General features: G+C 39.6%; 2 protein-coding genes across 2 annotated transcripts; one reads left to right on the top strand and one right to left on the bottom strand.

Annotated features, from left to right (window-relative positions):
- Positions 1–57,382: 57,382 nt before the first annotated feature.
- LOC127123951 (uncharacterized) lies at positions 57,383–58,349 on the top strand. The gene has a single exon (XM_051054119.1). It carries the CDS (start codon positions 57,453–57,455, stop codon positions 58,347–58,349), a length of 897 nt encoding a protein of 298 aa, XP_050910076.1. The 5' UTR covers positions 57,383–57,452.
- Positions 58,350–59,003: 654 nt separating this feature from the next.
- Positions 59,004–68,780, bottom strand: LOC127123949 (casein kinase 1-like protein 10). The gene is made up of 9 exons (XM_051054118.1): positions 68,623–68,780; positions 68,297–68,397; positions 68,213–68,253; positions 67,591–67,660; positions 67,154–67,302; positions 66,976–67,071; positions 66,407–66,477; positions 65,844–65,877; positions 59,004–59,009 (listed from the first exon to the last, which is right to left on the bottom strand). The coding sequence occupies exons 1-9, from the start codon at positions 68,778–68,780 to the stop codon at positions 59,004–59,006; spliced, it is 726 nt and encodes a 241-aa protein (XP_050910075.1).
- Between the last annotated feature and the right edge of the window lie 3,309 nt (positions 68,781–72,089).

Genomic DNA, 72,089 nt, shown 5'->3' with positions numbered 1-72,089 from the left:
CGGCTACACGTCCAGAAAATCACAACTCATCCAATTATAGATTCAATCACAGTTTTAACATAACTTATTCATCATCATTTACAGCATTCCTCATTCCAATTAGGGTCAATTCAATGGCTTATTACTACCCATTACATGTTAACCCATAATACCCATTAAACGACGATAAACCCCCCTTACCTGAGTAAATCCGGCAATCCTTTAGCTTCAAGCTTTTCCCTTATTCAACCCTTGCTCTCTTGCTCTTCCTCTTTGCCCTTTTCCACTTTCTGTCGCTTCTCTGGTTTTCACGTGAAAAACCCTCTTTACCAAATGGAACTCTTTATATATATTCCAACTTATTATTCCAATAATAATAATTCCAAATAATATTCCAATAATAATCTAATTATTTAATTAAATTAATAAATATACTATTAACTTAATTTAAATAATTATCATATTTTATCGGGGTGTTACAACTCTCCCCCACTAAAAGAGTTTTCGTCCTCGAAAACATACCTCAAGCGAATAACTCGGGATAAGACTCCTTCATCTGACTCTCAAGTTCCCAAGTCACATTGCCACCTGCTGGTCCTCCCCAAGCTACCTTTACCAAAGCAATCTCTTTACCCCGCAACTGCTTCAACTCTCGATCCTCAATCCTCATAGGTGATGTTTCAACAGTCAGGTTATCTCTCACCTGTACATCATCTACTTGGACCACATGCGACGGATCAGGAATGTACCTCCTCAACTGAGACACATGAAAAACCTCATGCAAATTCGCAAGTGACGGCGGTAAAGCGATACGATAGGCTACCTCTCCTATCCTCTCCAAAATCTGATAAGGACCAATAAATCGAGGTGTCAACTTCTTCGACTTCAAAGCTCGACCAACCCCAGTTATCGGAGTAACACGAAGAAACACATGATCTCCCTCTTGAAACTCAAGTGACTTCCTCCTCTTGTCGTGATAACTTTTCTGACGACTCTGAGCAATCCTCATCTTCTCCTGAATCATCTTAATCTTTTCCGTAGTTTGTTGAACGATCTCCGGTCCAACCACAGCACTCTCACCGGACTCATACCAACATAAAGGTGTCCGACATCTCCTACCATACAAAGCTTCAAACGGTGCCATACCAATGCTCGAATGAAAACTATTGTTGTAGGTAAACTCAATCAAAGGTAAATAACAATCCCAAGCACCTCCCTTCTCCAAAACACAAGCCCTCAAAAGATCCTCCAGTGACTGAATTGTCCTCTCAGTCTGACCATCAGTCTGCGGATGATATGCAGAACTCAATCTCAGCTTAGTTCCCAAAGCCCTCTGCAAACCTTCCCAGAACTTCGATGTAAATCTAGGATCTCTGTCAGAAACAATACTCGACGGAATACCATGCAAACTTACAATTTTCTCAATATACAACTCGGCTAATCTCTCCAACGGATAATCCATTCTGATCGGAATGAAATGAGCCGATTTTGTCAATCTGTCAACAATCACCCAAATAGCTTCAAAATTCTTAATTGTCCTCGGTAAACCAGAAACAAAATCCATACTGATACTATCCCACTTCCACTCTGGAATAGCCAACGGTTGCATTAGCCCAGACGGCTTCTGATGCTCAATCTTTGACTTCTGACAAGTCAAACAAGAATAAACAAAACTCGCAATTTCTCTTTTCATTCCCGGCCACCAAAATAACTTTTTCAAATCATGATACATCTTCGTAGCCCCAGGATGAATACTCAGGCCACTACGATGTCCTTCCTCAAGAATACTCTTCTTAAGTTCGGTAACATCCGGAATACACACCCGATTACCAAATTTCAAAACACCATTCTCATCAACTCTGAATTCACCACCTTGACCTTGATTCACTAGAGTCAACTTATCAACCAAAAGCACATCGAATTTCTGACCCTCTCTAATCTCATCCAGAATACCACTCGTTAACTTCAATATTCCCAATTTAACACTATTGTGAGTACTCTCACACACCAAACTCAAGTCTCTAAACTGCTCAATCAAATCCAATTCCTTAACCATCAACATAGACATATGCAATGATTTCCGACTCAATGCATCAGCCACTACGTTTTCTTTACCCGGATGGTAATTCAAACCAAAGTCATAATCCTTCAGAAACTCTAACCATCTCCTCTGTCTCATATTCAGCTCTTTCTGATCAAACAAATACTTTAAACTTTTTTGGTCACTGAAAACCTCAAACCTTGACCCGTACAAGTAATGCCTCCATAACTTCAGAACAAATACCACAGTTGCCAACTCTAAATCGTGTGTCGGATAGTTCCTCTCATGAACCTTCAGTTGTCTCGAAGCATAAGCTACAACCTGCTTATTCTGCATCAAAACACCACCCAAACCCAACAATGAAGCATCACAGTAAACCTCAAATGGTTCCGATGGACTCGGTAATATCAGAATAGGAGCAGTAGTTAACCTTCTCTTTAACTCTTGGAAACCTTCTTCACATTTTGAATCCCAAACAAACGCTTGCCCCTTTCTAGTCAACATCGTCAACGGTAACGCCAACTTAGAAAATCCCTCGATGAATTTCCTATAATAACCTGCAAGTCCAAGAAAACTCCTTATCTCAGAAACTGACTTCGGAGCTTTCCACTTAGATACCGCTTCTATCTTAGAAGGATCAACAGCAATACCACCTCTTGAAACCACATGACCAAGAAAACTAACCTCTTCTAAACAAAATTCACACTTGGACAGTTTAGCAAATAACTTCGTTTCTCGTAGAACTCCTAAAACCACTCTCAAATGTTCAGCATGCTCTTCTTCAGATTTCGAATACACCAAAATATCGTCAATAAACACCACAACAAACTTGTCTAGATACGGATGGAAAATCCTATTCATATACTCCATAAATACTCCAGGCGCATTAGTCACACCAAAAGGCATTACAGAATACTCATAATGTCCATACCTTGTTCTGAAAGCAGTCTTCTGAATATCCTCAGTTTTCACACGTATCTGATGATACCCCGATCTCAAATCTATTTTGCTGAACACACTCGCACCAACCAACTGATCCATCAAATCATCAATCCTCGACAAAGGATACTGATTCTTGATCGTCACTTTATTCAGTTGCCTATAGTCCACACACAACCTCATAGTACCTTCTTTCTTCTTAACCAATAACACTGGTGCGCCCCACGGTGACACACTCGGACGAATAAATTTCTTATCCAACAGATCTTCCAACTGACTCTTCAATTCAGTTAACTCAACAGCAGACATACGGTACGGAGCCATCGACATCGGCCTAGTACCAGGTACTAAATCAATCGAGAACTCAACTTCACGCTCTGGCGGTAATTCATTCACTTCTTCAGGAAACACATCAGGAAAATCACACACCACGGCTAGATCGCAAATCACTAGTTTATCTTTAGCCTCCAAAGTCGCTAACAGCATAAACAACTCTGCCCCATCTGCTACTGCCTCATTCACCTGCCTTGCTGATAGAAACAAACTCTTTCCTTCCTCAATCTCAGGAAAGATCACAGTCTTATCAAAACAGTTGATATAAACTCGGTTAAACACCAACCAGTTCATACCCAGGATAACATCAATCTGCACTAGTGGAAGACACACGAGGTCCATCCCAAAGTCTCTACCAAAAATACTCAAAGGGCAATTTAAACAAACTGAAGTAGTAGTCACTGAACCCTTCGCAGGAGTATCAATCACCATACTCCCATGCATCTCAGATATCTCTAATTTAAGTTTCACAGCACAATCCAAAGATATAAAGGAATGAGTCGCACATGTGTCAATAATAGCTACAAGAGGAAAGCCATTAATATAACACGTACCTCGGATCAAACGATCATCTGCAGAAGTCTCAGAACCCGATAAAGCAAAGACCTTGCCTCCCGACTGGTTCTCTTTCTTCGGCTTAGGACACTGTGGGCTAATATGACCCACTTCTCCACAGTTGAAACAAGTCATAGTCTTCAACCGGCACTCTGCAGCCAAGTGACCACCCTTGCCACACTTGAAACACTTCTTCTCAGCACTGGTACACTCATGGAAACGATGTCCAGCCTGACCACATCTGTAACACTTAGCAGGGGAACTGGAGTCTCCCCCACTAGGTCTCCTCATCCCACTCTGTCTCTGGAAACCTTTGCCAGCTGCATACGGTTTCCCACGATCATTTTGATTCTTGCCTTTCCTATCAACCCTCTGTTGATAGCTCTCCGCTCTGGCCTTGGTATCCTGTTCAAAAATCCTGCAACAGTCGACCAAGTCAGAAAACACTCTAATTCGCTGATACCCAATAGCCTGCTTGATCTCGGGACGTAACCCGTTCTCAAACTTCACACATTTTGAAAATTCCCCAGTAGCCTCATCATAGGGAGTGTAATACTTCGACAGCTCTGTGAACTTAGCAGCATACTCAGTAACAGACCGGTTGCCCTGCTTCAATTCTAAGAACTCTATCTCTTTCTTTCCTCTGACATCCTCTGGAAAGTACTTCCTCAGGAATCTCTCCCTGAACACCACCCAAGTGATCTCAGCACTCCCCGCAGCTTCCAACTCAGTGCGGGCAGCAACCCACCAATCATCTGCTTCCTCTGATAGCATATGCGTACCGAACCTGACCTTCTGGTTATCGGCACACTCAGTCACTCGGAAGATCCTCTCGATCTCCTTCAACCACTTCTGAGCACCATCTGGATCGTATGCTCCCTTGAACATTGGAGGATCGTTCTTCTGGAACTCACTCAGTTGACGAGCAGCTCCCAGTCCCACAACATTCGGATTTCCTCCAAGTACTCCAGCTAGCATACCCAGAGCCTCAGCAATCGCAGTATCGTCTCTACCTCTTCCAGCCATCTCTATTCTGAAAACCCAACAAGCTAAAACAATAAGTACTGATAGGGTTACACAACACCTATCACGTACAGGGGAAATAGAATAATTACGACTCGACTCGACCGACTATGGCTCTGATACCACTAATGTAACACCCTTCTAAAATACCCCCAATAATTAATTAAAACAACAAATATAAATCAGAGTAGATATGCAATTTAAGGGTGTCACACTTGACACTTCACACTATTCACCATAATAACTTGTCATGCTCATTTATTAATCAAAATAAAACATTGCACAATTCGCAGCGGATAGAGATCTAATCAATCATGCAAACCATGTAACACATTACATGTAAAGTTGTTCAACAACCAAAATCCAAATAAAGTAAAACATCCCGTCCCGATGTTACATCTACCAGAGCATGACCCACTAAGGAACTACACTAGACTCCAAGCACTAGCTTCTACTCAATCACTGCTCGTTACCTGAAACATAGTTGTAAGGGTGAGTTCCTCAATCGATATAATAAGCATTATAAAATATCATGTAATGCTAAGTAAATTAACACATTTCATCACCCTAATCATATCACACATTCAGCAACGGCAACATCAACTCATAATCATACTCAACACAACACAACACAAAACACACGTATAATATTGGAATACATCCATTCATATTATACGCCACCCATACATTATGCAATGAGACTCCATGCATGCGGTACCGACTATTCGTGAACACATAGTTCAACCTCACCGATCAAATCCAGATACGGCTACCAAGCTCACTAGTCCCACTCATTTGAGACCTAGTGACTCACTTCACTAATTCCTCACCATGGGAATTAGCTACCACCCCAAGGGCTATGCTATGCACGCTAAATCACCTAGCATGCAAACATCAACAACAATCCACAATAACTCACTCACTAATCCCTCACCATGGGAATTAGCTACCACCATAAAGGCCATACTATGCACGCTAAATCACCTAGCATGCAACATCAACAACAATCCACAATGGACATATGCTCACACTCTAAGCCATAAACAGTCCATTCACAATTGCATACATAACAGATACGTTCACAGCATTATGCATACCATCACACATCATCAGCATATTTATCACAGAATCACATTCAGATCATGCCAAATAATAAATCACAGTATTAGCACACTCTACTAATACCCCTACTGCTCAAAACAACGGGAAATGATCCATACTATATCATACACCAATATAGGCCAATCATCAAATATGTCCACAATATTTAAATATCAAATTTCCACTTTTCCAACAGTGTTAACCGGTTAACGCCCTGGGTTAACGCAACACAGAACACGCTTCCTGGCACATTTTAACAGTGTTAATCGGTTAACGCCCTGGGTTAACCGGTTAACGCAAGACAGCCAGCAATTTCTCATAATTCATAACAGTGTTAACCGGTTAACACCCTGGGTTAACCGGTTAACGCAGAACAGAAATAAATTCTTTTAATTATCATAACAGTGTTAATCGGTTAACACCCTGGGTTAACCGGTTAACGCAAGACAGAAAGCTGTTCCTGCGCTAACACGAACAGAATGCAGAATTACCCGCATTTTTCGCCGTCGGAGGACTTCCGGACCTCCGATTTCGATTCCGTAAACGGCTACACGTCCAGAAAATCACAACTCATCCAATTATAGATTCAATCACAGTTTTAACATAACTTATTCATCATCATTTACAGCATTCCTCATTCCAATTAGGGTCAATTCAATGGCTTATTACTACCCATTACATGTTAACCCATAATACCCATTAAACGACGATAAACCCCCCTTACCTGAGTAAATCCGGCAATCCTTTAGCTTCAAGCTTTTCCCTTCTTCAACCCTTGCTCTCTTGCTCTTCCTCTTTGCCCTTTTCCACTTTCTGTCGCTTCTCTGGTTTTCACGTGAAAAACCCTCTTTACCAAATGGAACTCTTTATATATATTCCAACTTATTATTCCAATAATAATAATTCCAAATAATATTCCAATAATAATCTAATTATTTAATTAAATTAATAAATATACTATTAACTTATTTTAAATAATTATCATATTTTATCGGGGTGTTACACCCACTAATTTTATGCTCCTAATTTGATATCTGCAAATACATGAGGCATTATGATTGAATTTCTCATTAGGTTTTGCATATGGGTTTAAGTATGCATGAATGTGTAACACAATATCTTGAATGTTTAACCATGTAATTTTTGTAATGGATGCCATAGGGTTTGGGGTTCCGGAAATCGCATTGTTATCAAAGGAGAACCCAGAACCCGCAGCCGTTCGCCAGCACTTCGCTGAGCGAACATGTAGCGAGGGTTCGCCAAGCCTTCGCTAGGCGAGGCAGTAGCGAACATGACAGTATTTGTTTTTTTCCCTTTGCATTCTAATCTGTTCTGTACTTGATTGACATGTTTTCTATTGCATCTACACGCTGTTTGCCTGACACCATTATTGCTGTGATTCTTTGTTTGGTGCAATTCTTGGTTGCACCCTAGCTTGGTATTCTAACCCGTTTGTTGAATTATTGTGAGGGTTCACATACTCCTGAAGAGACAGTTCGCTAGGTATTCCACTTTATTTGTGGGATACCCTTGTGAAGATTCATTTTAATTACTTGACTGATTACATTGCCTTCGAACATATGATTTGGGCCCTCTCTTTGTTGCCTTACAATATTACGGCCATGTCCCGCGAATGTAAGGATACCCTTAGCAAAGACCCTTCGGTTAAATCATCATAGTCCCTCGAATGTTGCCTTCGAATACATGACTTTGTCCCTCGATGACCCTTCGTGGTAGCCTATGGTTAAATGATGATCGTCCCTTCGAATGCTAAGGTATCCTTATAAATGTTGCCTTCAATGACCGATCGACGACCCTACGACGTCCCTTTACATCCAAAGGATAAGACTACTTACTTCTCAATAGTAAGGACAATTTTACCCTCCTAAGGATAGGAAATACCTATAAAGACCTTTGTTAGGTATAACTCTTAAATGCTGGCTCACATCTTAAAATACTTTTCACACCTCATATATTTCAAAAACATCTTTTGTAGAAAATCACCGCTTGGTATACATTCATACCGGGATCATTGCCGAGTTATATTTTTCTGACATCTTTCAAAATCAAACGAGATAAACACTTTGTATACATTCATACAAGAATCATTACAAAGTTAAACTCTCCTTTCAAAACAGTTTCCCAAACACTTTCTCGAACAAGGAAAACATAAGTGAGCTAAGCAATTAAGAGCCCATGGATAACCATGGATACAAAGGGTGCTAACACCTTCCCTTTGTATAATGTACCTCCCGAACCCAAAATCTAATCAAGGTATTTCCTGTTCTTTTCCGCCTTTCCTTGTTGGATAAAAGAAAAGTCGGTGGCGACTCTTGCTATCCGCGACATTTGCTTTCCAAAGCAAAAACACAAAAGTCAGTTCACCGTATAACAGAACTGGCGACTCTGCTGGGGAGTCTTAAAAAGAGAGGTTACCTTAAAAATAAGGTCATTTATGTTTTCGAATTGTTCCTTCAGCTGATTTACTTTTAAGGGATTGTTTGGGTATTCTATGCTTGAGTGAAAGATCCTACACCCGGATCTAGTGTACCTTAGGTAAGTAGCAAGAGATCATCGCGACTGTCCGGCGTATACTGGAATGGTTAAAATGATGGCTACGGTTAATGCGACACTTTAGATGTCCTGATGTTCCTCATGTTTACTTGAGGAAACTTTTGGCGTCTGCGTGGTGTCATCAAAGCATTAACCAGACCTTTAGAACCCTAATTGACTCATCATAGCCATTAGAAAGTAGTGAGATAACTGACTTCGGTTCCGACTGGGGTTGGTTGATACTCGATACTACACTCTTTGAGATTGGACTTTAGGGAAATTTTGGTCAACCGCTTGGTGTTGCACTGAAGTGGACTTAAGGAAAGGTCGATGATTTGAGATCCTTCTAGAACCCAGTTACTATTCTAGGACAGGTGGAACCAACCAAACTTCAGTGGGGAGGGTACTTACCTATGGAACTCATGCAAGCCTTAAAACCTAGAAATGATTGCGGTGTGACTTGTTTGTGTTTGTTACTTATATAACATCATAACATCATAACATCATAACATCATAACATCATAACATCATGACATTGTACTAACCATTTCAAGGACTTAGGGGTTTAACTTTGCTCTGTTAAACAGGCTATGGCTTCCAGGAAGACCATCCGGATCAATTTTGTAGCGACCTCTCCTCAACTCAAGGATTTAGTGTCAGAACTGCCCGATCATGCTCAGTTCATCAAGAAACATGGTTCTCTCCTCAATTTAGTTACCACCAGTTTCAAAGAAGATATGGTGAGAGTTTTATTCCAGTTCTTCGATCCTAAACATCATTGCTTCACCTTCCCAGATTATCAGTTGGTACCCACCTTAGAAGAATTCTCTAGGCTGCTTGGGATACCTATCCTTGATCAAACACCTTTCAGTGGTTTAGAAAAGATTCCGAAGTCTGAAGAAGTTGCCGCGGCTTTACACATGACAAAGTCCGACGTTGAAACTAATTGGGTAACAAGAAGCGGAGTTAAGGGTTTACTTGCCAAATTTCTGATAAATAAGGCCCGAGAATTCCTAAAAGTTATGAATGTCCATGCTTTCGAAGATGTTCTAGCCCTACTAATCTATGGTTTGGTGCTATTTCCTAATCCGAATCAATTCATAGACATGAATGCTGTTAGGATATTTCTCACTCATAACCCTGTGCCTACCTTGCTTGGAGACATTTTGCATTCCCTTCACACTCGTACTATGAAAAGGCAAGGGACTTTCATGTGCTGTGTACCTTTATTATCCAGGTGGTTTATTTCGCACCTTCCTCAATCAGTCTTGAAGAATGAGCAAGATTTGAAATGGTCTCAAAGGATAATGTCGCTCTCACATTCAGACATCCATTGGTGTCCTTAACCCAAAGAAAATGTTATCATCATTGACCGTTGCGGAGAATTCTCTAACGTACCACTCCTGGGGATAAAAGGAGGTATTACTTATAACCCAGCTTTAGCCCTACGTCAGTTCGGTTATGCTAGAAGAGACGGTCCACATGAAATAATTATTCAAGGCACTGTGTTTGACTATGACAACGACTCTCAAGGTCTCCGTCAAAGGTTTGTACGAGCTTGGGGCATGGTGAAAAGAAGTACTTTAGGACAGAAAAGCTCTATTCCTATGGAACCTTATCTCAGATGGGTACGCGCCAGAGCTCGTGAGCTTACCATGCCATATCTTGCAATCGGACCTCTGACTGTCGAGCCAAAAGTTGAAGGAGGTGCCCCTCAGATCATTCCTTATCCAGATATGCCTACCAATGTTGAAGAATTGAAGAAATCCTGGATCCAGTTGAGAGAGGAAAGGGATACTTTTGAAACTCAGTTCGGGGCAGAAAGGAAGAAAGTATTAGAGCTCACCAGCCAGCTTAATGAGGAACGAAGGCTCAATGCATATCTCCGCCCAAAAAGAAGCCGTCCCTGGGAGACTTGAACTTTCATTGTATTTTTATTATTTTTTGTAACGAACATTGATTAAAGAAATTAGTAATAAAAGTTCCCCTTTTTGGTGGTTTACGCAAAGTTAAATTCCAAAAGTCCTTGAAAACATTTCATACATTGCATAGCATAACATAACATTGCATAACAGGTATTCTAAAGGATAAATGTTCTCACGGTCTTCCTTCTAAACAAACAGATGGCTCTCGAACAAACTGTCAAAGATCTCCAGGCTCAGAATGCTCAATTCCAGGAGATGATCTTGAACTTATCCAAGGGGCAGGATGAGCTAAAGGCTCTCTTGCTCGAGAAGAAGAAAGACAAGAAAGCTGTGAGTTACATTAACCCGGGAAGAAGGCTTAAAGGACAGGCCGCAGGAGTCAAGATTAGAATTCCGAAGGATCAAGAAGAGGAGACAGAAAATGACTCGGAAGAGGAAAATGTTTATCCCTTCAGCCCTGAGGACGACGATGAAGATTATGAAAATGAACAGTACTCTCCAAAAGATGATAAGTATAAGTTGCTTGAAGAACGCATGCTAGCTATGGAGGGCCAGAAGGCGCCCGGTCTGGATTTCAAAAGCTTAGGTCTGGTCTCTGATGTGGTCATTCCCCGCAAATTCAAAATCCCCGCTTTCACTAAGTATGATGGTACGTCTTGTCCTCAGATGCATCAGAGAGCTTATGTGAGAAAGATTCAGCCGTATACCACTGATAGGAAGCTATGGATCCATTTCTTCCAAGAGAGTCTGTCTGGCACACAGTTAGAGTGGTATTATCAGCTCGAGAGCTCTAACATCCGCACCTGGACTGACTTAGCGACAACTTTCTACAAGCACTACCAGTATAATTCTGAATTAGTGCCTACTCGGCTACAGCTGCAGAATATGACTATGGGATCTAAAGAAAGCTTCAAAGAATATGCTCAAAAATGGAGAGATTTGGCTGGCAGAGTCAAACCCCCTATGACTAATCGAGAATTAGTGGACATGTTCATGGGTACACTGACTGGCCCATTCTACAGCCATCTATTGGGAAGTTCCTCATCGGGTTTCACTGAACTTATATTAACGGGTGAACGTGTTGAAAGTGGCATTCGAAGTGGAAAGATACAAGTGGCTACCTCTGCAAGCACCAAAAAGTCCTATCAGGGGAGGAACGAATCAAATGCGGTGTACGGTCAAAGGGGTCACAACAAGAAAAATCGTGACCATGCTGTTGGAGCAGTTACGATTACAGCACCGCCATCTCAAAACTTCCAACACAGACAAGACAGGCCAAGAAGACAGTTTACGAAGATCAATATGACTTTAGCACAAGCACTGCAGGGTATGCTAAAAGCAAATTTAATTACCCTCAGAGATCCTCCTGCAAATCCCAACACTACTTCTCCTCGTTATAATCCCAATGCCAGGTGTGCATATCACTCCGATAGCCCCGGGCATGATACAAACGATTGTTGGTTGTTGAAGAATAAGATTCAGGATATGATCAATGCTGGAGAAATTGAATTTGATCCTCCGGAGACTCCTAATGTCATCACTGCTCCTATGCCTAATCATGATAAGACTGTTAATGCCGTGGATGACAATTCTCACATTCCTAATATAGCTGACTTAGCATCTCCTCTCCTGATCATCAAGAAGAATTTATTACGAGCTGGTTTATTTCCAGGTTGTGCTGAAAATTGCGATCTCTGTATACCCCGACCCATTGGTTGCTTAAAGTTGAGGAATGGTATTCAACAGCTGATGGATGATCGTACAATTCTTTTTGAAAAGATTCCTAAGGTGGAAAACCCTATTGAAGAAATATTTGTGATTTCCAGATCCAAAGTTCCAGTGAAGATTACCGCTACTAGAGTGCTTGTGAAGATTACCGCTGAGCCCAAGGTAGCTCCCCTAATTATTACTGCACCTGGCCCAGTACCGTATTCCTCAAGTAAAGCCATTCCGTGGAATTATGGAGGTGATGTTTACATCCACGGCATTAAGCAAGATGATAATTCTGCTAACCCTAATGACGTTGACATTGTTGGGACTAGTAAAATTACTCGAAGCGGAAGGATCTTTTCTCCAGAAATCTCACCTCCCGTCCCTGAAACTCGAGAAAAGGAACCAGTAATCAATCCTTCTCAGTCAAGGACACCAGTCGAAGTTACTACCGAAGATGTTGCCAAACAGGAAATGGAAGAAATGCTGAAAATCATCTGCAAGAGTGATTTTGATGTGGTAGAACAGTTGGGGAATACTCCGTCTAAAATTTCGATGTTATCCTTGTTGTTATCTTCTGAATCTCATGCCAATGCATTGGTAAAATTCTTGAAGACCGCTCATGTACCTCAGGAGACATCCGTCGATCAGTTCGAAAATTATGTTGCTCACTTGGCTGTTGACAATGGCCTAGGCTTTTCCGATGCTGGCCTGCCACCAGCAGGAAAGAATCACAATAAAGCTCTGCATATCTCCATTGAGTGTAAGGGGATCACCTTGTCTCATGTGTTGATCGATAATGGCTCTTCTTTGAATATGCTACCGAAAGCTGTGCTCGATAAACTTGACTGTAAAAGCATTGAATTGAAACCTAGTGACGTTGTGGTACGTGCTTACGATGGTGCGAAGAGTGTTGTCCATGGTGAAGTAGTTCTCCCTATCAAGATAGGACCTCAAGTCTTCAACACTACCTTTCATGTAATGAACATTCGTCCTGCCTATTCCTGCTTGCTGGGGCGCCCTTGGATTCATGGGGCAAGTGTTGTAGCTTCGTCTCTCCATCAAAAGCTGAGGTATCCAATAGAGGGTAAGATTGTCACTGTGTGTGGAGAAGAAGAGTATATTGTCAGTAGTGTGCATACCTTCAGATACGTCGAGATGGATGGCGAATTCTTTGAGACTCCTTCTCAGTCATTTGAAGTAGTTCCTCCGACCAGTCCTGTCCTTAAGCCAACTTCCCGTGTGCCCAAGGTTATTCGTGCTCCTCCTGCTATGACTTCTCTGAAAGACGCTCAGGCCGTGGTCGAAGATGGTGGTCGTACTGGCTGGGGTCAACTGATCGATATACCGTACAAGTCTGATAGATTTGGCCTGGGATTTAGCTCTGAAAAGGTAGTCAAAGATCAGATTAATGTTGTAGAAGATGCTGATAGCGATTGCGACTTGGATAGCTGGATTTTTCCAACAATTGGTGACGGACTCAATAATTGGAAGGCTGAAGACACTATCCCGATTTCCTTTAGTCAGGAGTAATTGTTATTGTCTATTTTAGTGTTGCAAATTTTTAATTTTTTACAAAGCATTGTGTCTATGCCCGGGGCACGAATAGCTAATTTGTTAAGGGTTTTGTCATTTTCATAAGCATATCCACATTCAATAAATCAATGGACTTTTTGCATTCAAATATTGCGCTCTTTATCTTTCCTGTCATCTTTTAAACAAGCTATGCTTTCTTACACACACTCACGTAACAAATTGCAGATCCATATCCACTCTGGATCCTGTTGATAATAATTCCGCTACTGTTCATTATGACTTTGAAAATCCGATCTACCAAGCCGAGTATGGAAGTGAGGAAGATTGTGAAGCACCTGGAGAGCTTGCCAGACTGTTACTGCAAGAGGAAAAGACTATACAGCCGCATGAGGAATCAATTGAAACTATAAATCTGGGTACGGAAGTAGACAAGAAAGAAGTCAAAATAGGAGCAGGCTTGGGAAACAGTGTCAAAGAAAGATTGATTCAGATGTTACATGACTATATAGAGATTTTTGCTTGGTCTTATGAAGACATGCCAGGACTGGATACTGATATAGTAGTGCATCGTTTGCCAATGAAGGAAGATTGTCGTCCTGTTAAGCAAAAGGTTCATCGCATGCGTCCTGAAATGTCTGAGAAAATCAAAGTCGAGGTTATGAAACAATTCGATGCAGGTTTTCTGGCTGTTACTTCTTATCCTCAATGGGTTGCTAATGTGGTACCAGTGCCAAAGAAGGATGGTAAGGTGCGAATGTGTGTAGATTACAGAGATTTGAATAAAGCGAGTCCCAAAGATGACTTTCCACTTCCGCACATTGATGTTCTGGTAGATAACACCGCTCAACACAAGGTATTCTCATTCATGGATGGATTCTTAGGTTATAACCAGATTAAGATGGCGCCTGAAGACATGGAGAAAACTACGTTTGTGACGCAATGGGGCACTTTCTATTACAAAGTAATGCCATTCGGTTTAAAGAATGCAGGGGCAACATACCAGCGTGCTATGGTGGTTTTGTTCCATGATATGATCCATCATGAAATTGAGGTATATGTGGATGACATGATAGCCAGATCTCATACTGAGGAAGAACATCTCGATCATTTATACAAACTGTTTGAGAGGTTGAAGAAATACAAGTTGAGATTGAACCCAAACAAATGCACCTTTGGAGTAAGATCCGGTAAACTCTTGGGCTTTATTGTCAGTGGTAAAGGAATTGAGGTTGACCCGGCTAAGGTGAGAGCTATTCAAGAAATGCCAGTTCCCCGTACAGATAAGGAAGTCAGAGGTTTCTTGGGACGCTTGAATTACATTGCCCGATTTATCTCCCATTTGACTGCTACTTGCAAACCCATCTTCAAATTACTGAGGAAAAATCAAGAGATGAGCTGGAATGATGAATGTCAAGAAGCTTTTGACAAAATCAAGAAGTATCTCCAAGAACCTCCAATTCTGATGCCACCAGTTGAAGGAAGACCTCTAATCATGTATTTGACCGTGTTAGAAAATTCAATGGGGTGTGTGTTGGGGCAACATGACGAGTCTGGTCGAAAAGAGCATGCTATATACTACCTTAGCAAAAAGTTTATCGACTGTGAAACAAGATACTCATTGCTCGAGAAAACTTGTTGTGCTTTGGCTTGGGCTGCTCGTCGACTAAGACAGTATATGTTGAATCATACCACTTTATTGATTTCTAAGATGGATCCTATCAAATATATATTTGAGAAACCTGCCCTCTCCGGAAGAATAGCAAGATGGCAAATGATTTTAACAGAGTATGATATCCAATATACTACTCAGAAAGCAATCAAAGGAAGCGTGTTAGCTGATCATTTGGCTCATCAAGCAGTTGATGATTACCAATCTATGAATTTTGAGTTCCCAGATGAGGATGTCATGCTTGCTACTGATTATGAAGAACCTGGACCAGATGAAGGACCCGAACTGGGATCCCGATGGACTATGGTTTTTGACGGATCTTCTAATGCGTTGGGCAATGGTGTTGGTGTTGTAATTATTTCTCCCAGGGGTTGCCATACGCCTTTCACTGCTAGACTATGTTTTGACTGTACCAACAATATGGTTGAGTATGAAGCATGTATTTTGGGACTCAAGGCTGCTATAGACCTGAAAATCAAGTTTTTGAGTGTGTACGGAGACTCAGCCTTAGTAATCAGTCAGATCAAAGGAGAATGGGACACTAAACATCCGAATCTCATCCCTTATCGAGAGCGGGTGTTGACATTAATCCCATACTTTGAAGAGATTACATTCGAACATATTCCACGAGAAGAGAATCAGTTGGCAGACGCATTAGCTACCATGTCATCTATGTTCAGAGTCAGATGGGACAATGAAGCTCCCATGATCACTATTGCACGATTAGATGAACCAGCATATTATTATGAACTGAATACTGATGAAGTAGAAGAGAAACCTTGGTTCCACGAAGTAAAAAGATATCTAGAAACTCAAGAATACCCTGAAGGGGCATCCATCAATGACAGAAAGTTTCTGAGGAAGTTCTCTGCTAAATTCTTTTTGAGTAATGGAGTATTGTACAAACGTAATCATGATTCGACTTTGCTTCGCTGTGTGGATAAAAGGGAAGTAGAAAAGATTATGGAAGACATACACGACGGTACTTTTGGGACTCATTCTAGTGGATATACGATGACCAAGAAGATTCTGAGATCAGGGTATTATTGGTCCACCATGGAAGCTGATTGCCACCATCACTCCAGAACTTGCCACAAGTTCCAGATCTATGTGGACAAAGTACATGTACCTCCTACTCCATTGAGCATGTTGACAGCACCTTGGCCCTTTACAATGTGGGGCATTGATATGATTGGAGAGATTAAACCTACTGCTTCTAATGGACATCGTTTCATTCTTGTTGCTATTGATTATTTTATGAAGTGGATAGAGGCAACCTCATTTGCTTCTGTTACCAAGAATGTGGTGGCACGGTTCATCAAGAATAGTCTTATTTGTCGGTATGGCATCCCTGAAAGAGTTATCACTGACAATGGTACTAATTTGAACAATAAGATGATTACTGAACTCTGCACGCAGTTCAAAATAAAACACCATAACTCTTCTCCGTACCGGCCAAAGATGAATGGCGCCGTAGAAGCTGCCAATAAGAATATTAAGAAGATCATACAAAAGATGACAGTAACATACAAAGACTGGCATGAGATGTTACCCTTTTCTCTTCATGGTTATCGCACTTCAGTACGCACTTCGACAGGGGCAACGCCTTTCTCTTTAGTCTACGGAATGGAAGCCATTTTACCAGTGGAAGTTCAGATTCCCTCTCTAAGAATTATGAAAGATGCAGGCTTAGAGGAAGATGAATGGATTCAGACTCGACTCGATCAGATAAATTTGATTGATGAAAAGAGACTCGCGGCTGTTTGTCATGGACAGATATATCAGAAGCGCATGACCCAGGCGTTTAATAAAAAAGTCAAGAGACAGGTATATCAAATTGGAGACTTGGTAATAAAGTGTATCATTCTACCACAAGGTGATTCTAGAGGCAAATGGACTCCCACATACGAAGGGCCGTTTGTAGTTAAGAAGGTATTCTCTGGTGGAGCCATGATGCTTGCTACAATGGATGGCGAAGACTTCCCACATCCCGTGAACGCAGACACAGTTAAAAAATATTACGCATAAAAGAGACCCGCTAGGTCGACGTATCTAGGCAAAAGTAAGGGCATCCCGGCGAACCAAAAGGGTTTGGGCAAAAACTAGGGATAAACACATAAAAATGTACACCCGACAAGTCGAAAACCTGAAAAGGCGGCTTGGGCAAGAAAGGGTATCCCGGTGGACTGAAAACCTGAAAAGGCGGTCCAGGCAAAAATTAGGGATTAAAGCGTATGACTATGTCCCATTCTAGGTCAGCTTCACCCAAGTCAAAGGGACTGAACAAGCCAATCACTTCTATCCGACAGCAGGAGATGAGAGGCTTGAAGACATAATGACAGTAGTGAAATTAAAATCGATAGGACTTTTTCTTCATAGCTTTTTCTTTGTTTTCTTGACGATTTCCTCTTACTAGGATCTCTGTCTCCTTGTACTCAAATTGCCTGTTTATAGGCCCTCTTTCAAAATCGATACAATTTTATTTCCAAAAAGATGCTTTTGTTTTACTTTCTCTGTTTTGTTTGCATAAACGTCCATTGATTTAATTCGAATTAATATATGCGTTTGAACATGATTGATGTTTTCCGAAAATACATGCATAAAATAGGAATAACAATTACTAAAAGACTTTAGGGTCGAGGATAAAGTCTAACCATGCTTTCCGATGAATCCAGTTGCTAATCATATTCCCCAGCAAAACTAGTTATTTCCCAGAAGAAATTGGCATTACTAGACAGACTGGTCATCTCTTTTAACCCCCAGCCAGGTCCTGGTGAATATTTCTACCATCAGACAAGAAATCTAATACCCCCAGCTAAGAAAGGGTCATCTATACAAATATCTCCAACCAGAATATGGGGATTTACTTTCCCCTGGCAAAAAATTTCAGACACATAATTCATTCATGCATCATTTCGCATCATATACATGCATGCAATATTCACATTTATTTTCACAAGCATAAAACATCTCATGCATCATGACATGGCATGAGGCTAACCTTTTTTCAGGTTAATTATCCTCCCGATACAGTCAAAATAAAGGTTCATTCAGACGGACACCCCGGTTACATTTTAGATTCAGATGCATCTTTCAGATATAATCCATATGGATGTTCATTCTGATGAGCATTCTGACATCCTCCTAATGATGGCATCTTTAAGCCCATCCCAGACATTTATTGCAAATACAACATATACAAATATTATCAGATATAGCCTAACGTACGGTTCATTCTGATTCAGCCTAACGTATGGTTCCTTCAACTGTTCCAATACGGTCTAGCGTACGACCCATTTGGATGTTCATCCCCTCAGATACTACCTAGCGTACGGTACATTCTGAAGTGTAGTCTAGTGTATGACTACCCCCTTTTATCATCAGATACAGCCTAACGGACGGTTCATTCTGCTACTCATATACGATCTAGCGTACGATCCATTATGATCTTTATTCCTCAGATACTACCTAGCGTACGGTACATTCTGAAGTGTAGTCTAGCGTACGACTACCTTTCATCATCAGATACAGCCAAACGGATGGCTCATTCTGCTACTCAGATACGATCCAGCGTACAATCCATTCTGACCTTTATTTCTCCAGATACAGCCTAACGGACGGCTCATTTTGCTACTCAGATACGATCTAGCGTATGATCCGGTCTGATCTTCCATCCCCAGTGAAGTCACCCGCCTAATGGACGACTCATTCTGCTACTCAGATATGATCTAGCGTATGATCCATTCTGATCTTTACCTCTCCAGATGCAGCCTAACGGACGGTTCATTATGCAATTCAGATACGATCTAGCGTATGATCCATTCTGATCCTTTATCCCCAGCAGTGTATGACCCATTCGGATCCTTATCTCATCAGGTTCAGCTCACCCTAATATCACCTAATGGATGACTCATTATACGGTCTAGCGTAAGACCCAGTATGACACCCATGTCTTCAGATATGTTCTAATGTACGACGCACTCTGAAGCCTCCATCCTCATACTTTCTGGATGGCATCTTTAAGCCCATCTCCATCAAGACTAACTTTTAATTAACAAGCGCAAATTTTTGGGGCATTCTAAGTGTTCAATAATCTTCCACCTCCAGATCACGAATGGCATACATACCATTCTAACTCTCTCGGTTTATGAATATTGAAGAGGGGCAGCTGTCATACCCCAAAATTTGCCCGTTAAGTGTTCAGGACATTTTTCAAGACATTCTAATCCATTTTCAAGACATTAATGTTAAAGGAGCAAGGGTCCAGCCCACAGGTTACCAAATCCAGAAGATGACCTAAACTGGCAGGCTCGCTAGGCGAATCCTTCGCTACCTCACTCGCCTAGCGAGCTCACGAAATACCAGAAAATTTTGGGCTTAATTCTGAGCCCACCAAGACAAAATTATTATAAATACCAGAACTTCACACAGAGAAGGAGATAGACAGACGGTGGACAGAGAGGGAACAAGCAAACCCTAACAGAGGCAACCGGAAAAACCCTGGAGGATAACGAAGAGAATTCAGAGTAACCCCCGGATACCCCGAAGGAAAGTCATCTGCACAAAGGTTACCTCCGCCCAACTCAATTGCAAACAGGTTTGCCACACCCCCACTAATTTTATGCTCCTAATTTAATATCTGCAAATACATGAGGCATTATGATTGAATTTCTCATTAGGTTTTGCATATGGGTTTAAGTATGCATGAATGTGTAACACAATATCTTGAATTTTTAACCATGTAATTTCTGTAATGGATGCCATAGGGTTTGGGGTTCCGGAAATCACACTGTTATCAAAGGAGAACCCAGAACCCGCAGTCGTTCGCCAGCACTTCGTTGAGCGAACATGTAGCGAGGGTTCGCCAAGCCTTCGCTAGGCGAGGCAGTAGCGAACATGACAATATTTGTTTTTTTTTCCCTTTGCATTCTAATTTGTTCTGTACTTGATTGACATGTTTTCTATTGCATCTACACGCTGTTTGCCTGACACCATTATTGCTGTGATTCTGTGTTTTGTGCAATTCTTGGTTGCACCCTAGCTTGGTATTCTAACCCGTTTGTTGAATTGTTGTGAGGGTTCACATACTCCTGAAGAGATAGTTCGCTAGGTATTCCACTTTATTTGTGGGATACCCTTGTGAAGATTCATTTTAATTACTTGACTGATTACATTGCCTTCGAACATATGATTTGGGCCCTCTCTTTGTTGCCTTACAATATTACGGCCATGTCCCGTGAATGTAAGGATACCCTTAGCAAAGACCCTTCGGTTAAATCATCATAGTCCCTCGAATGTTGCCTTCGAATACATGACTTTGTCCCTCGATGACCCTTCGTGGTAGCCTACGGTTAAATGATGATCGTCCCTTCGAATGCTAAGGTATCCTTACAAATGTTGCCTTCAATGACCGATTGATGACCCTACGACGTCCCTTTACATCCAAAGGATAAGACTACTTACTTCTCAATAGTAAGGACAGTTTTACCCTCCTAAGGATAGGAAATACCTATAAAGACCTTTGTTAGGTATAACTCTTAAATGCTGGCTCACATCTTAAAATACTTTTCACACCTCATATATTTCAAAAACATCTTTTGTAGAAAATCACCGCTTGGTATACATTCATACCGGGATCATTGCCAAGTTATATTTTTCTAACATCTTTCAAAATCAAACGAGATAAACACTTTGTATACATTCATACAAGAATCATTACAAAGTTAAACTCTCCTTTTAAAACAGTTTCCCAAACACTTTCTCGAACAAGGAAAACATAAGTGAGCTAAGCAATTAAGAGCCCATGGATAACCATGGATACAAAGGGTGCTAACACCTTCCCTTTGTATAATGTACCTCCCGAACCCAAAATCTAATCAAGGTCTTTCCTGTTCTTTTCCGCCTTTCCTTATTGGATAAAAGAAAAGTCGGTGGCGACTCTTGCTATCCACGACATTTGCTTTCCAAAGCAAAAACACAAAAGTCAGTTCACCGTATTGTAAGAACAAAAAGTGTTCTACAACAGACTCCATGATTTTGATGATAACAAAGGATGAAACCAAAAATGGCACCCTAACGAAAAGTTTCTAAGTGTGTAGGGTTCTATAGAAAGAAGAAATAAATCTGATGATGTCATCAGATGCAAAACAAGATCAGATGCAAAATCTCAAGTATCAGAAGCATCTAAAGAGGAATCTCATTCAAGAAGCTCTGACTCTGGACAAAACTACAAAGTATCAGAAGCATCTGAACATGAAGTAAAGTCTAGAAGCTCTGACTCTGAACAAATGCCTTCTGTAAACTCTGGAAGTTATCAGCGCCATCTGAACTTTCAAGAGATAACATCAGAAGCAAGATTCTCTAGATACACGAAGACTCTAATCAGAATTGTTAATCATGATGAAGTAACGTTTAAGCCAAGTTAAAATTCTGCAAATGGATTTCCTCAATTAGAAAGAGACGTTAATCTCCACTTCCAAGAGAGAAGATACTAATTGTGGTAAGTAGTCACTTCTAAGAGAAAAAGTCTACTGCAGAAGCTATTAATGGAATGGCGTAACTACATCTCAATATCCAACAGATTCAACGCTACTTCAACTCCTATAAATAGAGAAGAAATCTCATTCAGTAAACAAGAAATCACTAGCCAAAACTATACTGAAATTATATCACGCTCAAGAAAAACATCTCTGTTCTTCAAAGATTTTCACTAAGCTTTTGCTTATCAAGTGAAAAATTTGTTCTTAAGTTTGTAATATTTGCTTTCTTAGAAGCACTCTAGATTACACATCTTGTATCTTATTTTTATTTGATTTCCTCAAGTGACTCTTGGTAGTCTGTAGACTTGAGAGGACTAAGAGATTTTCTTCTCTCTTAGGGGTTGTTTGTAATCTTTCAAGATTAGTGGATTAAGTCCTTATTGAAGGCGAAATCACCTTGGCCGGGTGGACTGGAGTAGCTTTGTGTTATAAGCGAACCAGTATAAAATCATTGTGTGATTTCATTTTTCAAAAGCTCTTATTTTTCAAACAATTCAAACCCCCCCTTTCTTGTTTTTCTCACCTTCAATTGGTATCAGAGCTCCGGCTCTGTTATTGATTTTCAAATCAAACACTTAACCGTGTAGAGAGATCCAGTGCGAGAAAAACAAATGGCCCACTCAAATGAGAAAGATTCTTACAATGCCAAGCCTCCTGTTTTTGATGGAGAAAAGTTTGATTACTGGAAAGATAGAATCGAAAGTTTCTTTCTGGGTTATGATGCTGACCTCTGGGACATTGTCACAGATGGATACAAACCTCCAACCTTAAATGGAGCTGAAGTTCCCAGAAGCAAAATGTCAGAAGATCAGAAACGTGAGTTCAAAAATCATCACAAGGCCAGAACAATACTTCTAAATGCTATATCATACAACGAATACGAAAAGATCACCAACAGAGAGACGGCTAAAGATATACTTGACTCTCTGAAGATGACCCATGAAGGAAACTCCCAAGTCAAGGAGACGAAGGCTCTGGCGTTGATCCAGAAATATGAAGCCTTCAAGATGGAAGATGACGAAGCTATAGAAGCTATGTTTTCCAGATTCCAAACTCTTATTGCAGGTCTTAAAGTGCTAGACAAAGGATACACGACTGCAGATCATGTTAAGAAGATAGTCAGAAGTCTGCCAAAGAAATGGAGACCAATGGTTACTGCTCTGAAGTTATCAAAGGATCTGAACAATATCAGCCTTGAAGAACTTGTTAGTTCTCTCAGAAGCCATGAGATAGAACTAGAGGAGGATGAGCCTCAGAAAAGGAACAAGTCAGTGGCGCTGAAGTCCAGACCTGAAAGACGGAAGTCAGACAGAACCAAAGCTCTCCAGGCAGAAACTGCAGATACTGACGACTCTGAACCTGAAGACTCTGATGATGAAGAAGAACTGTCCTTACTAACCAGAAGAGTTAAGCAACTCTGGAAAAGAAGGAACAACAACAACTTCAGAAGATCAAGACCCAGAGGGGATAGATCAGAGTCAACTTCAAAAGGTAAACCTAATAAAGATATTACCTGTTTTGAATGTAAAGAAACAGGTCATTATAGAAATGAATGCCCCAAGCTGAAGAAAGATAACTCTAAGAAAGAAAGCTTCAAGAAAAATGCCTTCAGAACAAAGAAGGGATTAATGGCCACCTGGGACGATAGTGAATCCGAATCATCAGAATCTGACTCTGATGAACAGGCCAACGTAGCTCTTATGGCTACCACATCCAGCAGCTCAGATGAAGAATCTGAAGAGGTATTTTCTGAACTTTCTAGATCTGACTTAGAATCATGTTTATCAGAAACTCTTACCTCTCTTCAGAAATTAAAACAAAAAGTTAAAAACATTAAAGGTCTTCTTAAAGCAAAATCTGAAGAGTGTAGTAAACTTGAGACAACAATTCTAACAAGAGATGATACAATCATATCTTTAACGTTAGAAAGAGATGAAGCTAAAACGAAAAACTTAGAATTAGAAGAAGTGTTGTCTCAAGCACCACAAACTTCAAATGAAATTATTTATAAATATGAAGAAGCCTTTCAACAATTTCTGAAGAATGGGATAAATAGGAGTATTATGGCATCCATGATTTATGGAGTAGGTCAGAATAATAAAAGGGGAATTGGGTATGATTCTGATTCTGATAAAACTTCTACCAGTAACCTAATTAAATCGCCTTTTTCATACCACTACACACACACACAAGAACACAAATTTAAAAATGCTAGAAGACCCAAAGTTGTAAGAAACTCTGGGAAAACTAATCTGAAAGGACCCAAGAGATTCTGGGTACCGAAAGATAAGATTATCTATGTTGCAGATATCCTATGCAGCAAAGTTCAGACACCAGTCATGGTACCTGGACTCTGGATGCTCGCGACATATGACGGGAAGAAAGTCTATGTTCCAAAGCCTGGAACTTAAAGACGCTGGCTTCGTAGGCTTTGGAGGAGATCAGAAAGGAAGGATCAGAGGCTCCGGAACTATTGGTAACGGTACTCTTCCCTCTATATCTGATGTTCTTTATGTAGAAGGATTAATGCATAACTTGTTATCCATAAGTCAATTAAGTGATAACGGTTATGATGTAATCTTTAATCAAAAAACGTGTAAAGCCATTAGTCAGAACGATGGCTCTGTCCTTTTCACAGGCAAGAGGAAAAACAACATTTATAAAATAAATCTTTCTGATTTAAAAGATCAAAATGTTAAATGTTTAATGTCAGTTCACAAAGAGCAATGGGTATGGCATAGACGCTTAGGCCACATTAGCATGAGAAAACTTTCTCAGCTAACTAAACTTGAGTTAGTCAGAGGCTTACCTAAACTGAAGTTTTCTTCAGATGCTCTGTGTGAAGCTTGCCAGAAAGGAAAGTTTTCAAAAACATCTTTTAAAAAGAAAAATGTTGTTTCTACCTCCAAGCCTCTGGAGCTTCTTCACATTGACTTATTTGGTCCTGTGAAAACAGCATCAGTCAATGGAAAGAAGTATGGACTAGTAATCGTTGATGATTACAGCCGCTGGACATGGGTAAAATTCCTAAGGCACAAGAGTGAGTCTCATTCTGTATTCACCAATTTCTGTTCTAAAGTGCAAAAAGAATTTGACTCTAAAATTGTTAGAGTCAGAAGTGATCATGGTGGAGAATTTGAAAATAAAGATTTTGAAGAATTATTTGATTCTAATGGAATATCCCATGATTTCTCCTGCCCTAGAACTCCACAACAAAATGGAGTTGTAGAGAGGAAGAATAGGACACTCCAAGAAATGGCCAGAACCATGATCAATGAAACAAATGTAGCAAAGCACTTTTGGGCAGAAGCTGTAAATACAGCGTGTTACATTCAAAATAGAATCTCTATTAGACCTATTCTGGATAAGACTCCCTATGAACTGTGTAAGGGAAGAAAACCCAACATTTCATATTTTCATCCTTTTGGATGCATTTGCTTTATATTAAATACTAAAGAACATCTGAACAAGTTTGATTCCAAAGCACAAAAAGGTATTATGTTAGGATACTCAGAACGCTCTAAAGGCTACAGAGTATACAACACAGAAACCAAAATTGTGGAGGAATCAATTCATGTTAGATTTGATGATAAGCTTGACCCTGAAAAGTCAAAGCTAGTTGAAAAGTTTGCAGATTTAGAGATCACTCTGGTAGAATCTGAGAAAACTCCAGAAGCAACTGTCACTCCAGACTCTGAAGAAATTAAATCTCCAGAAATTCCAAGGAAAGTCAAGAGTCGTAGCAACGTATCTGAAGATTTGATTTTGGGAAACAAAGATGAACCTGTTAGAACCAGATCTACCTTCAGAACTTCTGAAGATATTCCTCTGGGACTAGTGTCTCTGATTGAGCCTACGTCCTGTGATGAAGCTCTTCAAGATAATGATTGGGTGGCAGCTATGCAAGAAGAGTTAGATCAATTCTCCAAGAATGATGTCTGGGATCTCGTTCCTAAACCCAGAGGCACTCATGTCATTGGAACCAGATGGGTTTTCAGAAACAAACTGAACGAGAAAGGAGAAGTTGTCAGAAACAAAGCACGACTGGTAGCTCAAGGTTATAGTCAACAAGAAGGTATTGATTATAATGAAACTTTTGCTCCAGTCGCAAGGTTAGAGTCTATTCGTCTTCTTGTATCATTTGCTATTAATCACTCTATAAAATTATACCAAATGGATGTCAAGAGTGCATTTCTTAATGGTTATATCTCAGAAGAAGTGTATGTCAATCAACCTCCTGGTTTTGAAAATTCAAACCTTCCAGAACATGTTTTCAAACTTAAGAAATCCTTGTATGGACTTAAACAAGCTCCCAGAGCTTGGTATGAACGCTTAAGCAATTTTCTTCTGGAACAAAATTTTATCAGAGGGAAAGTTGATTCTACACTCTTCTGTAAAAATCATAATAATGATCTCATGATATGCCAAATTTATGTTGATGATATTATTTTTGGTTCTGCTAATATCTCTGTTTGCCAAGAATTTTCTAAGCTAATGCAGGCAGAATTTGAAATGAGTCTAATGCAAGAACTAAAGTTCTTTCTGGGAATTCAAATCAATCAAACTCCAGAAGTCACGTACATTCATCAAAGCAAGTACATTAAAGATGTTCTGAAGAAGTTTGATATGACTGAATGCAAATCTGCAAAAACTCCTATGCATCCAACTTGCATTCTGGAAAAGGAAGAGGTAAGCAACAAGGTTTGTCAGAAGCTCTATCGAGGTATGATAGGCTCTCTTCTCTATCTGACTGCTACTCGTCCTGATATTCTCTTTAGCGTCTGTCTTTGTGCCAGATTCCAATCAGATCCTAGAGAATCTCATTTAACAGCTGTTAAGAGAATTCTTAAGTATCTGAAAGGAACTCCTAACCTGGGCCTGATGTATGAGAAAACATCAGAGTATAGGCTTTCTGGTTATTGTGATGCAGATTATGCAGGAGATAGAATAGAACGAAAAAGCACATCTGGAAATTGCCAGCTTCTGGGAAACAATCTAATCTCCTGGGCTAGCAAAAGACAGTCAACTATCGCTCTATCAACTGCAGAAGCAGAATATATCTCAGCATCACTGTGCACAACTCAGATGCTCTGGATGAAACATCAGCTAGAAGATCTTCAAATCTTTGAGAGTAACATTCCTATCCTTTGTGATAATACTGCTGCTATTTGTTTGAGTAAGAATCCTATTTTACATTCCAGAGCCAAACACATAGAAATTAAACATCATTTTATTAGAGAATATGTTCAGAAAGGAATAGTAACGCTGAAGTTCATTGATACAGAACATCAATGGGCAGATATCTTTACTAAGCCTCTGGCTGAAGATAGATTTCGTTTTATATTAGAAAATCTGAACATTAAAAACTGCCCTGAGTAAAATTTGGCTCTGAACATGTAAAATGAGAATCTGATAAAAACAAATACACTTCTGCCTCTGACTCTGATACTTCTACCAAGTTAAGAAGATATCTGAGTTAGAAATCTTCAGAACCAATCTCTTGGTATTCCTGAAGATCAGATACATCAACACGTGGGGAACATGCGTCTAACCCTAGAACTTCTAGACAGCTGTCAAAAGAAATCAAAGGTCAGACGTTTGAATTTTCCTCGAACAGTGTGCAAACTGTGGGATTAGACATTCATTTATGAGCTGTAATCATTTTTCCCCCAAACGTGCCATTTTGAGTTTTGTGTCTAACGCTGGTATGTGTGTCGTTTTGCATGTGTTTTTACTTAGGTATATAAACACTTTTCTCACATTTCACACACTTATCACTTTCACTCACTCTTAAACCCTAAACCCTCTCTCGAAGTTTTCTCTGCAACTTTCTCAGTTCTTCATCTTCTTCATCAATTTTCTTCATGAATCCTCAAGAGCAAGAAGTTTTTAACTTCTCCCAACAAATGGAAGCCGCTTCTAATCCCCAAACCTCAAACACTCAAACACCCATGGTTATAGACGTTACCACGACCCCAGTCTACAAAGAACCTCACATTCTTGAACGTGAACAACACATAAACCTTTCAACTCCCTTTGAAGGTTTAGATGTACTGTGTGAATCACTGGTGGATTTTGAGAACTTAAGAAGAAACGGTGTTGATCTTACTGAAGATCTTCGCAAGCAAGGTTGGGAAACCTACTTCGACAGGCTTTATGGTCCAATCTATCCTCTTCTGGTGAAGGAGTTCTGGAGATGTGCAGATGCTGATGACCAGTTCATTGTCTCGTTTGTTCTGGGTGTGAAGATTGTCATCACTGAAGCATCAATTGCTTCCTTGCTAAACATGGAGAAAGCTGGAGGTAAAAGGATTTACAACATTCCTCCAAGGTCCAAGCGCATCACAGAAGTCATTAACCCTACAATATTCAAAGCAAATGTTGAAGGAAACCCCTCTAAGAACAAGGAGCTTCATCAGAACCTCCGAGTTTGGCTGAAGATTATTCTGGGAACAATCCATCATCGTCCAGCCTCCAACTCTTCAGATTACATAAATGCTGATCAGAAATGCATCCTTTACTGTATTCAGAAGGGTATCCCGATCAACCTCCCTGTTCTCCTCTTCAGATATCTGAGGGATTCAGTCAGAGAAACCAGGAATAACATGAAGCCCAGATCCTACATTCCTCTGGGTAGATTGCTCTCTGACATCTTCATTGAGCATGGGCTGGTAGATGCTCTGGAGAAGACCAGATGTATGGATGATCTGGCAATTGATGTGGGAAAGCCTCTGAATGCCAAAAACCTGAGGAGCATGGGAATCATCAAAGACATCAGAGTCAAGCCCACTATGGATGTGACCTGGGAAGCTCTGAAAGATCAGAGGAAGATGCCTCATGGCCTTGAAAGGTTCTTCAAGAATGAACCCAGAGATGCCATTGCTATCTACCTTCAGGATCGTCTGGATGAAGGCATTGATATTTCTGATTTCCGCCTTGAAGACTGTCTGGACTCTGTAGAAGATTTGGTCAGATACAAAAGAGGTCTTTCTGAGAAGAAGATAGCTGAGGAAGCAAGGAAGGCAAAGAAAGCCAGACTTGGAGAAACCTCTGGCACCAAAGCTTCAGCACCTCTGAATGTCTCTTCTGGTAAGTCTATTCCTCCTGTCTCTTCTGAATCTATAATGGCTTCCTCTAACCCTCTCTCCTCTCAACCAATATTTACAACCTCTGAAATCCCTCCTTCAACCATCAGAACCTCTCAACCTCCACCTGTTCTAAAAATTGCTCGTAATTTCACAACAACCTCTGACCCTAATCAACTATATCACCACAGCTCTTCCTCATCCTCTGAATATGAATCACCTCCTTACCTTTCCCCTTCTTCTGACCAAGAGTTATCTGATCATGAGTCCTCTGATCAAGAACACTCTGACCCAAACTCCCCAACAATAGCTGAAATTTATGCTAAAAATTTCGCTCCACAACCCTCAACACAATCTGAAGTAACCTCACCCCTCCAAACTTCACTTCCACCATAACAAACAACAACCTTACCCTCTGAAACTCAACCATCTGATCCCTTCACCTCTAATATCACTCCACCATTTATTCCCGCTGTACCTGGACCAGACTCTGACCCTTTAGACCTAAATCCACTATATGCTTCATCCCCTAGTCTTCAACCAGACGCAGATTCTGAACTTCAAGCAGAATCTGAACCTCAACAATCTGAACCTCAACAAACTGAACCTCAACCTCTAAATCTCAGCCCTCAAAACTCTCCACCTCATTCACCTGAACCTGAACCTGAACTTACCATACCTACCCTTGAGGAGGCCATTATACAGGTTGCAGAAGCTTCAGTCCAGAAGATCAAGTCTCTGGCTAAAAACTCTGAAGTAAGTGATGATCCTAAATCTGTTAGGACACACTGGAACAGAGTCATTAGTTGGATGACCTCTGAGTCTTATAGGCTGAAGAGTATCTCTGAACAAGTCAGAAATGGCTACATCAGAGACTCTGAGGAAAGACTCCAAGAGAGACTGGCTAGAGAAGCTGAGGCTAAGAGATTAGAGGAAGAAAGATTGGCTAAGGAAGCTGAAGAAGAAGCAAAGAGGTTAGAAGAAGAACGCCTGGCAAAGGAAGCAGAACTTCTAAGGATTCAGGAAGCTGAAGCCAAGGCTCAGGCAGATGCAGAAGCCCAAGCTGCTGCTGAAGCTGAAGCTCAGCAGGCTCTGATTCAGGGGGAGTCTTCCTCTGCGATCCCTCTGATTCTTAACACTCTGAAAGAGATAAAGCAAGATCAGCAAGAGATCAAGAAAGATCAGAATGAGCTTCGTGCCAGGATGGACAAGCAAGATGCTCTGAATGAAAACATCCAGAACATGTTTGCCATGTTGCTTCAGAGACTTCCTCAACCTCCAAACCCTTAGGCACTTAGGATTTATTTTGTTTGCTTGCCTAATGTTTTTGCTTCTGTCTTCTTTTTTAGCTCTGATATTCTGTTGAATCTGATGTTTTGACTGCTGTTTGCCTTTGTGCTTTTTAAATGAAGTGTTTTTCTCTTTATTATTCCTTTTATTTTTTATGCCTTTTTGATTATGCCAAAAAGGGGGAGAAATTATTAAATAGCTCTGATGAAAATTATGTCTAAAACCTTAAGCATTCTGCAACAATTATAGAAATAGTTCTGATATAAATAGCTCTGATTAAAAAATAGCTCTGATTAAATAATAGCTCTGATTAAATAACTCTAACATTAAAATTAAGAAATTGCAGAAAGTTTTCAGAAATCTTATTGCTTGGAAAGCTCTGGTAAGAACTTCTGAACTCCCTAGTACTAACTCAGGGGGAGCTTTTGTCTATCTGATCTAATATTTTTCATGTTTCATCTGATAATTTTATTTGTTTTGTCATCATCAAAAAGGGGGAGATTGTAAGAACAAAAAGTGTTCTACAACAGACTCCATGATTTTGATGATAACAAAGGATGAAACCAAAAATGGCACCCTAACGAAAAGTTTCTAAGTGTGTAGGGTTCTATAGAAAGAAGAAATAAATCTGATGATGTCATCAGATGCAAAACAAGATCAGATGCAAAATCTCAAGTATCAGAAGCATCTAAAGAGGAATCTCATTCAAGAAGCTCTGACTCTGGACAAAACTACAAAGTATCAGAAGCATCTGAACATGAAGTAAAGTCTAGAAGCTCTGACTCTGAACAAATGCCTTCTGTAAACTCTGGAAGTTATCAGCGCCATCTGAACTTTCAAGAGATAACATCAGAAGCAAGATTCTCTAGATACACGAAGACTCTAATCAGAATTGTTAATCATGATGAAGTAACGTTTAAGCCAAGTTAAAATTCTGCAAATGGATTTCCTCAATTAGAAAGAGACGTTAATCTCCACTTCCAAGAGAGAAGATACTAATTGTGGTAAGTAGTCACTTCTAAGAGAAAAAGTCTACTGCAGAAGCTATTAATGGAATGGCGTAACTACATCTCAATATCCAACAGATTCAACGCTACTTCAACTCTACTTCAACTCCTATAAATAGAGAAGAAATCTCATTCAGTAAACAAGAAATCACTAGCCAAAACTATACTGAAATTATATCACGCTCAAGAAAAACATCTCTGTTCTTCAAAGATTTTCACTAAGCTTTTGCTTATCAAGTGAAAAATTTGTTCTTAAGTTTGTAATATTTGCTTTCTTAGAAGCACTCTAGATTACACATCTTGTATCTTATTTTTATTTGATTTCCTCAAGTGACTCTTGGTAGTCTGTAGACTTGAGAGGACTAAGAGATTTTCTTCTCTCTTAGGGGTTGTTTGTAATCTTTCAAGATTAGTGGATTAAGTCCTTATTGAAGGCGAAATCACCTTGGCCGGGTGGACTGGAGTAGCTTTGTGTTATAAGCGAACCAGTATAAAATCATTGTGTGATTTCATTTTTCAAAAGCGCTTATTTTTCAAACAATTCAAACCCCCCCTTTCTTGTTTTTCTCACCTTCACGTATAACACCCGAACTCGAGTGCACCTTATGATAGGAGAATGGCATAGTCTCGTCGACTTGTTTGGAGTTATTCCTTAGCAAGTTGACTTGCGAGTCCATTCACTTGGTGGAGGTCATGTTGGGATCAATAATGTCACACAAGTTATTTGTGGTTAGACATTACTCTTTCCAATATGTGCCTTAGAAGCCAAGTGTCGCATCCGCGAAAAACAACCGGCGGGCTAAAACAAAACAAACAGAGCCGCCACCATGCGTTATTTATCCCAAAAGAGGGAAAGGAAACGCTCGAAGTAAACCTGGAAAGGACATGGTCTCGCGACCAGAGAAAGATGGGATCGGGAGTCGGTTATGCGAAGGGAAGGTATTGGCACCCCTACGCATCCGTCGTACTCGACGGGATCCACGCTCAGAAAGATAGAATAAGGTTACTAAACATTGCTCAAAAGAATGCACACACACTGGAAAGAAACACAGGTGGGAGAAGAGGGGAAAGGGCTCGCTAGGATATCGCATCCTATGCCTACGTATCTCATCTGGAATGAGAATCAGAGCTACCGTAGTTCGGCTCACGCACGCCAAACAAAACCCACACAGGAAACCAACTGCCAATCGCTGGACTTACGTCAGACTCCACACAAACAAGCAAACATGGAAACCGAATGCCAATTGCTGGACTTACATCAGACTCCGAACCAACAAACACACACAGGAAACCAACTGCCAATCGTTGGACTTACGTCAGACTCCTCACAAACAAGAGGTTAACCGGACGCTGAGTCGTCAAAAGCAACAAAAAGTTGAACAAACAAGCTAATAGGGAGTCTGGTACTCGAGCCTGCTAGCTGTCAAGCAAACACACACAAAAAAGGAAAAGGGTGCCCGGAGAGATCTCGTACGACCTCCTGCCTACGTACCTCATCTGGTATGAGGATCAGGGCAACGTAGTTCCCCTGAACAGGGGAGAAACTTTCTCCTGACCAGAGACTGGGAAATGACAAACTAGAAGGGAGACTGACTCGAGCCTAATAGTTATCATGTAATCCACAATGGTCCTAGGTTGAGGTTTCTATCTAACTTGCACAGACAGTAAGCTATCCTAAACAGCACAGGAAAAAGCAAACATACACACAATTAGCACACACTATATACAAACAAAGTGGGCTCACACAGGGTTAGGCTTTAGTCAAGGGGTCATGTCAACCTTGACAAACAAGCCACTGCAATAGGGTGATGTTAGCTCTTAACCCTAACATTGAGAGTTAGGGTGAAGCAGATGAAATGGGAAGTAAGGGTAAGACCTCATAGCTCTTATCCCTGGCCTGGGAGAGCTTCAGACAAATGAAAGTGTGAGAGTTTAGAAAGTTGGAACTCTTCTCCGCATATGACTGACTCAACAAAGATCTTGGGTTAATATCCACAATGCATCAACACAAGGTGTGTGAGCAAAGTGGATGACACACTGAATAGCGGGAGATGGATTGCACATCTCTTTTATCTTCCAATTGCCTTATCAAAGGACTGTTCCTGCTTGGCACAAAGATAAACAATCACAAGCATTGCCTCTTAAGGAGGGCTTCAGACAGGTGCCTGCCCAAGTAACAGGACAAGTCTTCCAGACTACATGAAGTCAGAAATATCATACCTATGTGGTTAAGCAACCAAGCAAAAGCAAGTTCAAATTGAACTTAAGCAACTTATGTACCTGTTGAAACATCACACAAATCAGTTAAACTGTACAGACAAACAGACAACATGAATATCAACAGTCAAACCCAATGAACAAAGGCATAAGCCAACAAGTCAAACTTAAATGAGTCCACAATCCTACAAAACACACAATGTTAGTAGTCAAAAGCAAGCATCAAATGCTCAAGTGAGGTTGCATCATGAACCATATAACCTGGATGTTCAACCTGAAATCAAAGCTCAAAGATGAGACAAACCACTAGGACAAGGCCTAGGGTCAAAGAGGGATAAAAAATTCAAAACAGAACATGAAAATTGACATGAATCAACTTCAATAAATTAAGAACATCATCCAAAAGGTCTCATGTCAATATCATTCACCAATTTCATTTCATTAACAAAATATGACAAGGTATGCAAGTTGTGATCACATTGAGACAACAGAATGAACAAATGCACAATAAATAAAAAATGATTCAATTAATTTTGGCAAAATTCATGGATAAACAAAACATACAACATGATCATCACACAAAAAGTTAGAGCATTTGGACATGATTAAGCATGGTAATCAAATTCATCAAGTCAAGGCAATCAAAACAAGCTTAAATGAGACACCAAATGCTACCTCAACTTAGCACAAGCCTGAAACAGAATTGGCAAATGATAAAGACCTCAAACCAAATCCAAAACAAACTTCAATATGTCCAGAAACAATGTGCAAAATTCCACATTCATAGGATAAACAACCAGCATTTCACAAACAAATTAAAATCATGACTATTCAAAAGTTCACAAATGATCATCCAGAATGAAAAATCCCAATCAAATCAGAAATGATTCCAAAAATTCCACAAGAAATCATGAGAATTTACAATATTCATATCAAGCACCATACAAAAAATCAGAGCAATTGGAATTCATTTGATAGGGCAAATTGATCAATCAAGATGAACATCACAAGGTGTGACACAAATTGTCACACCTAACTTAGAAAAATCATAACTCAGCAATGGCAATTGATAAAAATGCAAACTCAACACCAAAATGTCCAGCAAGATGTCTAGTTTCACCATGTAAAATTTCATGAGCATTGGGTGAAAATTGAGTATTTCACAATTGATATATCAAAGCAATGTCAAAACATGACATGTATACACAAACCCTAGGGCAAAATTAAATCCAGCCAGGCACAATTTGTGAAAAAATAATGATAAAAAAACTAGACACAAAAAGAAAATCAATGCAAAAACCCTCACATTTTTTGAAGCATTATTCTATTTGTTATGATTTTATGAAGTGAGAAAAAAAATGAAAAATGTATGAAGGAGCATGTGGAGATAGCATGGAGAAAATATGAAAGTGAAACATGAACATGTGGCCTGGCAGGATCGAACACGGTCCCTTTTCAAACCAAGAATGGCGCGCGCTGCATGTCTATTCCATGCAGCCAATCAGCGTTCAGTTTTAATGCCAACCTAAGGCCACGTTTATGAAGCACACAAAAACGTTGCCTAAAGTCCAGCTTCAGCGCGCGCCTAAGGCCACGCTCCAACAGCACACAAAACCGTTGCCAAAAAACTAGTTCATCTTCTTCACGTGTTTTCGCGCCATGAACAGTAAAACCCTAACAACATTGATGAACATTTTTCTTATTTCTTAAAATTAAATATACTAATTGGTAGATCCTTCATCACATAACAATAATCCACAATTAATTTAACACGAAACAACACAATATGCAAGAATCGAAGGTTCCAAGTTTCACTACCAAAACTTAAAACGCATGTAACTTCATGAATATTCCACTAAATCACTCGATTCAAATTGCAGAATCATCACCATTAAGAGATCTACAAGAATCACACAACAATTGCAAGAAATAAAGAGATCGAAAAAGTGACCTCTTGAAGTGCAGCTTTCGAATCCACGTGTTTCAGCGCCTTGCAATGCTTCCGATGTGTTCTAGAAAGCTTGTATAAGTGTATGGATGAAGTCTTGATGTTCAATTGGCCTTGATTCAACAGAATTTGAAATTCACCATTGATGAACAAGCTTCATGTATGCTTCCAAACTGCACGAATTGGCTTGGTTCCAGCTTCAATCTTGCTCACAAATGCTTAAGAATGATGAATTAATCAAGAAAAATGCATGAGATGTGAAGAAATCTTGAGAAAAAATGAGAGAGAATTTTGAGAGACTTTGAGAATTTCTAGATCTAGAATTGGAAAGTGTGAAAATTCTGTTATAATTTGTGTTATATATGCTTCACTAATCATGTTTAATTAACCTCTAATCAAATGCTAATGAAAAATGGTTAATTTGGAGGTGTTTTGCAAAAATTGGGATTTCACCCTTATGCATGGGATGCATGTGAATAGTGCACGAATTTGCAATGTATTTTCACTCAAAATGATATTTTAAGGCCAATGGAAGCAATGCCATGTTCAAAAAATGCACACATTTCAAATTCTATTTTTCCCTCCAAAAATGCATTGAATTTCCAAATTTTTATGTGAATGGAATGCATGTCATGTAATGCCAATTTTGGAAACTAGAGGTTGAAAGGAGAATATTGCAAAAAGAGCCACTTCATTTGGACTTATGGTTTGAAAGTTATGCTCCTTTGAAGTTCCATGTTCATTTGACCAAGATTTGACCATATCTCTTCAACCATAAATGCGAAATTCATGATCTTGGACTTTTTGGAAATGGGAGAACAAGATATACAACTTTCATGTTCAACAAAATTTCATTTGAAGCTTTCTTGATGATGTAATCTCGAGGAGAAAACCTTTCCATTTTTGGCAATTTCAAATTACAAGTCACTTTCTATTTTTGGAAAGTTTTGTCCTGACTTTATTTTCTTCAATGTTGATGTTTGAAATGTCAAATGAGACTTGTTTGAACATGAATGAAGTATTTCCAACCACTTCCCACCTCCAAATCCAGCAGTTGACTTGTGGTTGACTTTTTCAGTTGATAGATGACTTGGTCATGCACCGATGAATTTGAGCCTCAATCTCCTGATGAAATGGCTCCAACATGAAACCCTAACTTACACAAGCTCATTAAAACCATATAATGGTCCCCATCTCCATTAAAACCTCATCTCCTTGACAAACTCTGATTGGTACAATACAACTGATTAGGGTTGACCAGAGGTCAAAACCCTAATCCCAAGGAACATGATCAGGCACAATGAACCTCTTGGTGATGATAAGACCATGATGATGGTGATGTACCATTGCAACCAAGATAATTCCCAATCTCCTTGAGGAACCAAGAAACCCTAATTGAAGCACAAACCCTCAGATGGCTAGTGATCAATTCATGAAACCTTTAGGCTTGAATCTTTTTACCTCTTCATCTTCTGAGCAAGACTTAGGAGGATGACTTGCTTATTGTTTCCACATGATATGCAAAATGTAATGCCTAATTCCCTAAAGATGAAATGCAATATGCTAAGCTAGTCCCAAGAGAGGAGGGAAAATTTTGAGGTGTTACACCAAGGAGCTTAGTTTACCAAGCCCATCTTGGCCTATTTTTAGGACGTAGTGCGGAAGTCGTTCAGATGTAATATCTGATGCGATTGTTACGCGATACTACACTCATAAGAGTCTCTCTTGAGAATATTTTTGGAATACGAGTATTCGTTCCTCCGATAATATTCGAAAGATGGGATGATGACTATGGGAACCTCTTGTAGAACATGTTCGGCAGGTTTAAACCATAGTACACTCCTTTTAGGTGGTTCTTAACCGAGACTCCATGCTCGTGACTCACAACAAACCCATGATTCATGGTTGATCCGTTCAACTATCGTTAATATCAATGGAACTTGGGTGTTGATAAGGTGAAAACCATAATCCACCAAAATGGATGATTGATATTAAGGATGGTTGAGCCGTTCATATATCGTTAATATCAATGGAACTTGGGTGTCGATAAGGTGCAAACCATAATCCACCAAAATGGATGATTGATATTAAGGATAATATGAGTCATCCCATGACCTTTGTCTGGTGTGCTTTGCTTGATCCTTGAGTGTGACTGTTGCATTCATGCATTCATGCATTCATCTGCATCCATATCATCAAATAAAATGAGAAAATTTTCAAGGAACTTAAGGGGTTTATTTGCAAAATTTTCAGACATGGAAAGACAAAAAAGGCATACAAAGAAGTACAGCTTCCGACAACCCGATCTGAAAGAGTTAAGGAATCTGACATCCTATGTACTAGATCCCTTGGGTTTCAAAGCTCGTTTTGGGAAGCTTCTTCCTCTTCTGACTACTCAGGTTGATGAAGGGTTGATGGGTACTTTGGTGTACTTTTATGATCCTCTGTATCACTGTTTCTCTTTTCCGGATTTCCAGCTTCTGCCTACCCTTGAGGAGTATGCTCATCTTATGGGTATTCCTATTCTGGATCAGTTGTCGTTCAGTGGCTTGGAGAGTATTCCTACTTCTCAAGAGATAGCTGACATGTTGCACATAGATGAATCCTTGGTTAAAGCTCATATGACTACCAAAGGTGGAATTCAAGGTCTTCCTTCTGAGTTCCTTATTGCTCAAGCTACCGTTTATGGAAAGGCCATGAGTGAGGATGCCTTTGAGGCCATATTTTTACTTCTCATCTATGGGTTGGTTTTGTTCCCCAACATCGACAAATTTGTGGATGTGAACGCTATTAGGATCTTCTCTGTTCTTAATCCCGTTCCGACTCTGTTGGGTGATACCTATTTCTCTTTGCATCTGAGGAATGCAAAGGGTGGTGGCGCTATTGTGTGCTGTTTGCCTCTGTTGTATAAGTGGTTTATTTCTCACTTACCTCAGACGGTCGCTTTCAAGGAGAACAAGGGATGTCTACGGTGGTCCACGAGGCTTATGTCTCTCACTAATGATGATATCTCTTGGTATGACCGTGTATATGATGGTGTGCAGATTATTGACTCTTGTGGTGAATTCTCCAATGTGCCTCTTCTTGGTACATGTGGTGGAATTAGCTACAACCCTGTGTTAGCACGTCGTCAGCTTAGGTTCCCCCTAAAGGATAAACCTAATAACATTCTGTTAGAAGGTGTGTTCTTTCAGGAGGGTAAAGATCCCCAAGGCTTGAAAGCCATGATGGTTCGCGCTTGGCGCAAGATTCACAAGAAGGGTAGAAGTGAGTTGGGTCCGAAGAATTGCATTGCTTTGGAGCCGTATACTACTTGGGTAAGGAAGAGAGCATTTGAGTATCTCATGCCTTATGATTATCCGAGACCTACACCTTTGGTTGTGGATGGGCCTTCAACCCTCCATAATCAAGGCGTAGAGGAGTTGAGAGACGAAGACCTTTCACGTGCCTGGATCCGTGAAAGAGAATAATTGCTCCAACAGCTCAAGGAGAAGGATGCTCTGATTGAGTTCCTCGAGCATCAGGTCATTGACGATCCTAACGATGCATGGACTTCTCTACTTCCTCAGTCTTCCAAGTTCTGGAAAAGGAGGTATGACAGACTCGCCAAAGAGAAAGCGGATATGGAAGCAGCATATGAGAGAGAGGTTAAGAGGCTTCGTGCAGCTTATCTTCCGACGTCCCGAGCTTCTAGGGATCCATAGGATGTTTACTTTCCTTTTCTCTTGTAATGATTGACAATGATGTACTTCTTTTCTCAAATATATTTGATGAGATATTTTCCATATGCGATAAAATGCTTAATATTTCAAAGTTTGCAAATAAAACCCTCGAGTTCCTTTGAAATAAAAGCAAATCATGTGCATGAACATTGCATGCATCATTTGCATAAGCAGGTGTTGTTCTCAGCCTCTGGTCTTGTGGTCTAACTTTGTGCTCTTCATTCATTTTGAAGACAAGCTGACTCATCGGTACTACACAAGAGCCAACTCTGCAAGATTGATGGATCATCTCGAGCAAGAGAACCGTGAATTGAAGGACGAAGTCGCCAGACTCACTGCTTTGATGGAATCTTTTCTGGCTGCTCAGAACCAGTCGTCTCCGACACCTGCAACTTCTCCCTAGAGGACTGTTATTTCTGAGATTGTCTCTTCGATAGTGCCAGCTGCCAGTGCGCATTTTGTTCCGAATGCCATGCCGTCCGGGTTTCCGTGGGGGATGCCTCCCAACTTTATGCCTGAGATTCCTGCTCCGACTTTTGCTTCCATGCCGGCATCTAGCCCGATCCTTGCTGTTCCTCCTCCTGTCGTGCATACCGTTCCTAGGGTAGACGACACCATCTATCATTCTGAGCCGTCTGAAGGCCCAGATATTCATGAGAAGATGGATGCGATGAATGACCAATTTCTTGAGCTGCGCAAGGAATTGAAGACCCTTCGAGGAAAGGATTTGTTTGGCAAATCTGTTGCCGAGCTGTGTTTGGTTCCCAATGTCAAGATTTCGGTGAAATTCAAGGTCCCAGACTTTGAGAAATACAAGGGGAACACCTGCCCTCTCAGCCACCTGGTCATGTATGCCAGGAAGATGTCAACTCGGACTGAGAATGATCAGCTGCTTATCCATTACTTTCAGGATAGTCTGTCCGGTGCTACTCTGCGATGGTATATGAGTTTGGACAGCGCGAACATCCGTTCCTTCAATGATCTTGGCGAAGCCTTCGTCAAGCAGTACAAATATAATGTCGATATGGCTCCCGATTGGGATCAGCTCAGGGCCATGTCCCAGAAGGACAAGGAAACGTTCAAAGAGTACGCCCAGAGGTGGCGAGAGTTGGCAGCTCAGATTACTCCTCCGCTAGAAGAGAAAGAAATGACCAAAATCTTTTTGAAGACTCTGAGTTCATTCTATTATGAGCGGATGATTGCTAGCGCTCCTTCTAACTTCACCAAGATGGTGAACATGGGGATGCGTCTAGAGGAAGGGCTTAGAGAAGGACGGCTAACCAAAGATGAAGGCTCTTCTACCAAACGATATGGGGCGTTCACGAAAAAGAAAGATGGAGAGGCACATGCTGTGCAATCTCATGTTAAATCCAGAGGACCCTCGGTGAAGAGGAAACCTGTACGTCCAGCCAGCAATCAGCACCAGGTGGCTCATGTAGCACTTGTTTTCCGTGACAATAAGCAGTATCAGCATCCCAATCAACAACAATCTCAGCAGTATCATCAGCAACAACATCGTTCTCAGCAGCAGGCCTACCAGCCTCGCAACAACAGTAATCAAGCCAGTACGAGTTATGAGAGGAAGAAGATCACTTTCGATCCGATTCCGATGTCATATGCAGAACTGTATCCCTCTTTGATAGAGCGGAAATTGATTACTCCAAGAGACCCACCGGCTATACCTGTTAACCCTCAATGGTGGTATAAGCCTGAGTTGCATTGTGTGTATCACTCGGGTGCTCCCGACCACGATGTGAATAATTGCTTGCAGTTGAAGATCAAGGTTCAAGACCTTGTAAGGTGTGGTATCCTGAGCTTTGAGGACGTAGGTCCTAATGTTACAAAGAACCCATTGCCCGAGCATGGGAAGTCAGTTAACATGGTCCAGGGTTGCCCTGGCAAGTACAAGGTCAAATATGTTAGCCATATTCGATAGTCTCTTGTTGAGTTGCACCGGCTGCTGTGTGATTACAGTCATTTGGAGCACGATCATGATAAATGCCGAATCTGCTCTGTTAACAGATTGGGTTGTCGCCAAGTGCACAGAGATCTTCAGGAATTGCTGGACGAGGGAACCATTGAGATCCTCCAGAACAGGAATGTTGACGAGGTTGAGCCAGAGGACAACGTCATTTCTCCAGTGTTTCGAGTACCTGAACCTGTTATCATTAAATATGATGGTAGCAAGCAGAAGGTTTCTCCTTCCCTGATTATCAAGCCTGCCGGTCCTGTGCCTTATTCATCTGATAAAGCAATTCCCTTTTGTTATAGTGCTATTGTTGTGGAAGATGGGAAAGAAGTGCCTTTGCCTTCCTCCTCTGTTGTGAACATTGCTGATGTCAGTGGCTTGACCCGCAGCGGTCGTGTGTTTTCTACACCACCGAAGCCTCAGGCTAAGGCTGATTTTGTTGAGCGTCCGGTTGGGAATGCAGTGAACTCTCCGAATCCGACACCTGTTGTTAATTCCTCCTCTACATTGTTAACTCCTGCTTCTGTTGGCCCAAGTGGCAATTCGAAAGAAGACTGTGATGAGATGCTGAGGCTCACCAAGAAGAGTGAGTACAATGTTGTAGACCAGCTTCTACAAACGCCATCCAAAATCTTCGTGTTATCTCTGCTTCTGAATTCAGAACCTCATAGGGAGGCTCTGCAGAAAGTCTTGGATTTGGCTTATGTTGATCATGACGTCACAATCGAACAGTTTGATAGCATTGTTGCAAACATTACTGCTTGTAACAATTTGAGTTTCTGTGACTCTGATCTCCCTGAGGAGGGAAGAGACCACAACATGGCTTTACATATATCCATGAATTGCAAGAGCGACACCATGTCCAACGTGCTGGTGGACACTAGGTCATCTCTGAATGTATTGCCGAAGACCACTCTCTCTAGATTGTCATATCAAGGGCCTCCCATGAGGCAGAGTGGTGTTGTTGTGAAAGCTTTTGATGGATCACGTAAGACTGTGATTGGGGAAGTTGATCTCCCAATCAAGATTGGACCAAGTGATTTCCAGATTACCTTTCAGGTTATGGATATCCACCCATCATATAGTTGTCTCCTTGGTAGACCATGGATTCACGAGGCTGGCGCCGTGACATCCACCCTACACCAGAAGCTGAAATTCGTCAAGAATAAGAAACTGGTTGTGGTAGGGGGAGAACGAGCTCTCCTGGTTAGCCACTTGTCTTCCTTCTCATACATTGATGTTGAGGATGAAGTTGGAACTCCTTTCCAAGCTTTATCTATAGTCAAGCCTGTTGAGAAGAGAACTCCTTCATTTGCTTCCTATCGAGATGCGAAGTTGGCCATCGAGCATGGTGCAACTACTGGTTTAGGAAAAATGATTGAGCTTGAAGACAACAAGTCCCGGGCTGGAATTGGCTATTCTTTTAGGGTCTTCAATGAGAAAGGGCTTTTCAAGAGTGGAGGTTTCATCCACACCGATCAAGCTGAAGAAGCTGCTGCTATCTTGGAAGAGGATGCATAGGACTCTGACAACTTTGTCATCCCTGGTGGGATCTGCCACAATTGGGTCGCTGTGGATGTTCCTACGGTCATTCATAAGTCAGCGTAATATGTTTGCTTTTTTTAAAAACCCTTCTCCCATGCCAAAAGGAGAAGTGATGACATTGTTGGCAACATTAATACAATGATATTTTCATTCAATAAATTCATGTTAAATGTTTGTTTTTCCATTTGTTTTCCCTTTTTGCTTTTTTGCATGAAATTGGTGATCACAAAAAACCCTAAACAAGAATCAAATCAATCTTTTCATCTGCATAATGATTGCCTTGTTTGATTTCTAAAAAGATTTTATATCCAAAATCATTATGCAGGTTGATTCTAAAACCCATTGAACATAATGATCCAACGCCATCTCCCAATTTTGAATTCCCTGTATTCGAGGCAGAGGAAGATGATGTTGAAGGGATTCCTGACGAGATTACCCGTCTTCTTGAGCACGAAGAGAAGATCATTCAGCCGTATCTTGAGAATCTGGAAACAGTCAATTTGGGGTCTGAAGATTGTGTTCGAATAGTGAAGATTGGGGCACTCCTTGAAGAGTCGGTCAAGAAGGGGTTGATCAGTTTGCTACGAGAATATTCCGATATCTTTGCTTGGTCGTACGAAGACATGCCGAGTCTAGATACAGACATTGTGCAACATTTCCTGCCTTTGAAGCCTGAGTGCGTGCCAGTGAAGCAGAAGCTCAGAAGAACCCATCCAGATATGGCAGTGAAGATCAAAGAGGAAGTTCAAAAGCAAATTGATGCGGGGTTTCTGGTGACTTCTACGTATCCTCAATGGGTGGCCAATATTGTGCCTGTGCCCAAGAAAGACGGAAAAGTCTGAATGTGTGTGGACTATAGAGATTTGAATAAAGCTAGTCCGAAAGATGATTTCCCTCTACCACACATTGATATGTTGGTAGACAATACAGCTAAATTCAAGGTCTTCTCATTTATGGACGGATTTTCCGGATATAATCAAATCAAGATGGCACCCGAGGATATGGAGAAGACAACATTCATCACACCTTGGGGAACATTTTGTTATCGAGTGATGCCCTTCGGTTTGAAGAACGCCGGAGCCACGTATCAACGAGCTATGACTACCTTGTTTCAGATATGATGCACAAGGAGATTGAGGTCTATGTTGATGATATGATTGCTAAGTCAAGAATGGAAGTTGAACATGTTGAGCATTTTTTGAAGCTTTTTCAGCGTCTGAGGAAGTTCAAGCTTCATCTGAATCCCAACAAATGTACATTTGGAGTCCGTTCTGGCAAGTTATTGGGTTTCGTAGTCAGCGAGAGAGGTATTGAGGTTGATCATGCAAAGGTCAAAGCAATACAAGAGATGCCTGCGCCCAAAACTGAGAAGCAAGTCCGAGGTTTTCTTGGCCGCTTGAATTATATTTCCAGATTTATATCCCACATGACTGCCACATGTGCGCCGATATTCAAGCTCCTCTGGAAAGATCAGTCTCATGATTGGACCGAGGATTGCCAGAAAGCTTTCGACAGTATCAAAGAATATTTGTCTGAACCTCCGATCTTGTCTCCTCCTGTAGAAGGAAGACCTTTGATCATGTATCTGACTGTTCTTGAAGACTCTATGGGTTGTGTCCTTGGTCAGCAAGACGAATCAGGAAAGAAAGAGTATGCTATCTACTACCTGAGTAAGAAGTTCACTGATTGTGAGTCTCGATACTCAATGCTTGAGAAGACATGTTGTGCTTTGGCTTGGTCCGCTAAGCGTCTACGCCAGTACATGATAAATCATACAACTTGGTTAATATCCAGAATGGATCCAATCAAGTATATCTTCGAGAAGCCTGCTTTAACAGGGAGAATTGCCCGTTGGCAGATGTTGTTATCTGAGTATGATATCGAGTATCGAGCTCAGAAAGCTATCAAAGGTAGTATCTTGGCTGACCATTTGGCACACCAGCCGATTGAAGATCATCAGTCAGTTCATTACGACTTCCCAGACGAGGAGATTCTGTATTTGAAAATGAAAGATTGCGATGAGCCTACACTTGATGAAGGTCCAGAACCTGGTTCTAGATGGACGATGGTGTTTGATGGCGCTGTAAATCAGTACGGAAATGGTATTGGGGCAGTAATCATTACTCCTCAGGGCACACATATTCCTTTTACAGTGAGGCTAACTTTCAAATGCACGAATAATATGGTTGAGTACGAGACCTGCATTATGGGATTGGAGGAATGCATCGATCTAAGGATCAAGCATCTTGATGTTTACGGTGATTCGACCCTTGTTGTTAACCAGATTAAGGGTGAATGGGAAACGAATCAACCTGGTCTCATCCCATACAGAGATTATGCGAGGAGGATTTCAACGTTCTTTACTGAAGTTGACTTTCATCATATTCCTCGAGAAGATAATCGGATGGCAGATACGCTTGCTTCCATGATTATGGTGAAGTATTGGAATGAAGTTCCCAATATCACTGTGATGCGCTTGGACAGACCAACTCATATATTTGCAGTTGAAGAAGTCAAAGACGATAAGCCTTGGTATTTTGATATCAAGAATTTCCTTCAGAGCCAGATTTACCCGCCTAGGGCATCTGTGAAAGACAGGAAAACTTTGAGGAGACTAGCAGGCAGTTTCTACCTCAATGGTGAAGTGCTTTACAAGAGAAACTTCGACATGGTTTTGCTCAGATGCGTGGATAGACACGAAGCAGACCTGTTGATGACAGAGGTCCATGAGGGTTCATTTGGCACTCATTCCAATGGACATGCCATGGCTAGAAAGATGTTGAGAGCAGGCTACTATTGGCTGACAATGGAGTCTGACTGCTGCAAATATGTGAAGAGATACCACAAGTGTCAGATTTATGTGGACAAGATTCATATTCCTCCGACACTTCTGAATGTGATTTCATCACCATGGCCCTTCTCCATGTGGGGAATTGACATGATTGGCATGATAGAATCGAAAGCGTCCAACGGACACAGGTTTATTCTTGTAGCAATTGATTACTTCACCAAATGGGTTGAAGCCGCATCATATGCGAATGTGACCAGGCAGGTGGTTGTGAAGTTTATCAAGAATCAGCTTATATGCCGTTATGGTGTGCCTGATAAGATCATTACTGATAATGGATCTAACTTGAACAACAAAATGATGGAAGAGTTGTGCAGTGAGTTCAAGATTGCACACCATAATTCTTCTCCTTACAGACCCAAGATGAATGGGGTTGTTGAAGCTGCTAACAAGAATATCAAGAAGATTATCCAGAAGATGGTTGTCACGTACAAAGATTGGCACGAGATGCTGCCATTTTTGCTTTGCATGGATATCGTACATCTGTCCGCACTTCAACAGGGGCAACCCCTTTCTCTCTTGTTTACGGCATGGAGGTTGTACTCCCAGTAGAGGTGGAGATCCCATCAATGAGAGTCTTGATGGAAGCCAAGTTGACCGATGCTTAATGGATTCAGAGTCGTTAGGACTAGTTGAATCTGATTGAAGAGAAGGGATTCACTGCCATGTGCCATGGTCAGTTATATCAGCAAAGGATGAAGAAAGCTTTTGATAAGAAGGTCAAGCCTCGTGTGTTCCGAGAAGGTGACCTTGTGCTCAAGAAAGTCTTGTCTTTCGCACCCGATTCCAGGGGCAAGTGGACTCCAAACCATGAAGGTCCATATGTTGTCAAGAGAGCCTTTTCAGGCGGTGCTTTGACACTTACAACTATGGATGGGGAGGATTTCACTCGTCCTGTGAATTCGGATGCAGTCAAGAAATACTTTGCCTAAAAATAAAAACAGAATGGCTCGCTAAGTTGAAAACCCGAAAGGGCGGCTTAGGCAAAAATGAGCGTCTCGGTGGATTGAAAACCCGAAAGGGCGATCCAGGCAAAACTTAGAGACATGAAAAAAATGAATATTTACATCCCGCTAGATTGAGTACCTCACCCTGGGGCAATCTAGGCAAAAATTAGGGATTTGGCAAGTAACTGCATCCTGACAAGACTTTTTGTTCTACAACCGTCTTTTCGTCAGAAATTCTCGCTCAGTCATCGTCAACTGAAGCTTCAAATACATCGAATTCAAATTGGTAGAGAAATGGTCATTATGTTCAATGTAGACCTCTTCCAATATATATCACCGATTTCAAATTTTGTACAGATCTATGGAGTCTTGCCATTTGCAGACTACCATTCCATCAAATCAATTTGAGCTTTTATCCAATTATTTGCACTCTTATTTGTTTCAATTCAACAAATGTTTTGCATGTTTTAATTGATAAAATATCATTGTTTTAAACAAATTTTTTTTTCATAAAATTGTTTTTAAACAAAGTGAACATTCACAATGATGAAAGGATAATTAAGAAATCCACAGTGCTCTCCCAAGGGTGGCATGATCTCCAACAGGGTAAGACATTTGTTCATATTCCTGGCATTGGTTGTATCCTCTTTCTCCAGATTGTTGTTGGGATTTCTCCCCAAGCAGAGCTTCTGTCGAGATTTTTTCCCCCCAAGCAGGGTATTTGTTGGGATTTCTCCCGAACATATTTTGTTGAGTAGAGCCTTTATTATGACTCCTCCTCATTCAGAGTGCTTGTTGAGGTTTTCACCTCCCTTCCCTTCAGCAGAGCAGTGATTCTTTCCTCCTCAGCAGTTGTGATTCCTTGTGGAAGGTTCGGTATTTGGTGGTTGATCCCCAGTTCTCCTTCTCTTCCTCAGATAAATCTCCAGTAGATTTGTGGGTGGCGGATTCTATCTATGGTGAGTCATCCCTAGCAGAGATCTTGCTGTTTCCTGATCCCGTCAGAATTGTTTATTCTCCGGTGATCCTGGCTTTCTCTCCTGTGGTGTAGTACCGGGCGTTCGTTCCCTGGGCCTGTTTGTGTTAGAAATGTCTGTTTGTCAGCATTCATCAAACATAAATCACGCGTAAATCATACATAATCATAACATTCAGATATTCATGTTGCATTCTTTGCCATATATCTTTTGATTGTTGCCTCCTGCTTTTTGGTGATACATTTTTCCCCAAGCAGATGTCGGTGTGTCTGATCTCCCCATTAAGAGTCAGCCCCATAAGCAGAAAGTGTCTATCCTTTCCTGCCATTCCCCCACTGAGATACATCCTCGTGGACGACGGTTGTTTCCGTTTCCTCCCAACACATATATTGGGATGGATTTCCCTATTGAGTTATATCCTCATTAGGATGGGTCTTGATTCAATTTGCCTTTTTGGTTTGATCCTGAATTGGCCTTTTTGCAACTGTCTCTCGTGCTTCCCCGTGGTATAAATGAATAATTCATTCATATTATCCCCGGTGGAATTTTTGTGGCCTTCTACCTACAACCCGGTAGTTATAAGTCCTATTTTGTGGTTTCCTACTCACTAACCGGTAGGTGTAATCCCTTCCTTGGTGTCTATCTTCATCCAACATTCGATGTTGATATTCCCTCATGTGCTCGGATAATTGTCTCGATTAAGCAATTTATCCTCAGCAGAGTTTGTGGTTTCCTACCCAGTCATCTGGTAGGTGTAATCCCTCTTTTGTGTGAATATTGTTCGGTAATCATTGATTATTCACCTTTCCCTCAGCGGAATTTGTGGCCTTCTACCTACAACCCGGTAGTTATAAGTCCTACTTTTGTTGGTTTTCTACCCACTACCCGGTTGTTGTAAACCCTACTTTTGCCCCTGTGCAGAGTTAACCTTTGTTGTTCATCCCTGTTGATGACGGTTACTCTTTGGTGGTTATCATTATCCAATATTCGGTCTTGATAGTCCCTCTTTTTGTGGATAATTTCTCCGAGCAAGCAATTTTATCCCCAGCGGGTCCTTTCACCGTTTGCCAGTGATATGTTCCCCGGATCATTGATTTTTTATCAATATATCCCCTGCGAGTCATCTTTCATCTACCCTTTTGTTGGTAATGATCGTTTCTCCCCCTGGTTGGTCACCTATTACATGCCTACAAACCGGTATCCCTGGTGTCCCTTCCTTTGCGAGTATATTATCTATGTTATGACGGCAATAGATAATATATCTCATGCACTCTTTGGTCGAAGTCTTTTGTTCTTCCCCAGTTGAGTAAGATTCGTATTCCTTGTAGAATCGAATGTCCATCCTTTAACAAGTTTGCGTTTTGCTTTCTTCCAGGATGATGAGTGTTTTGGAACACACACCAATGCACGCTTTCGGTTGATTTATCCTTTAACAACTTACAACCCGGTTGTGGATAATCTTCCATACGAGTATATTATCTACGTTATGACGACAATAGATAATATATCTCATGCACTCTTTGGTCGAAGTCTTTTGTTCTTCCCCAGTTGAGTAAGATTCGTATTCCTTTTTTCGGAATCGAATGTCCATCCTTTAACAAGTTTGCGTTTTGCTTTCTTCCAGGATGATGAGTGTTTTGGAACACGCACCAATGCACGCTTTCGGTTGATTTATCCTTTAACAACTTACAACCCGGTTATGGATAATCTTCCATGTGAGTATATTATCTACGTTATGACGACAATAGATAATATATCTCATGCACTCTTTGGTCGAAGTCTTTTGTTCTTCCCCAGTTGAGTAAGATTCGTATTCCTTTTTTCGGAATCGAATGTCCATCCTTTAACAAGTTTGCGTTTTGCTTTCTTCCAGGATGATGAGTGTTTTGGAACACACACCAATGCACGCTTTCGGTTGATTTATCCTTTAACAACTTACAACCCGGTTGTGGATAATCTTCCATGCGAGTATATTATCTACGTTATGACGGCAATAGATAATATATCTCATGCACTTTTTGGTCGAAGTCTTTTGTTCTTCCCCAGTTGAGTAAGATTCGTATTCCTTGTGGAATCGAATGTCCATCCTTTAACAAGTTTGCATTTCGCTTTCTTCCAGGATGATGAGTGTTTTGGAACACTCACCAATTCACGATTTCGGTCGATCTATCCTTTAACAACTTACAACCCGGTTGTGGATAATCTTCCATGCGAGTATATTATCTATGTTATGACGGTAATAGATAATATATATCATGCACTCTTTGGTCAAAATCTTTTTATTTTTTTTTCTCCAGCGGAGTAAGATTCGTATTCCTTTTTTCGGAATCGAATGTCCATCCTTTAACAAGTTTGCGTTTTGCTTTCTTCCAGGATGATGAGTGTTTTGGAACACACACCAATGCACGCTTTCAGTTGATTTATCCTTTAACAACTTATAACTCGGTTGTGGATAATCTTCCATGCGAGTATATTATCTATGTTCTGACGGTAATAGATAATATATATCTCATGCGCTCTTTGGTTGAAGCCTTCCGTCCTTCTCCAATCGAGTAAGATTCGTATTTCCCTTTGTGGAGTCGAATATCCATCCTAAAAAAAAAATCAAGTCTGCTTTTCCAGCTTTCTTCAGGATGATGAGTGTTTTGGAAGTAAAAACCAATTCACGCTTTGGTCGGTCACCTATTATATACCCAGTAACCGGTATCCCTGGTGTTCGTTCCTTTCTGCTCCCTATTATGACCTCGGTCCCCTGTGGAGTCAGATTTTCCTGAGTCGAAATATACCTTTGTAGGTCTTCCTCAGATGTTTGAAGTTTTGATATCTCTCACCCTTATACCGGTCTTTGATATTCATTTCTTCTTGAGCTTGTTACCTATAAACCGGTAACACCTCATTCCTGTTATTTCCCCAGGATTGTCTTTTTAGACATCCCTAGTGGAGTCCCTTAGTGGATTGTTCCCCTCTGTGTCCGGATTTTTATCCGAAGTATCCGTTATGGATAGTTTTGCTGTTTTGGGAATATTCCCCAATACATGCATTTTCCCTGGCAGGGATGTTTTGTTCATTCCTTCCTCAGCCTGTTTCCAGATTTTTATCTGAAGTATCCTTTGTGGATAATTCTGCTGTATTGGCATATTCCCCAATACATGCGCCTTCGAGTCAGTTTCGAGCCTTTCCAATGGATTTATTCCCTTTGGAAACTCTTTTCCCCAGTTTTAAGTCGTGACCTGCTCATGCATTTTTCAATCCTTTGTTCCCCAGTAGGGTCTTTCCCCCATAGAATGAACTATTCATGGGAGTTGTTCTTTGTCTCCATTTGTTCTTTTCTTCTTTGTGGACATATATCCCCACAGAGTTGTTTGTTTTGCATACATACAGTTGCATCATGAGGTCTCTTAGGGACCAAAATTTGTCTCTTTGTTATTATTTAAGCCCATTCTACCGCGTCGAAACGAAGATTCTAACCTTTACTTCTCCGGCTAGAATGACCTTAAATAGGGGCATCTGTAAGACCCCAATTTGTCCCTAAGATCCCTCATGGCATCATATCATTGCATTGCATAGCCTCAAGGATCTTTGAGCATATTATTTCCTTTCCCCTTGGGTGGGATCTCCTTGTGAGTGGTTTGAGATCACCAGGCATTGTTTGCATTGTATATCATTGCTTTTCTTGTTTAATCATTAACCAAAAGTACAAAAATATGTCATCTAACATTTGTTTTGCAGTTTAAGCATCACAGGTCAAGCCATTCAAGAGAATCATTTGTACAAGAGCTAATGGTATTTTCTTGAGATAAGGACCATATGATTGTTATTTTGAGCTTACATGAGCAATGGTTCCATTTTGAAGCAAATTTACCAGGTGGCAAAGGCCTAAGTTCATCAGACATTTTCAGGTCATCTGAGGCCCATTACAATCAACTGTACAGTCAATTGAAGGCTTTGAGGTTGGGGAATTGATCTTAACATCCTCATTCATGTTCAAACAAGGCCTATTCATCATGTCATACATCTATCTTGAGGATTTTGAAGTCAAGTCAAAAATTTCCCAAAATGGAAAGTGACCTATAATTTCAAGTTTCCTAAAATGGAAAGTTTTCAGTCCAATTTCAACTTAACTTTCCAACATCAAAGAAGCTTCAAATGAATTTTTGTTGAACATGAAAGTTAAAGATCTTTCTCTCCCATTTCCAAAAAGTCCAAGATCATGATCATCTAATGAATGGTTGAGAAATTATGATCCAATGATTGCAAAGTGTGCTTGGAACTTCAAAGTGCCATAACTTTTGATCCAAAGCTCCGAATTGAGTCCCTCTTTTTGCATTATGCTTCTCATGACCTATATTTTCCAAATCCAACATTGCATTGCATGAAACTTATTCATATAATCATTTGTCCATGCATGAACATTTTGGAGGGAAAATGGAGAATTCAAATTTTATTGATCATACATGAAAAATACCACTGCCATTGTGTTCCTTGGTTGATTTTAAGAGCATTTGAACCATGCATGTGCACTGTTCACGTGCAAAATCTCCATGCACCACACACTTTTCCAAATTTGCAATGCACCTTATTTCTTCTTAATCCCAAATAACACAAGCCTAATCCAAATTTCAGGGTGATTAGCACATGGTATAAAAGCTTAAGCATAACAGAATTTTCACAAGAATCACATTCTAGATCTAGAAATTTCACTTCCCTCCAAAAATTCTCTCAATTAAAACTTGAATTTTCTTCACATAACTCATCAATATTATTGCATATTCTGGTTTATCTTGTGTGATTGATGAAGAATCAAGGCTTGGATTGAAGAAATTGATCAAGATTCGTGCACCTTCAACACATGAACATGAACATGGAAGTTTAAATTTCAGCTAGATCCAGATCAATTCAAGTGTCAATTCATATTCAAAGCTTCATAACAAGAGTGGAGAAGGAGATATGGAGCTGGAGAAGGCTTAACCACAAGGATTTGGTCACTGCAAGTTCAGGTTGGTGAAAATTTGAATCTCACATTTCTTCAATTCATTGCCATGATTAGGTAGAGCTTTTGATGCTGGTAATTCTGATGCAAATAGATCTTGATTTGGTTGAGTATTAAGTGAGATATGTTGATCTGAACTTTTGATTGTGAAGAATGTTTTGCTTCGATCTGATTGATATATGATGAACTAGGCTTAGCTAATGTGATATTTGCATTCTACATGATGAGATCTTTCCATTGATGTGCTTGGTTGTGAATTCTAGAAAAAAATTTAGGTCTTCTCCGCCTGGCTGGCCGGAGAAGACGGTGGAAACTTCCACCAGCCACCGTCTGGTATGGCGCTAGGGTTTGCTCCTAGCTGGCTGCTCGCGTGGCTCCCTCATGGCAAAATGATTGGCCACGCTTCTTTGACCTGTTCCACATGTACCTTGACCGTGAGTTGGCTTGCCAACTCATTTAATGAAACGGCTGCGTTTTGTACAAAACGCGCCCTGAACCTTGAGTGCTTTGGTTCAATCCTTGGCCAAAACACTTCTGAATATTATTTTTCCAAGCGCGCTTCCAACTTCATGGTCCCTGGTTCGAATCCTTGCCACAACACTTGTGAATTATTTTTTTGCCAGCGCTCATTTAACCTCTTAAACCTGTGTTCAATACTTGGATTTGGCACTTCTGAATTTTATTTTCATGCGCCTTTGGTGACCTCATGTACCTGTGTTCAAATCCTGGTTCTAGCATTTTTCCAATTCCAATTCCATTATCATTTTCCAATTGATTTTCATTATTTCCATTTATTTTCTTCAAGTTGAAAAAATCATAAAAAATAGCATACTAATCCAAATTAACTCAAATTTTTTGCCACATGTTCATTTGAATGTCTATTATTTTGTGGTTATGATTTCATGATTTTTACATTGCTGGAATTTGAAATATGCTTGATTGTTTGAACATGATGCAAAAATGACATGTTGTGCTAATTGATTTGTGAAATGCTCATTGTTTGTCCAATTACTTTGAAATTTGATATGCTGATTCCTAACATGTTACATGATTTTTGAGCTTTTGTTTGGCATTTTTAGCATATTCCATCTCTGTTTTGGACACATGGATGTATGGTGTGACAATGTGTGTCACACATTTTGATGTTGCTCTTGTTCATTTTCATATACATGTCAATTGAGATTTTTTGATTCCAATTTTTTGCATGATGCTTGTGTTTAACATGTTGTGTGCACATAAAAATTTTCATGATCATTGGATTCATTTCTGTTTTAATGTGGATTTTTTTATGTTTGATATCCAATTGTGTGCATTGTGATTGCCTTTGCCTTATCTTGTTCATTAGATGGCTTTGCTTATTGATTTGGCTTTGATCCTTTTTAGGACATGTTCTTACTTGATTAAATATGCTTCATGTTGAACATCAACTTCTGTTTTGACTTTTTGCTTTGCCTTTGACCCTAGTCTTTGCACTAGTGGTTTGTACTCACCTTTTGAGCTTTGTATTTCAGGTTCAAGCAATTAGCTATAATGGTTGATGTGATCTCATTACTTGAGATGCAAGTTACTTTGGTTAACTAACTTTGATTGTGTTGTAGGTCCTTTGGTGGTGAACTCACTTGATTGATTGCCTTTTAGGACTTGCTTTGTGTACATATTGGAAACCACTGTTGTTGTCTGTTGGTTGTTTGTCTGAATATCCTACTGATGGTTTGGCTTTTGTACAGGTACATTAGTCGCTTTTAGCTCATTACTTGAGCTTTGCTTTGCTTGTGGTTGGTATACCACTTAGGTAACCTCTCTAACTCCATGTAGTCTGGAAGCCCTGTCGTTTCTTTTGGCATGCATTTGGCTGAAGTCCTCCTTAAGAGGCAATGACTGTGACTGTTTATATTTGTGCTAAAGACCTCATTGTCGAGGCATGTTACTTGTTAAGTCCTCCTAAGTGAAGAGGCAATTGACAGATAGAAGGGATTTGCAATCAATCCCCTGTTAATCAGTTGAGTCTTTCATTATGCTCGCACTACGTGCTGATACTTTTGAATAAACACCCAAGATCTTGTATAGAGTCAGTCATGTGGAATAGGGTCCCTCATTCTGGATCCCCACGCCTTCTTTGATTCAAGCTCACCCAGGCCAGGGTTAAGAGCATGAGGTCTAATCCTCATTTCCTATTCATCAGCTTCACCCTAACTCTCAATGTTAGTGGTTAAGAGCTCAAAAACACCCTACAGTTTTGGCTTGTTTGTCGAGGTTGATATGAGCCCTTGACTAAAGCCCAAATCTTGTTTAAGCCTCTTGTTTGTGTATAGAGTGTGATTTATGATTGCTTGTTTGCTTATTTGTGCATCTTTTATATGTTTGCTTTTCATGCATGTTTGTTTGTTTGAGGAGTCGGATGTAAGACCATTGATTGGCTATCTGTTTCCTGTTTCTTTTATGGAGCTAGATGTAAGACCATTGATTGGCTATCTATTTCCTATTTTGTTTTCTGTTGTGGAGTTAGATGTAAGACCATTGATTGGCTATCTGTTTCCTATTTTGTTCTGTGGAGTTAGATGTAAGACCATTGATTGGCTATCTGTTTCCAGCTTGTTTTTGGAGTTGGATGTAAGACCATTGATTGGCACTCCATTTCCAGTTTTTGTTGTTCTCTTATGAGACCTTGCTTATTGGCTTATTGCTTTGTGTTGCCTAATTCCAAAGGAACTTCCTTGGATCATTTCTATGATTTTGAGAAAGCAACTCCTGTTTGTGGCTTTGTTCCCTTAAACCTTTTTGTGCTTAACCTTGATCCATGTTTTTCATCTTTAACCCAAACCAGAAAACTTTTGTGCAAACATATGACTTGTTTTCAAAACTAGAAACCTAGGCCTTATGCCTTTGATTTTCAAAAATCTTTTTCATAATACTCATTGTAATTGAACTCTAATGCATACTTTGACTTCATTTTGTGAATACTTCTAATTGGTTAATTCAACCCACTCAATTGCTTTTGTGGCCCTTGCCCACTTCTTAATCAAATTTTCATGCATTAGCCATAGATCTAAATTATCTCAGTGGTTGATGTGAATTTCACCTGTGTCCTTAGTGATCGAATTGTAAGACTTCCATGCTTATTATAGGGCATAATCCCTCAATAGTATGTCGAAGTTGTTCTCACATGGTGGACTTGTGGTTGTATAGGTCGAGTTTTCTCCCTTTGATAATGAAAGACCTTAAGGCTTTTGTTTAAAATCAACCAACTCATCTGTTTTGAAATCTTTTACCCGAACTACGGGGTTTTGATCCTTATCTTTCATGAAAAGGTACGTAGGCAATGGGTTCATCCATCCAAACACAAAATATAAATAAACTTGTACATTCTTCTCTCATCCCTTCAATCATGTTTGCACAAAATAATTTCATAAACAAATAACTCTTTGCAACAAGTTGTGAAAAGAGGTTCCCTAGGAGTACCTAGGATGTTGTGGGTGCCTAACACCTCCCCATGACATAATTACCCCCTTACCCAGATCTCTGACCCTTCTTTTACTAGTTTTGTTTGTAAAACTTTTAGGCTTTTGTTCGCTTTCTAGCCATTCCTTTGGATAAATAGAAGTGCGGTGGCGACTCGACTTTGTATGCTTTGCTTTTGATTTAGTCAATAAATCTAAAGGTAACGAATACACCGCTACAGAATGCAAATGGCATCACCTGCATCGATTACACTTAGGTTAATGCTTGAGAAAGGGTTTGTGTCATCTATGCAATTTCTGTCCTTGATTGTTCTTCATAGTGTGAGGACGGAAATTAGAACACATCTTGTACCGAATTATCTGCCTAAAGTTTGTGATTTTTTATATTGTTTGAAGCATAAAAAAGAGCAACATGCAATTATGTTAAAACCAGATATTTTGGTATTTAACCTCGTTTCTTGATGCTCGCGTGAGGTTTCAATTGGCTTTGGAAGGCTTGTGTTTAATTGAATTAATGCCTCTAATTGGGATAGTGACTGATGCGCACCCCATTGTGATCATTTCACATATGCTAGAAATGATTGGTTTGAGAATTGAAATGATGGAATTATAATGGCATAGTTACAACAGTTTATGCCCGACACCCTTATCAATTTTAAGATACTTTTATTGAGCATGCACTTCAAGTTTAACGACATTGATGCTGCGGCTAGGCTTATTTTGGTAATAAGTAGCCCACATAATTGTTGCAGTAATGAAGAATATAGGAATCATTTACAAAACAAAAAAACTTTACTTTATCACGTGTGGATTGGCTAATCTGAAAATATGCATTAAAGATACATATATGTTGCCCTTGTCAGCTTATCAGAAGAGGGGAATGCAGAGAGAAGCTGAAGCAAATAAAAAAAAAGACTAATTTGCTCAGCGAATTGTCTAATGGTGCTATTCACAAACACATTACATTCACGCTCCCACTCTCCTCTTTTCCCATCCAAAGTGTCGGTAATCCAAAACCTCACGCTTTCAATCTCTTCTTCTTCATTCACTTTCTTAGCTCCATCCAGAATTCGTAAACGCATCGCTACACTCCGAGAAGTTATGACTACTTACAAGACAATGGTCTCCCGCAATGGAAACTTGGGTAAACTTTAAGCCGGCTATCTCTTTCCTGAGATTGGCAGAAGAAAGTCTACACATTTGCAACCATACCACCATGCCATGATACACCTCCAAGTCTATTCATTAGTCGGTGCACCAAGAAACCAAGCATGCAGCTGTCCATTGACGAACCTACCAATTCACAAGGCAATAATGTCAGTCGAACATGGCACCAACAGCAACTTGTAGCAGGAAATTCATAGCAGTCCCAAAAAAAGATTACAATCATTTCTAATTCCATCTATGCACAATCCATCTAAATTTTCTAACATCCATACAATTTACAAGCATTTCAAAAAAAACCACTCCAACAAGGAAGCATACCTTGTGGCAAGCAACATCAGACTTTACCGGTGGACAAGCCAGCATTCATAGGCGACACTTTATGCAATGCCCTCAAGGTTTGTTAGGGAGGCATTTTGAGAAGCTCATACAGTGTGATCCCCGTCTCAATTTTCTGAGCCAACAGCAGGATTTCGTGTTGGAGTCTCCTTATTTTGAGACTGGAACTGCAATTCACGACCGCATTGAAACCAATGATGGTTTTGATTCAAAAAGTGAAGGTCATGCTGGGATTTTTGGATTGCAGGATGTGGAATCGGGATCTGCAGGTCAATCATCTTCTTCCAGAAGTGAACATAATCTTATGGGTGAAGTTGTTGAAAATAATTTCCAAGAAATCACCTCACCTAGCTCAGTGATGAACCCTCATGCAATCAGAGGTTTCAAGAGCAGAGGAGCTGAATCATTGAAGTTTCTCAGCAATTTGGATCAGATCAAGTTTCCTGGTCTTTACCCTTCTATGTCGATTGAAGATTTGGTTAATCACATTGGACACTGCATTACAGAACATATGGGACCTGAAAACTCCAGCTTCGCTAGTGATAGAGCAAAGTTGGAGGAATTCACACAATATTTATTCAACGACTCTCAAATCCAACCAGCCTCTGATGAACAGAATGTCATGTCAAGGGTGAACTCCTTCTACAACCTTCTTCAGAAAGACCCTAACAGCCATCCAAAACTGAGTTCAAAACCAAAGCCATGTAAGAACCGAAATTACTCATGTTTTCACCAAGTTCACTGCAGTAAAAACATAGCAATTAGCAAGGCGTCAGAAATTCAAAAAATGCCCAAAAGAGAGTTGAGACAAAATTCAAAGAAAAAGCATAGGTTCACGTTACCTTTTCCAAATCCAAGCATCAAAGAGGCAGACCAAAATTCTGAGCACCGAAAGGATTTGGCAGAGACGCCCCTTCTGGATCTCCATAGACCAATTTGAAACCCTAGCCTGTTGAATATAAAGGGTGAGAGTGGAAACGATTGAAAAAAACGAAAAATCGGAGGCGACCACAAATGAAACCCTAATCCCAAAAACGGCATAAAAAACCTGAAACCTAGCGAAGGGAGGCAGTTGCAAACTCGTCATTACCACCGCCGAAGGTGAGTTTTTTTGCTTGAATCTCTCTGAAGCATTTGTTTTTGGCATGTAGAGTGAGTTTGAGGATGAGGTTGAGATTGGGAGATGGAATGAGAACGAGAGGGTTGAGGTTCAGATTTAGGGTGTTTGTGAGTGATGGAGAGATTGATGCGAGCGATTGGGAGATTGGAACGACGATGAGAGTTTGAGAGAGAAAGAGCTCTGTCTTTGTGAGGAAGACAAATGAATCCTCTGGATTTGTTTCGTGTCCCCAATTCATTTTTTTTAAGAGCATTTAAAATTCCTTTTAAATTTTTTTAATGACCGTTTAGTTCTTCTTTTGCAACCTTTCCAGTAATTATTATATGTTGGATTTAATGGCATTAACGTGTGGTTATCTCAACCCAACAGCCAGGCGGCTAAGGTTGTGTTTTATATTCCTCCATCATTTAATTAAGTGGTCCATTAACAGTAGCCCATCTCATTTTAATTAATTTGTTTCTAAACTATCTTCAGCTAGTTCTGTTCAAATATTCAAGTTATTATTAAAATTATAAATAACCATGAGTGGCCTAGTGGAGAGAGAGTAGTTTCATTGTCTTTAGCAGGGTGGGTTCGATACTTGGGGCTAGCAAATCTTCATGTTTCTATTTGTTATGCTTACTATTTTATTTAATTTTTGTATATAACTTCTACTATTTATTTTAATTTAAATTTTTATCAATTTAATTTGATCGTTATTTAGTTGTTTGTATCTTTAAATGTTTACCTTTTAGATTTAATTAATGGTTGAATTTCCGATATTATTTTTTTATTCGATTAGTCGATTTTTGTGTGTCAATTAATCTAGTTAGGTAATTAGTACCCATGTCCATACTTTTACACATGTAAATAATTACATTCAACATTCAATTTCATTTCCTCATCACCTTCAAATACAATTTCAAGCCCTTCTTCCATTAACACTCCAATATTCAAATCTTTTTCTAAATAAAACGTGAAGAAAAAGATTATCCTAGATGGAATATCCAGTTATAATCCCGAATATTAGGCTCAAGCTGTAAGAGCTTGCAAGCCGTAAATATTCGTCTTCTCTCCCATACTCCAATATTCAAATCTTTTTTCTAAATAAAACGTGAAGAAAAAGATTATCCTGGATGGAATATCCAGTTATAATCCCGAATATTAGGCTCAAGCTGTAAGAGTTTGCAAGCCGTAAATATTCGTCTTCTCTTCCACACTCTAATATTCAAATCTTTTTCTAAGTAAAATATGAAGAAAAAGATTATCTTGGATGGAATATCCAGTTATAATCCTGAATATTAGGCTCAAGCTGTAAGAGCTTGCAAGCCATAAATATTCGTCTTCCCTCCAAAACATTCGTAAATATTCGGATCATTTTCGTAGCAATATTGGAAAGAAACAGACTGTCTGGGTGGAATGTCCAGACGTAGTCCCGAGTCTTAGACCCAAGCTGTAAGAGCTTGCCGGTCGTAAGTATTCATCTTTCAAACTTTAAAATACTTAATTCCTACCTTAATACTTTTTCAATAAAGATGGAAATGGAACATGGTGTATACCGTGCACTCCTGAGATTAAGATTCGAGGCGGATGCCTCGCCTATCTTAGCTCTCGCCATTGTTTAAAATTGTCAATGTGGTTTCTTCAAACCCTTTCTCAATCAAACCTCAAAAACACTTAATGCTTATTAAACATTCTTGCAAATAAGATGGAAATGGAACGTGGTGTATACCACGAACTCCTGAGACTAGGATTCGAGATGGATATCTCGCTCATCCAAGTTCTCGCCATTACTCAAAACACATCAAACCAATTAAACTCTTTCTCGCCGCCGTGCGATTGACTCTTAAACCTTTTCTCAAACGAAAGGTACTTTGTTTCAAAACAATGCAAGGCAATGTTTTTCCACCTGTTTTGGGTAGTCCAACAATGTTTTCGTCGATTTGACACAAAGTAGCTTTCGCTAAAATCGACCAACAAACAAAACATTTTTCTACCCAGAACTACGTAAGCCTTGACTTCTCTATTGAGATACGTAGGAGCAGGATTTGTAAATCTTGTCAGGCCCACTAATAAAAAACTTAGGTTTAGTCCTTCGTCAAAAAATCCAAAAATATTCTCCTCTCTTCTATTCTTTCTTTCCCACCTAATAACTTAAAGCCTAACATTTCAAACTAACACTATGCACACAACTGACCTAATGGTTCCCGTTGAGTACAACGGACGTGAGGGGAGCTAATACCTTCCCCTTGCGTAATTGACTCCCGAACCCTGATATTGGTTGCAATGACCATATCTTATCCTTTCTTTTAGAGGTTTTATCGATATTTCCCCTTTCCTTTTTAGGAATAAATAAAGTTCAGTGGCGACTCTGTTCAGTCCATCATTGTGAGCGTGCAATCGCGCTTCGCTTAAAGTCGTATCCCCATTTTTCGAGGTGCGACAGGTAGAAGCATTGTAATTCAGACTAACACTCAAGTGAAGACTTGGAATTTCGTTTCCCTCTCTCTCTTACTCAAAGCCTTCATTCGTACTAGCTAGCACTGAGATTGAAGGAATACGTTCGTGTGGACTGAGTAGAGACGTTGTCATCGTTCAACGTTCGTGATCGCCACAAGAGGTAACGATTCTATCACTGATCATGCCCATTCGTAAGGATCACTAAATGGAGAAATTTTTAAATTCCGCTGCGCCTTGGATGACAATTCTCCTTCACTCGGGTAATCATAGAGCATATGGTACTCAGAAGCTCTCTTCCTCACCCATGAGGTGTAGGGTTCCAAAGCAATACAATTCTTTGGACCAAGCTCTTTCCTTCCCTTCTTATGAATCTTGCGCCAAGCGCGGACCATTTTGCCCTTCAAGTTTCGGGGATCTTTACCCTCTTGAAAGAACACACCTTCTAACAGAACGTTATTAGGTTTATCCTTTAAGGGGAACCCAAGCTGACGACGTGCCAAAACAGAGTTGTAGTTAATTCCACCACACGTACCAAGAAGAGGCACATTGGAGAATTCACCACAAGAGTCAATAATCTGCACACCATCATACACATGACTGTACCAAAAGATATCATCATTAGTGAGAGACATAAGTCTCGTGGACCACCATAGACATCCTTTGTTCTCCTTGAAGGCGAGCGTCTGTGGCAAGTGTGAAATAAACCACTTGTACAACAGAGGCAAACAACACACAATGGTATCACCACCCTTTGCATTCCTCATATGCAAAGAGAAATAAGTGTCACCCAACAGAGTAGGAACGTGATTAAGAGTAGAGAAAATCCTAATAGCGTTTACATCCACAAAATTGTCGATGTTGGGGAATAACACTATCCCATAGATGAGAAGTACAAATATGGCCTCAAAGGCGTCCTCACTCATGGCCTTCCCAAAATAAGTAGCTTGAGCAATGAGGAAATCATATGGGAGACCTTGAATTCCACCTTTGGTAGTCATATGAGCACCAATAATATATTCATCTATATGCAACAGATCAACAATCTCTTGGGAAGAAGGAACTCTCTCCAAGCCACTGAACGACAACTGATCTAGAATAGGTATACCCACAAGATAGGCATACTCCTCAAGCGTAGGCAAAAGCTGGAAATCCGGAAAAGTGAAGCAACGGTACAAGGGATCATAGAACTGTACCAACACACTCATCAGACCTTCATCCACCCGAGTAGCAAGAATAGACAGAAGCTTCCCATGGCGAGCTTTGAACTCCAAGGGATCTAATACATAGGATGTCAAACTCCTTAACTCTTTCAAGTCGAATTGTCTGAAATTGTACTTCTTCGTATTCCTTCTTTGCTTATCCATGTCTAAAAAATTGCAAATAGACCTCTTAAGTTCCTTGAAAATTTTCTCATTGTTGATGATATGGATGTGTATGAATGCATGAATGCATGGATGCAACAATCACACTCAAGGATCAAGCAAATCACGCCACACAAAGGTCACGGGATGGATCAAGTCATCCTTAATATTAATCATCCATTTTGGTGGATTATGATTTACACTTTATCAACATCCAAGTTCCATTGATATTAAGGATATACGAGAACAGATCAACCGCGAATCAAGGGTTTGTTGCAAGTCACGAGCATGGAGTCTCGGTTAAGAACCACCCAAAGTGAGTGCACTATGGTTAAACCTGACAATCATGTTCTACAAGAGGTTCCCATAGTCATCATCCCATCTTTCGGATATTATCGGATAAACGACTACTCGTATTCCAAAAATATTCTTAAGAGAGACTCTTATGAGTGCAGTATCGCGTAACAATCGTATCAAATCTTACACTTAAACGACCTTCGCACTACGTCCTAGAATAGGCCAAGATGGGTTAGGTAATCTAAGGTCCTTGGCTTCTAAGGCATATATTGGAAAGACTAATGCCTAACCACGATTACTCGTGTGACATTATTGATCCCAACATAACCTCCACCAAGTGAATGGGCTTGCAAGTCAACTTGCTAAGGAATAAATCCACACAAGTCAACAAGACTATGCCATTCTCCTATCATAAGTGCACTCGAGTTTGGGTATAAAACTCATCTCACAAGAGACCACCAAGCACACAAGCAATTGATATATCAAGCAATTCATACATTACAAACAATACAGTCATCCCAAATTTGCACAAAAATATGTCACAAATAATATAAACATACAATACAACAAAGGTAAAAAGTAGGCAAAACCCACTAGGAAAATGTTTCCCCAGCAGAGTCGCCACTTTTCTGTAGCGGTGTATTCGTTACCTTTAGATTTATTGACTAAATCAAAAGTAAATCATACAATTCGAGTCGCCACCGCACTTCTATTTATCCAAAGGAAAGGTTAGAAAGCAAACAAAAACCAAGAAGTTTTATCAAATAAAAACTAATAAAAATGTCAGAGATCTGGGTAAGGGGGTTGGTTATGCAATGGGAAGGTTTTAAGCACCCAAAACATCCTTAGTACTCTAAGGGAGCCCTTTTTACAAATGTTGTATGGTAGGTTGGTATTTTTGAAAGATATTTGTGCAAACATGATTGGGGAGATGAGAGGAGAATATACAGATTATTTACAATTTTTGGTGTTTGAATGGATAAACCCATTGCCTACGTACCATCTTTAAAAAGGTAGGATCAAAACCTCGTAGTTCGGGGTAAAAATCTCAAAAGAAGTTGGTGAATTGATTAGTCAAAAGCCTTAAGGTCTTTTGTTATCAAAGGGAGAAAACTCAACCCAAAACCACAAATCCCCCATGTGAGGAGAGCTTCAACATGCTAGTGAGGGGTTAACCCTATAATAAGCATGGAAGACTTATAGTCCAAAACTAAGGATACAGGTGAGTATTATATCAACCTCTATGATAACTCAAACCTAATAGCTAATGTTTATGAAAATCTTTAACACAAATGGTCATTGGAACCATAAAAACAATTTGGGTGACTTGTACTTACAAATGTAAAGTATTCATAAAATATAGTCAAAGTTGACTTAAGATTCAATTCAAAATAAGTGTTATGAAAAGAGTTTGAAAAAATCAAAGGCATATTGCCTAGGTTTCTAATTGTTGAAAAGCAATGTTAATGTTTGCACAAAGAGTTTGGCTTGGGTTAGAGTGGAGAGAAGAAGAGAAGGGCTAGGTCCTAAACATGCAAAGATGAGAGAAGAGAAATAAAACCACTTGGAGTTCCCTTCTTGAGATCATAAAGATGATCCAAGTTGCTCCTTTCCTTTGGACTTAGCAAGCAATAAGCAATTAACTCAATCAAGCAAGCAAATATCAATCAAGCTCTTAGGATCTTCCAATTTGGATTTGTCTCTCTTATCTTGGATGGTCATGACAATGGTCTTTCTAATAGCTCAAGTTTGGTATCCCTATCACAAGAACACATAAATAAAAAAGTTCCACAATGCAATAAAAAGAATGGACAAGAATGAGTTAAGAATTAGGGGTCATTTCAATGTCATCTTCAAGATTAAGCATTCTAAAGGCATGAGGCCTAGTTGCTCTTGAAACTCCATTTAGCATATGTAAGGTCCTAAATCTAAGTCCTTTCTCCATTTGCATTGGGTTCACACAAACAAAAACAAAACAAGCACAAGGCAATAGTATATACACAATAATGTGCTCAAGTGAGCAAAAGGCAAATGACATAAACATAAACATGAGCTCAAGTGAGAAAAGGGCAAAGACAAATGAATTAATGAGCAAGAAATTAAATTGCATTAAAGTAAATTGCAAGAATTAAATGCTTGAATTAAAAGTTAGTGATTAGTAGTTAGTGTTAGTGTGCCATAAGGCAATTTAGCGATATGTTAAGCAATCGTAAGTGGACTAATGTAGTAGTCACACCTATCCGAGGTCGGTCAATAAAACTATAGGCAAATAAACACAAGTTAGAGATCATGACTAGTAAGCCAAACTCCTACAACTTGCCATGCCAAAAGAAAATAAGAATGACCTTGTATGGATTTAGGATTTTTGCTTGACCAAGAAGGAACCTATCTTTAATGCAAAGCAATTCACTTGATCTTTGATCAAGATGAATTTGATTTGGATCAAAGAAGCTTAAGCCTCTCATATGTAAAGGCTAACCACCAATCATTAACTCATTGGTCAAAAAGAAAAAAGAAGAAGAAGAAGATGGAAATGGAATGTAAATAATTGAAATTCAAATGACATAAGCAAAACACATTGACCAAATATGAATGGAATCAACATCAATCAATGGTAAATAGAAGTGAGATGAAACTTAGAAGTCAAGAAATAACAAAAATATTTTTGGTATTTTTTGGAATTAAAATAATACTTGAAATAAAATGAACAAATAAAGGTCAAACTTCAAATCCAATTCAAATCAACTTGGAAAAGTCCAATTCACTACAACAAACAAGACCTTAGACAGCGCTTTTTTTAGCCTTAGACAGCGCTTTAAAGCGCTGTCTAAACCTCCGCTGCTAAAGGTTTAGACAGCGCTTTTTTAAATCTTAAAAGCGCTGTCTAAGCCCCCCCCCCCTTAGACAGCGCTTTGGCCAAAAGCGCTTTATAAGACCCTCTTATTTTAAATTTTTTAGGTATACCTTAGACAGCGCTTTTGAAAAGCGCTGTCTAAGCCCCACCCCCTTAGACAGCGCTTTGGCCAAAAGCGCTTTCTAAGACCCTCCTATTTTAATTTTTTTAGGTATACCTTAGACAGCGCTTTTCAAAAAGCGCTGTCTAAGCCCCCCCCCCCCCCCCCCCCCCCCCCCCCCCTTAGACAGCGCTTTTGCCTAAAGCGCTTTCTAATCCCCCCCTTAGACAGCGCTTTTTACAAAAGCGCTGTCTAAGGTATACGAAAATTTTTGTTCCTGTAAGGTTCTTGTTTTCTCTGCACAAGAAAAAGAGCTTTTCGTAACTAAAGAAATATGAATTTACTCAATTAAAAAAAATAAAACTATAATGTAAATTAAAGTGAAAGAACATTTTTGTAGTGTATTTGGTGTTGGAAAGAGAAAACAGACAAGTGACAGTAGAGACCTGAGACCAAGTCATGGATGACAAGGCAAAATATTCATTTCAAACACTATCGAACTTACAGTGCAGAATCTAACAGTATCAATTCCAATTACTCATAAGCATATGTGCATGCTTGCAAACACGGCCACACTTGAGATATTTTACACTAATCTCAATTATCACTGTTGTGAATAGAGTGAATGATACTGATACCACTTAATATAGGTAAACAGCATTCAATTGAAAAAGTAGCAGAATACCTATGAAAGTGATGTGAATGCTTAAAATAAAAAGGAAGGCATGTAAAATTAATATGGAAACAGCATGTTGGCTCTGCCCCCCAAAGAATTTTTTGCAAGTCTTAATATTATATCTTGAAATAGTAATCGTGACAAATTTACCTGTATGGTATGTGCTTATGAGTCTGAAGATCTCTGAATTTTTTGGCGAGGCCATAGTCAATGATGTAGACCTGAAATGAGGTACCCGACATGATATAAATAAAGTTAGAACCTAAAAGAACTGGAGTTTGCATGTTCAACTTCATCATTTCGTATCAGAATCTATCAATCATTGTTTTTAATGGCAGCAAAAAGGATTCCATTTAAATAAAGTAGAAGAAAAAGATTCAGAAATGAAGACATGCTCCAAGAAAATCCATCCAAAATACGAGAAAGAGAGCCAGAGGAAGTGCTTTGACTCTAAATGTGGCCCAAGGCCAATCAACTTTTGCCAGGAAAAAAACCGTGAGTTTCAAGGAGGAAGTGGCCATGACAGGTTAAAATCCACTTCATGGTTTGTCATAGAAAAGACTCATAAACCTTCACCTGACCTAACCAGTCTTAACCAACTAAGCATCAAACACGACCGGATAGAATAACCAAAACCTTCAAAAACAAAATGGTGGAATAAAAATAAAAAAGAGAAACATACAAAATTTGAAAGAAATCATTCCAACAAGATAATATACCTGATTTGCTTTACGTCCTAGGCCCATTAAAAAATTGTCTGGCTTTATGTCACGGTGAAGGAAACCTCTTGAATGCATATATTCAACCCTGTTAATCTGAACAATAGTATGGACCAATTGAAACATTAGTATCACTATATAAGGCCTTTAACTTCATATAGTTTCCATTTTGACTTACTAATTGATCAGCAAGCATTAACACTGTCTTCAATGTTAACTTCCGGTTACAATAATTGAACAGATCTTCCAGACTAGGTCCAAGAAGGTCGATCGCCATCACATTGTAGTCTCCCTCAACTCCAAACCACTTCAGGTGAGGCACCCCAGCTGCAAATAAAGAGCCAAGTTGGATTACTCAAAAGGAAACTTCTCATTTGTTTTCTGAAACCTTTTCAGTCATTAATCTACTTTAAGGGCATTGTTTAAGACAAACGATTTTGATTCCAATAAGTTTAGATTATGGACATCAATGAATTCATCAGAATATCCTCCAAGAAAACAAACACACACACAAACATAATGGAGAAATCATTTTCATGTGGAAGTTTAGCCTTAGCCATTAGTTAATATTTTCACTACTGAAATCTGCAAAAAGAAATAGCCATGTTGACTTACTTCCTCCTTGAAGAAGCATATACAATTTTGATTCATAGTGAAGCTGCGGATGCTTGGTCTTCACAGGCTCCTGGAAAATTTTCAGGTGCGGGGCATTATGGTTAAGAATTAAACACAGAATATCACAAGCAGACTAATATCATTAACTGATAGGACAAACTTATGAAAACAAGGCATAAGAGCATGATGAACGATGGAAGATAAACTACAACGCAACAACATTAACCACAATTTGCATCCCTGTAGAGATAATATGACAATTCACATAAAACTTCAATCATAGTAATTCTTCGTGATTCCTTCCAAGCCATGAGTATTGCTCCCACCATTGCATCGATAAAAGAATACAGGAAACTTCAAACTTAATCTTTAAAAGTAACAAAGTCTACAACATGGAATTCTTAAACACCACTATGAGGACACAATATGAAAGTCTATAAAATGCATGTTCGAAAGAGTATAAATCAAGGTTGTTTCATCCTATATATACACACAGTTAAGATACTAAATGCAATTGGAAATATGAAAACATTAATCAAACTCAAGATATTTATGAAATAATTCAATAACTAATCATTTCACCACAAAATAGGGTTAAAAACTTTATGAAAACCTAACATACCAGCTTGACAGCTACCTCCTCACCAGTTTGTACATTAACAGCTGATACAAAAATCCTCAACACCCATTTTATGCCTCTGAAGACGCATATATTCAGTTTCCTTCTTCTCTAGAAACTTAAGTAGGTTATTTTGATCTTCCTCGGAGACATCTGCATCAGCCAACTTCTTTTCCAAGACGGTCTGCCTGTTATAAGCGACGAATTAGAAAACTCTGCAACATATTTGCCATCGCAACCAACATAATGTACAGCGAAATTCAAAATCTTCAATATCTCAGTCCATTTCAATCAATGAATTACTAATGCAATTGAGAATTTACAAATTCAGTGATATTTTGAATTTTTCAGTAGTTATAGAGACTACATTGATGATTAAAGTACCAAAATAATAATCATGAAATGAAATATACCGCTCCTTCCTCTCTTGAAGACTCTTCATCTGTTCCTTGTAATGGTTCTCAATATACTGTTTCGCAGCCGCTACCTTCTGCTTAGTAACATTCGAAAGACTCTCATCATCAACAGACACATCGGAATCCTCCGCTCCGCCCATAACATCGTCCTTCATATCCGGGGCTGTTAGGGTTCGCTGGAGGGGTTTAATCGCAGGAGGGAAAACAAAAAGAACTGAGAACGAAAATAGAAGTCTGAAATTTAATTCTAATTAGACCTTAGACAGCGCTTTTGTGGAAAGCGCTTTCTAAGATATGCCTTAGACAGCTCTTTCCAAAAGCGCTTTCTAAACCCCCACCTTAGACAGCGCTTTTGGTTTTAATTTTTTTTTTAATTGAAAGACTTTAAACAGCGCTTTCTCAAAAGCGCTGACTAAGGTCTATATTTAAAAGCGCTTTCTAAAACCGCTGTCTAAGGGGGGTCTTAGACAGCGCTTTCTAAAAGCGCTGTCTAAGACCCCCCCTTAGACAGCGCTTTCATTATTTTTTTAGAACATTTTCCGTGTTTTATTTTTATTTTAACCTTAGACGGCGCTTTCTTTTAAAAACGCTGTCTAAGATGCGCTGTTAAAAAACCTTTTTGGCGTAGTGATTGGATCATCATAAGTCAAACATGGTCAAACAAGGTTTGACAAAAAATTTCATCATTTTTTGAAAACAGAAACTAATTTTAAACAATTAAAAATGAAGAAAAATAACATAATTGAACTAAAATCTCAAATAAATCACAAATCAATAAAGAAATTGATGAGAATATTTTTCATAGATTCATCATCATCCAAAGATGTTAAGAAAATATTTTTGGCATTTTTGAATATCAAAAAGTATTTTAAATGAATTAAAAACAATCAGAAATGAAATAATTCACAAAAAGATTAAATGGAATCACAAAAATAATTAAAAATCATTTTTAGAAACTAGAATTTAAGAGAAATTTTTTGCAATTGGTCCCATATTTTTGTGATTCCAAATAAAGAAGTTATGAATTTTTAAAATAAAATGGAATAAAAGAAAATTAAAACAGAAATTAAAAATAGCAAAAATCCTGAGGCATCAGATCCACTTCATTAATTGACATGGTTGATCTGGTGGATGAGAAGCGCGCGCTCATGGTGATCCTCAGTCAATATCGTGGCACATGGCATTAAATAAAGTCAAATAGATCAACAACCAAGATTAAAACGTGGAACACTCATCCAATGGCTAAGGCTAGGACGCGTGGGGACGGTGGTGTACACCACCGTCTTCTCCGATGAGAAGGCCAGTTCCGGCCACTTGTTGCAGGTTTTCAAACCTCAACCATAGCACGCGATCTATATACCATTCGAAAGCTGGGGTGATGTACATCACCCTTGTGACCTTAGTTTTTGCTCAAGACTCTCATAGAAGGAGAAATCTGAGATGGAAAAATAAGGTACTCAATTTGAACTTGTTCAATTCACAAAATTAAAAGCACAAATCAATTGCCTCTCACATGAGGACTTCAGAGGTACCAACCAAACCAAGCAATGCACAATAACAAGGGAGATTCGAAGGAAAACAGTTGGAGAATCAACCTTTGAAGTGCAACTTTTCAGTGCTTGATCCAATCCAATTATTCAGTGCAGCTTGATCTTGAAGTAATAAGGAAGCAAGGCTAAGGAATTTGAAGCTGAAGATCAACCAAGGAAGTTGAAATTCAAGCTTGAAAAATGGAGAAAAAAATTCAGAATTCCTTTAATGGAGGGTTGGGGATTCAGTTGTGCAGAGCTTCAGGCGCCTTTAGGTTGAGATTTGAAGTGAGCAAAGCATCTTATTTATAGCCAAGACTGATGCAATGCAATGAAATACTCGTGTGTGCATGAGCTTGGGTCCTCCATGCATGGGCCTGTGCAGGCGCATGTGAGGCCCAAAACCACTTGCAATTGAGTGTTGAACACAAATGAAAGAAGTTTGGACGTGCAAATGGCAAGGCAATGTAGTATGCAAGAAGATTTCACATCTTATGCATAATTGATCCCAAAATTTCACTTCTTCGAAAATGCCATTTGCAAAATTGAAACATAGGCATGTGGGTAACAGTTGGAAAGGTATTTACATAAGGAACAAATGTTATTTTGAACAAAAATCCATTTGGAGTTGGGAAAATATTGAAAACTGGCCATGAAGTTCAAAGTACAAAACATGTATATGGAAATTTTGCCAAAATGGACCAACTTCAAGCCCTTCTGTTTCAAAGATGCAAGCCTCAAATGACAAAACCTAAAACATAAAAGTTGTAGATCCTTTCAAGACAATCAATTTGGACTTAAATTTTGGATCATTTGGATTTTTTATGAGAAAGTTATGGGCACTTGAAGTTAGACTTTTTAACATTTCAATGACTTTGGTCCAAAGTGACCTATAATCTTTTGTATTATCACATGTGTTTCTTTTAGGATTATGAAATTTTGTCCAACATAAAAATTTAATTAGACATCTTAAACTTTCCAATTCACTTGGTCTCACCTCAAAATCATAAAAAATGAAGGAGTTAGGTCCTTGGGAAGTTGACCCAAAATTAGGGTTTTAGTCAAAATGACCTATAATGTTTTGAAATGAATGATGACCTTCCAAGCTTCAAATGGATTTTCTATGACATGAAAGTTGTTCATATGGTTCTTAAGGACATTGTTTCTCTTGGGGTCATCATCATTTAACAAACACATCAAAAGTTAGGTCTCAATGGATTTCAAAATAGTCAGATGATTTGACTGATGAACTTCTCAAAGCCAAACTTCAAATCTTGATGAATGAATGATTGAGGACATTCACATAAGCTCATATATGAATAAAATGATGAATGAAAGAACTTCCCTTGATTATATTTGATCATAGGTTGAGGTTGCTTCATGAGCAAGGCATAGTCAATGCACAGTTGAATTAGGGTTTCCTTGGGAAACAATCCTCAAGCCCCTTGGTTTATCTTGATCAAATTGAAAATTTGAGATATTTGGGAGGCATATATGATGATTGAGAGCTTTAGGAACCATTTTCATGCTTGCTTTCACTTTCATCTGGCCACTTTAATGGGTATAGGAGCCATCCTAGGAGCCTTGGATCACATGACTGCTTGAGCTTCAAAACAAACACAGTTAGTGACATATTTTTATGCTTTTGGTTAATAAACAAAATAAGAAAAGCAATAATATACAATTCAAGCATGCTTGGTGGTCTCAAACCAACTCACACAAGTCCCAACCCTAGGGTTAAGGAGCCAAGATGCTATGATCCTTGAGGCAAAAGCAATGAGCAATGATATAATGTCATGAGGGATCATAGGGTCAAAATTAGGGTCTTACACTAAGTAACAAAGTTAAATTACTATAAATTAATGATTCATATTATATATAAATGGTTAATAAGTGAAATTACTTAATAAAACTCAATTTTATGGTATATAATAT

The sequence above is a fragment of the Lathyrus oleraceus genome, chromosome 2 (assembly GCF_024323335.1).
Source record: "Lathyrus oleraceus cultivar Zhongwan6 chromosome 2, CAAS_Psat_ZW6_1.0, whole genome shotgun sequence".
Lineage (NCBI taxonomy): Eukaryota > Viridiplantae > Streptophyta > Magnoliopsida > Fabales > Fabaceae > Lathyrus > Lathyrus oleraceus.
Note: the sequence above shows the minus strand (reverse complement) of the source record. Positions and strands in the feature narration are given on the sequence as shown.

Bases quoted from the DNA above. Each gene is read 5' to 3' on its own strand.
- LOC127123951 (XM_051054119.1), top strand. From the start codon at position 57,453: ATGCAATGCCCTCAAGGTTTGTTAGGGAGGCATTTTGAGAAGCTCATA.
- LOC127123949 (XM_051054118.1), bottom strand. From the start codon at position 68,780: ATGAAGGACGATGTTATGGGCGGAGCGGAGGATTCCGATGTGTCTGTT. The intron at 66,478-66,975 runs GTATATTATCTT...ACCTCATTTCAG, and splicing joins TAGGACGTAAAGCAAATCAG to GTCTACATCATTGACTATGG. The intron at 65,878-66,406 runs GTAAATTTGTCA...TTTCTTGTGCAG, and splicing joins CATAAGCACATACCATACAG to AGAAAACAAGAACCTTACAG.